This window comes from Mytilus trossulus, chromosome 13 (genome assembly GCF_036588685.1).
Source record: "Mytilus trossulus isolate FHL-02 chromosome 13, PNRI_Mtr1.1.1.hap1, whole genome shotgun sequence".
Lineage (NCBI taxonomy): Eukaryota > Metazoa > Mollusca > Bivalvia > Mytilida > Mytilidae > Mytilus > Mytilus trossulus.
Genome location: NC_086385.1, coordinates 1195425 through 1267513, shown reverse-complemented (window position 1 = coordinate 1267513; position 72089 = coordinate 1195425). Strand labels below are relative to the sequence as shown.

Below are 72089 nucleotides of genomic sequence, written 5' to 3'. Positions count from 1 at the left end.
CAGGTTTTTTTCTATATGCCTCTAGGTTTTGAGCGGATTTGTGATACTTGAGATTATCATCATGCTGTGTTCACGAGTGTTATTGAAATTGCCGATTTTCAACTTTTTGAAACGGGGCTATTCGTGTCGCTTTAACACATCTAGTGTATAACTGCAAAGTGATTCCTTATGTGTACGTGAGCTAGAGTATTGAGTAATAAGTTAGTATTGCATATAGGTTTACGTAAACCCACCAGATATATATATATCCCAAGTTAATACAATAGGTAAAATGTTGTTTGTTAGACTGTATATAAATCCGATAATGAATGTTTTAAGATGTTTCCTGTAACACGCCATAGAGTGTCAGGTTTCATAAAAGTATCTCTCATTGATTTGTCTATCATTTAAACCATCATGACTCCTCTAGTTTGTTTAACGACATTAAAACCAAAAAATATAGCATTATGAAGACGGTCGCCTTAGATAAAAGTGTAATCACTATTCATCGTATCGTAACATTTATTTACTATCATGTATATTTCGCTCTTAAACAATAGCAAGTTCGAGATATAATATATCTCAACTTGTTATTATTTTCCGAATCTATGTATCAATATCTCACTCATTTCCTTTAAATCTATAGATTATTGAACATGTTTACCAATAGCTGATGTTGTTATCTATTGTCAATCACAGAGGAAATAGTATTCGAATGCCATCTAACTTTCTGATTGTTTGTATTGTTTGCGACTTTAAGACTGTTCAAATGTTCCAAAGATTACTTTCGCATATTTCACTCGATATTCCATAAAGGTGTAAAAGAGGGACGAAATATACTAAAGGGACAGTCAAACTCATAAATCGAAAATAAACTGACAACGCCATGGTTAAAAATGAAAAAGACAAACAGACAAACAACAGTACAATTGTCACAACATAGAAAACTAAAAAATAAACAACAAGCCTCACCAAAAACTAGGGGTGATCGCAGGTGCTCCGGAAGAGTAAGCAGATCCTGCTCCACATCTGGCACCCGTCGTGTTGCTTATGTGATAACAAACCCGGGATAACAAACCCGGATAATAGTATAATTTGTTAGGTCACATTCATGAAAGGGAAGGGGATTGTAGTTACGACGTAAGGAACATATCCGATATCATTTGTAAATCGGTTATTCTAGAACGGTCAACCTCGTGATGGCGTCCATAAAATTTAAGAAGGGATGATTTCAAATTCACCATTTGTAACTATTGGTAAATAATGACAATAGTAGTGTACAGCTGTTATGAAAGTTAATCTTATAACACAAAATTCCCGTCTTTTACGATATTTAACCATATATAATATAGATTCGGGTCATAACAAGTCAATTATCCTTATTTCAGTCTTTACTTATCTTTGAAAAAAATAACAAATTGAAATGCTGGATATTATTAGACTTACCACTGCATCGAGTATAATACGATATATCTACACTCAAGTCAGTGACATTTTTTTAAATTTAAAACGCAAGTTCTGCCGAGCGTTTTAAATATTTCAAATGTACTCTCGAGATGAACAATATGCAGGCAAACTTGTTCCTTTTTTCTCAAATTATCTTTCGATGATACGTTATCAGACATGGTTGCCTTTTTTAATTTCGTCACATTAAAAAATTAAGAGGAAGGAAAGAACACTCGACGTCATAATTGAGTTTTGACCAATTTAGAGTTGAAATCGAACGAACCACACGTTGGTTCAATAAAAATATTCAACAGGTCAGGAAAAGAATCAATGGTGTAAGAACTCGATAAATTGAAATAACACGTCCGAATGATTACAGTTATATAACAGAGTAATTTATTCCAGTTTTATCTACAATATGTTCAACAAATTCCAAGTCATTTATTATAAAAAGTTTAATGAAATCAGAACTATTACATCTGAACATTATATATTGAAGCTTCAACGTTTTTGTATGACAATGATCAATAAAGTTCCAAGCATTCGGATGCAATAACCATTTATGGACGCCTATGCGGTACCAAGTACTGAGTTACACCATACGCCCAGCTTCTGACAGGCTATTTATAAAACAAGAACAAACAACTAGTTTTACTTATAACTAAGTACGGTTAAAAAATATTGTTTGAAAGTATGTGTTCAGTAGTTTCAAGTATCCTAAAATACATTTTACAATCACTGTTTTGCCTTAAACATATCAATTTAGTCATCTTAAAGATACAATAATGCTTATAAAAAGTCATATGTCAGATGTCTCAATTTGAAATTCAAATGAGATTAATCCAAAACTAATTTCTTCTGTCGAATAGATGTGTTTTGACACAATACATGAACTTTATAAAGAATTATTTGCATTTTTTTCGGTTTTCGACTTTCGATTTTCACTCATATAGTTAGTAGATCTTCTAGCATCATCTGCCTCTTTACACTTAACACTGGTACTACATTATATGTTAGGATGGTTTCATATAAGAGTATACAATTAACCACATCATACACACTTTTTCCATCGAAAAAATTTCTATTTTTATTATTCTCCGTAAATGGAATGTATATTGATTGTCAATAAGACAACTACAAAATCAAAACTAGGAACAGGTACTTTTGACTCTATATAGCAAGCATAGAAACAATAGAATGATATTCATATTGAGTACAGGTTTTGCTTCGCCGATGGATAAAAGTTTCATATATCATATTACATTTTTGTTATGGATTCCTTGTCTAAATCTGCAATACATACACTGTATATCGTGAACATGATCCATTATATTAATAAATACGTTTCGTTCATTTTTTTTATATAAATAAGGCCGTTAGTTTTCTCGTTTGAAATGTTTTACATTGTCATATCGAGACATTTTATAATTGACTATGCGATAGGGGCCTTTGCTCATGGTTGAAGGTCGTACGGTGACCTATAGTTGGTAATGTATGTGGTATTATGGTCTCTTGTGGACAGTTGTCTCATTGGAAATCATACCACATCTTCTTTTTTATATGACATCACATATTTCAATAGCCAACCTTTTGTAAAGTTGTTATGCGTTTCCTAATTCAAATGAAAATCAAATGAACTATTTAAACTTTTACTATCTAACTACGATGAATAAATATACCACTTACACTTAAACCAATGAAAATCTCTGTAAAAAGTCATCCTTTGGTCTACCGTCATCGCCGGGACAACTGTTCAATATGTTTACTGGCATTAAAACATGTTAAATAAAATTTCTAAATGATAAAACGAAGAAAACATTACTGTTTTTCGTGTATTCATGTTTTAAGGAAGGAAAACAAACTAGCATTCTTGACACGACTCGACATCTATACTTTGCTTAGTTGACAAAGCAGCACATCGACTTTACCCATTTGTCAACCATGATAATTGTTGAATGAAACAAACGTACTTGCCACAGGTTTTCCACTAAACAACTAATTGACAAGTTTAGTTTTAAAACTGAACGATTTTTTTCTCTACTAGCATCAATTGATGTATTTCAAAACTACTGCATTTTTTGTATCTCTGATATAACGACTGGAAAACCGTCGTACACAAGCATTGCACAAGTTGGCACTCCGAGACGGTTGAGGAACAAGAAAGTGAACTGTGGTTGATTTTTATCAATAATACCGTTCAAATGGACGCTAGTGTCCGTATTGCCTTTGGTGTAAGGTGCGAATGATTTGTTCATTACAGAAGACCCTACATCAACTGTCAAGAATAAGATCAAAAATAAAAATAAAATATTGATATTTTCGTACTTTATCTACATGTATGCATTGTTTGCGATTTTGCCCCTTGAAAATTATTCCATATCTTTTTATTTTGTATTAACGGTTATCAAATATTTCCCCATGAACAATAACTGTATGGTATAGTGTGTATAATCTTTTAATTAAAATCATAATAGTTTTTCGTGAAAATTAATGGTAAAAATAATATATACTGTTGTGATCTGGTTGATAGAGGAGGAGGAGTGAATTCAAATATAACAGTTATTTAGCTTAAGTTGTACTCCTCGATGATGTCAGTGCTACATTTCAATGAAAAGTCTTTTTAGTGATGCCATTCGAGGTCATATCTATATATCTATTAATACTTACATATTAGATAGACATGTTTATTATCCTAGCGTTTTCTGTAATGAACTAGATGTCACTATATATTATCTTACTATCAGTAAAAACATAGAAGTGTTTGTGTCATTTTATTCTTAAATTATATAAACATCAATTTATTTTAAAGAAACTGAAATAACAATACGAACTTGTAAGACAAGGCTCGAACACAAAATTGTATGCATATTCAATTCTGACTGTGTTCATATATGATCAAAAGAACAAAAACATGTTCAATATATAATCTAATGGATGTTAACATTAACATGTGCTTTCAACTTTTACATTAAACAATGATATTTTTTTTTATTATACAAAAAAAATAGAATATGAATCATGACTTATTACTGGCAATTTTGTTTATCAATAAGTATTGAATTGTACTGTAGTCAATTCTGCTATGCTATCAACTGCCAATAGGTTATATCAAAGCAAACTAACTAAATAAACAAATATAACAAAAGCATTTAATATGATATCAGCTTAGTGTTTTCAGCCCAGGCATTCATATCAGAGAAAAGCAAATTATAAACAAATGCATAGTATGCGTTAAAAAGTTGTCAGTTAATAACTGTTTACTCTTTGCAAGATAAACATACATGCACAAGTATATAAAATTAACAAAAAAACACTAATGTTCACGATATAGTACCATATTGATATACAAAATCATTAAGATTAAGAAAAGAAAATAATCGTGTAACAAACCAGACTTTTGGGTTTTGGTATATTGCATTTAATACATTGTTCAGACTATAAACTGTTCAATAACATGAAATACAACTTATTGATAACTCCAAGCTCAGTTTTATTATACACGTATTACCACACTTTTTGCTACTTTGAAATATTTATGCCTTTATGGTTTTTTTCTCAAACATTGTTGTTAATATCATGATATTGTGGAATTATATTAGAGGTTGAGCTAGCTCAACCAACACAAGTTTATTCCACCATGTTTTTCATAAGAAAATTTCAGTACCAAGTAAGGAGTACGACAGGTGTTACCTAATATGTGTTTTCTATTCGTTTGATGTGTACGAGCTTACAATTTAGATATTTATTGAAGCACTTTTTGTTTAAATTTTCCTTTAAGTTAAGATTTTTGTTATTCATTTTTTTAAACCTTGTATTTTATATCTTTGAATACAATATACTAGCAATCGCTAATATAATTTCCTGTGAATACGTTATCCTTGATGTACTTACATGTTTCCTTATATACAATTACACTAAAAATTCTTTCTGGATCTGAGTATATAATATTCTTTATCGTTGTAGATGTTGTTGTGACATTGATAATTGTGGCACCAGTTGCACAGTATACGTTGCTTCCATAGACATGAATACCTATGTTTGTAGAGGCTGCATTTGTGCTGACAACTTTGATTTCATTATCTCCATTGACATTTGAGGATTTTAAATCACCGCTGCTGTATTCCATCCAAAAAAGTCGACCTCTTATGGCATCTTACGTAAAAAAATAGTTATTATTTTATCTGTTGAAGGTTTGCTATTTTTGAAATAAGCTTGTTTTATTGCAGATAATCGACTCATTTGTCATGTTTATTCCCACTGTATCACTTGCTATTTGCCTATTTGAAAATTGCAGACGTATCAATCGAGCTTGTTCTTTGACTTTATTTATTTTACCAGTCTGCAGAAAGCACTCCTATAATTTAGACCTATGCACAAAATGCATTATGTGTAGGAGATATATATCCCTCAACAAAACTTCAAGCAAAGATATAAATAATATAAACAATTTTGATTTTATATTGCTGCGAATATATAATAGAGATGAACAATAGTTATACCATATATACCTTTCAATGAAAATCACGATTTATAAGATAACTCACCTATACTCAAACCATATATTCTGTGTGAACTATTGACGATTGTCTGTTTATCAGTTCCATTTAGTCTCGATTTTCTTATCTTACCACTAGTTGTATAAGTACTATAATACATCCATCTTTTTAAAGAAAGAAAAAAAAAGATTTGAAAACTAACATAAACAATAAACTCATCACACATACTAAGATTGAAATATTGTATGAAAGACTAGAAAAGACTCGAAAGTGAAACTTGAATAAGATAAGGAAAACTAAGGCGAAATTATTTCCAACATTAACGGTAATCAATTTCTTGGGTAGAAGATCATAGGAATTAGAAGTTAAATAGACAATGAATGATAATTTTAAAACATCACATGGTAATTCAGTGATGATAACTAACCTCCATCACCACTTGCAAACAAATGATACTCTTTGAGTTGGTTAATGAACAAGTTGCATGGCTTGTTTTCTTATTACCTTAAAGTGAATTTATATGGTTCGTTCGTTATGCTGTACAAACAATTTACTCAAGTGAAATAGTACATCCCTAAGTATAGCATGCATATGGAAAAATTTAACAAAACATAACTTATATTCCCATTTGAATGATGTAACACCTTTTAAGCTTGGTGTTTGCTGTCAGCCTAGGCTGTGCGTTGAAGACCGTACCATGACATATAATAGTATACTTTTATAAATTTTGATTTGGATGGAGAATCGCCATATTAGCACTCATACCACATCTTAAAGTAAATGCAAACATAAGAAATTTGACATACGATCGGAAAAAATTCTGAAATTCTGGCTTCGATACACGTATTTTTAGAAACAAAATAACTAGTTTTATTTTCAACTCGCATGCCAGTGGCAAGACATCACTTTTAGATGAACATTTACATGACTTAGACTGTATTAATTTGTACAGAATGGTCTTACCCGGTTGATAAGAGTTTTTAAATATTTCAATGAGTAGGGAACAGTTTAACATATGAATATAATTTTACCCCAAAAGAATCACGTGAAAGTATATTCTTATTACATATTTGTTTTAATCAGGGAAAATATAGTCTATATGCAAATTGTCAGCAAGTCTTCAATATGGGATCAAAACTGTATTGTATGCCCTTAACCAATATTGTTTATTTCGTAAACAATAGGCGCAGGGTAAAGTGTACTGTTTAATCGTAATACCAAAATAACTTCGCCATTAACCAGTTCATAGTGATTAGTCCTTTATTTTTTTATTTACTACGAACCTGTTAGAAGTATCTAATGTGAGAGCATAAAGTGGATCATCTTGCAGTATAAGTATTTTATTTGAACCATCTGAAGCACATCTATAAAGCTTCCCTGTGCCATATTCAGTCAGATACACGTCACTGTTAAATGAATCAACCGCAACACCAACCGGTTTATCTGCAATTGATACAGTTTCTGAAATGTATGGTCGTTCTGCAGGATACCGAAATCTAAAAGGAAAAAAAACAAATAGATATTTCATTACCTTTTAGTAATATATCTTTAAACAACATATTGTTTATTATAACTAATGTTTCATAACATAGTCACTACATACATGACTTTGTGTATGACATCACCAGATATGACGACGAAGAAGGAGTGGGTAAAATCAATGACTACCTATGAGGGTTTCGCACAGCCTTTTTCCATATATACCACCTTTATAAGTTATTATAGGCAGTGAACTCTCTTTCAAACATTTTTCGATTTATCTTTGATCTGAACTTCGTATCTTTCTTGTTGATGGGGTGAATAAAACGCCTCCCAAGTCCAGTCTGTTTTTGTTTGTTTGTATCGATTTGATAAATAAAATCCTTTTCCAATTGATTTTGATAGTTTGTTCTAATGTGATATTGTAACAACCCTTCATTGTTGTATCACTATATTGTTGCAATGCTATACTAGGTTAGATGAACGTTTTGCGTCATCTAAATTCTGCTTGTCACATCGTGTCTGATCCTATACAGGAGCCAAGGATTCCGTGGATATCGTTAATATTGTATATAATTTCTGTTTTAGTGTCAATGGTTTATAGTTGTCCAAGTTTTATTACTGCGTAACTTGTTTTTAAATTGGATTTTGACAAAGATTTACACTAAAGGGATTCCTGTCTTATTGTGTATGTATTAGTAGGATCAAATGAGGGATAATATAAGATATGTGAAAAAATACCTCAATATATCATTACGTTCAAATCTTGTAAAATAAATATATTCATATTGATAGTCATAATCTATAGAATGTATAACACTTTGTAGATTCGTTAACAAATCAGCTACTTCTCCAGTTATTAAGTCGGTTTCTTTAATGTTCCCATAAGTTGAAAAGATAAGTTTGTGTTGATGACCTGGAATAAAAAGAAATGTTTTCAATGTACAGTTTAATGAAATTTTGATTTTGATTTTGATATTTTAGTTACTAACACAATGGATTCAACCCTCTCCCCCAGCTTTTGGTTATGGTTTCCTTTTGTTATCTTTCACATCTCATTTCCCGCTTACGAGAAGTATCACTCATATTTTATATTAAGTCATACAAAATCATTGTTTGTTTGTTGTGTTAGGCGATATTAAACTACTTTTTTTTTTGCATTGTTGATCACTAGACTATATCAGTCTAAACATTACCAGGAAGAATGTAACCTTTTTTCGAAGAACTAAATGTTAGAGTATATTCCAAAATCTTATGTTTCCATTTCCTCCTCTTATCATATTTGCATTTTATATCATTTGTGCATTATGAGTCTCAAAGTAGATTACCTGTGCGTATCTACAAATAATGTGTTGTCAGTAAAGCTCGAGGATAAAATTACAACATAAGTCCCAATTAATCAATGTGTATTGTAAAAATTTATGGTGCATTTAAACAGTAGAGATAAGTGATTTAAGTCCTGATGTAGGTTCAAATCACCGTAGTTATTACTTTATTCGTTTTTTTTTTAGTTACAATGAAAGCTGTCGTATATACAAACATACTCCTTTGATTACGTGTTGACAATAAAAAGTATAAACACAAAAATACTGAACTCCGAGGAAAATTCAAAGAGGGAAGTCCCAAATCAAATGGCACAATCAAAAGTTCAAACACATCAAACGAATGGATAACAACTGTCATATTCCTGACTTGGTACAGACATTTTCTTATGTAGAAAATGTTGGATTTAACCTGGATTTATAGTTAGCTAAACATCTCACTTGTATGACAGTCGCATCACATTCCATTACATTGTCAACGATGCGTGAACAAAAAAACCCAGACACAATAAGTAAAAATGTCAAAAATAGGGGTACAGTAGTCAACATTGTGTTATCATCTTAATCACTATAAAAACAACAAATTTAACAATGAGGCACAAAAAAAGGCATACATCAAATTTAACATCCTCATTTTGCTTATATTATACGATTTTTTTTACCTACCGTTAAGTTCTTTCTCTTCATCAACTCCATGCATTATTTCATTAATGTTACTCATATTTTTGAACAAATAGCGACACACAGATAATGTTTTAAAACAGTAAATACTTTGTGTATACAAATGATTTCTGAAAATACGATAAGATTAAATGCAACCACTTGTCGTACACACGCTACAGTGCAAGATAAAATAGTTGACTATAGTATTAGCAAATAAAGGTAACAGTAGTATACCACTTTTCAAAAGTCATACTTTGAATTAGAGAAAAAATAATCCGGATTACAAACTAAAACGGAGGGAAACATATCAAACCAACAAAAGAACATTTTACCGAGGTGCAACAAAACACTTATGACAATGAAACATACACAGAAATAAGCTGTTAGATAATAACTGTCATATTCCTGAATTGGTACAGGATATTTTAAGATAAAATGGTGGTTCAACCTGGCTCTGTTGCTGTTTCCTGAACTGATCCAGCTTTATCATGGAAAACATATCAACGATCCTAGTCACACGCTTTACTTTAGCAGTTAATAGAAATCAAACCGTACTGTTAGAAAATTGACCTCGTAATGCATTTGTCACAAAATACACTAAGTCACAATGTCACATTTTGGTTAGCATATCTTTATAAACGAAATTAAGATATGTTTCCAACTAAGATGAAAATTAATATGAATGTTATAAATTCTTACCTTTGTCAATAAAGTTCACGTAAATCATAAATCCAAACAAAAGATAATTCATATTGCGATATAATGGTATTCAATCATAACCTGTTGTATCTTCATATAATTATAATTTCATAACAGTTACTATCAATCCAATTGAGCAGGTGTTATTTCTTACTAAGTGTATGTTACTATGTTTGTAACTAATACGGTATGCTTCATGACCAAATTTGTCAACTACAAACACAAACGATACTCGGATATCATACGCTGAACTAAACCTTCAATTGTCCTTATGTATTTGTAAATCAAAAATATATTTAAAAAAAAACTTGATATCAAGTTAAAATGTTTGTAACTAATACTGGATGCTTCATGACCAAATTTGTCAACTACAAAAGAAATGCCTACTACACACACGATACTCGGATATCATACGCTGAACTAAATCTTCAATTGTCCTTTTGTATTTGTAAATCAAAAATGCTTTTTTTTAAAAACTTGATATCAAGTTAAAAATGTCATTTTATTGTGATTCGGTATAATTTATACAAATTTGATCTCAATAAAGTTAGTGTGACGGAAAAAAAACATAAACATGATAAATAAGAAATTTTACTTCATATTTGACATTCAAATTGGAAACATGATATGTTTACACATTGTTTAAATATCCTTTGGTTACTTAGTATGTATCAATTAGTAGTCAATGTGCATTCATTTTAAATGTACCATATAAATCCTTTTTTACAGGTTTTCTTTTTTTTATGTAAAACATAATATCGTGGTTTAATCTTAATTTTTAGTATTCAAAAGTCCATTAATTAATAAATGAAAGCAAACACATAATTTATTAAGATTTTTTGGGGAAGATTTATCAACGAACGTTCACATCAGTGCACTTAATTGTAGTATATTATTGCTATTTAGGGTATATTTACGTGTAGAGGTAACTATAAGTGTAATGAGGTAAAGCTCATAATATCGGATACATGAGTTTTGACATAAAATAATGCGATCATCAGCATAGGCTATCATTTTGTTTATCTTGAAATGATGATATTAATGTTATTTAATGAAATATAGAAATGACGCTTTATTTATGATGTGATATATCTTTCATCGACAACTCAATGACCCTTATGTAAAGCTATCAACGTATTCATTTTTACATAGTGTTACGCCTTTAAGGTAATAGTTTTTATTTCCTCCCCGAAATTCCGGATGAGTTTTGACATATAATAAAGCGAACATTACCATAGGCTATCACGTTTTTTTATCTTTAAATGATGAAATTAATTTTATTTAATGAAATGTAGAAATGACGCTTAATTTATTATGTGATATATCTTGTATTGACAACTCAATGACCCTTATGTAAAGCTATAAACGTATTCATTTTCACATAGTGTTACGCCTAAGAGGTAAATAGTTATCAAAAAAAATAAAAGGTAACACTTTTTATTTCCTCTCGGAAATTCCAAATGAAACTTTTTCAAATCGTACAATATGAAGATGCAATTCGATAAATATAAATAAATGCATTGTTCTTCCTTATATGTATATTTGATAGTGTAAAAAAACATGTAAAATACATATCAATAAATTCCCACTAAAAGTGGTGCTAGCCTTGTATTAACTGAATTAAAGAGCATTGAATACAATAGTAAAAATTAACATTTAAAGGTTAATAATGATTTACATATTTGTTATTTTTACAATCTGGTATACAACAGAGGGACGAAAGATACCAAAGGGATAGTCAAACTCACAAATCTAAAACAAACTGACAACGCCATGGCTAAAAATGAAAAAGACAAACAGAAAACAATAGTACACATGAAAGTACATAGAAAACCAAAGAATAAACAACACGAACCCCACCAAAAACCAGGGTTAATCTCATGTGCTCCGGTTGGGTAAGCAGATCCTGCTCCACATGTGGCACCCGTCGTGTTGCTTATGTGATTACAATCTGGTATAACGGACATCTAACTCACGGATTAATATGTCCTTTTTAGGTGATTCATGATTGATTTTTTAGATCACAAGGTAGATATTTTCAAAGGGATCCTGACACCAGGTATCTTCAAAAACAAAGACAACGTCTATCAAGTATTGTATGACTAATATATTATAAAACAATAGAATATTATATTACATTTTTCAATAAATATCAATCAACAAAAAATAAATCTCTTCTTGCTTTACTATCTGTCTCTTTTTATGAATGTTATAACTTGAAGCTTGTTATAATAGTTAAAATTAAAATCTGTCTTCGCATGCACACTATATATTGTAGCTAGGTCGAAGTAGAACTTCATGTAATTCGTGCAAGAAGGTATACTTTGTAATGACAAAAATGTTTATGTTTTAGTCTAAAGATTGAGGAAATGATGGCTCCCTCGAACACAATTAACGAATAAATGGGCTGCTAAATTATCTACATCACGCAATCGGATCAAAAAACATCTCTTGTACTAAACGTTCACCATAAGAAACAGATAGCGCTCTATTCTAGTTTACGTCCATGTAATATTAACATCAGCATAACATTTCAGTCTTCCCATTACAAATGTCTAGTTCATATTATTGGCAAACAGGACACTAAAATAATGAGAAGATGAAATGACAGTCAGTGGCCCGTTGTCATTGTAGTATATTTTAAATCTTTAATGCGGGAGCTTGTAGGTTTTATCTCTATTCGGAACAAACAAAATTATTTTAAAATAATTTTGCTGTTTTTTCAGCAATTATTCAATCTTTAGAAATAACAGCAAAACATGTTGAGGCAATTTAATGTGTCCTGTTGGGTGTATGTCTTTTTGAGGAATTTGACAGTTCGTTCTGTTGGATAAAACCAAGTCCAATGTGTATATCTACAATCAAATTGTCCATCTCGTTTCGAAAGATGATAATTGTTTTTATACTTTTGAAATAGAACATAAAATCACACGAATGCAGGTTTAAATCGTTATCGTAATCTTGCTTCTTCCTTGTGCGTGAAATTAATTAAAGATTTATACTAAGTAGATAAACTATTGTTTAACTGTTTGGTTTTATCTTTGAATAAAATATAAATTCATGAACTCACGACTGAAAAAACAATACGAAAAGACTACATGTATGTAAAGCACGAACATGTATTTAATATTGTAGACTTGATCTAAAATATACAGCTTTAATGTGTCCCTCTTATTGGAGGAAGATTTATTTTTTATAGAAAAAAATCATCGAAATGCTTCCGTTTACATTTTCGTTTGATATTTGTTTTGTTTAATTCAAGGAAAAAAGAATTCAAAACGATTATAAACCTTTTTATGATGTCCAAAGTCAATCAGTGTACAACTGTATTGAGAAAATATTTCTTGTTTTTTGTGTATTATTACCACAGGAAGGGAAATGTCTCATTAGAAAATATTTCTTTTAATATGTATTTATAAAATAGAAGATGTGGTATGTTGCCAATGAGACAACTATCCACAAAAGACCAACATAACATAAACATTAACAACTATAGGTCACCGTACGGCCTTCATCAATGAACAAAGCCCATACCGCATAGTCAGCTACAGAAGGCCCCGATAAGACAATGTAAAACAATTCCATCGAGAAAACTAACGGCCTTCTTTATGTAAAAAAAAATGAATGAAAAACAAATAAGTAGCATATAAACAAACGACAACCACTGAATTACAGGCTACTGACTTGGGACAGGCACATACATAAATAATGTGGCGGGGTTACACATGTTAGCGGGATCCCAACCGGGATGAACAGATCTGAGAGTACTCGCAGTTATCTGACAGCTAATTCAAAGCCACTGTTTTTTAATAATCCTGTGTTTGCTTTCTTTTTTATTTTGTAGATTGAACTGCATTATAATTCCTTTTGTTTACATGAAATAGGTTTTTTGTTGTTATCCGAATTATAATTGAATGTATACAATTCATTGCCTTTTTTTCGAAATGGCAGGTAGTGTGTTGCATGCCCTGATACTCAATTGATTACGTCCATAGTTTTATCGTGGTGGACATTTTTTAATCATTTGTTAAATAAAGTGTTTTCAAGCGTCACTGATGAGTCTTTTTTTAGACGAAACGCGCGTCTGGCGTATTTACAAAATGTAGTCCTGGTTTCTATGATGACTTAATTTAAGTCGAAAAAAAACATTCGGAATGAAAATTTATTTCACAACCCTAGACACAATGCTAGATATGATATAGTAGTTGAAACTGCATCGAAACAAATTTCGCCACTTTGTCACCACTGACCCTTTACGTTTCAATATTTAAGTTTGCAATACAAATTTAACATTAAGAAAATATTACAAAAACCTTTCTTGTTCATTATTTCCCATTTAAGAATGAAAATAATAAGCTTTTTGTTAATGGGGGCTTGAATATATGTATTTAAACAATACATGACGCTGACCACGGTTGTGATCTAAGATCGTATACAGAATGCCATATTTAAATGCTATATAACTAACTAACGAGAAAACAAGCGTTTCAACTATAGCACATTAAGAAAGATAGACAGATGTCTAAAAAGGGTTTAAAAGAAACAGACTGACAAAAGCTGGAAAGAAAAAAGTAAATAACGACGAAGAAAATGTCTATAAAACACATCATTACACTGTATAACCAACAACTTCACCCTTATCAATAACCGGAAGTAATCGCAGGTTATATGAAAGGTTCAGTAGAGACTGCTTTATAAGTGACACCTTTTGTTATGATAACGTAAGATCAAGAGATCATAACCCTATATGCGAGATATGACATGCCGAACGATAGTAAAGTCACTCCCTTTCAACAAACACTAATCCAACAGAGTAATGAGGAAGATCGACTTAAATCCACACTTTATAATGTTTAGAATCACCATCTAGAAACTGTTGACCATTACTATGTGTGTGCGTCTAAACTTATTAAAGTCATGTATTTGCAGTCTTGAATATCTAGATACCAGCATAGTCGTCTAACCTGTACTTATGTTAAGAGCATGTCTGACTGAGTGTGGATTTGATGTTTGTGATAGCCATGCATTTCAGGTAACGTTTACCTTTTTGACTCACCTTTATTTGTCTTTCTTAAGCAATGTCTTGATTTTAAACATCTATGACTACTCATGCTACTATTTTCTCTATTTACAGTCATGCGCAATTAGATAATCGTAAACATTTTATAATTTACTCTATATGCTGGCGCAGGTGCAAAGTTTTGATCATGGTGACTATAATGAGTGGATTTAAAACCACTGGGTCGATCCCACTGCTGTTGATGTTTCTATTCCCCGAGAGTATAACCAGCTCGGTAATCAGCACAGTTAGGTTGACTTGAATTAGCATTGATATGTTCATAATTATAAATTAAATGTTAACAACACTTTTAATTTTTGAAATACTAAGATTTGTCTTCCTCAGGAATAGATTTCTTTAGCTGTATTTTGCAAAACGTGTAGGAATTTTTGGTCCTCAATGATCTTTAACTTTGTACTTTATATTGGCCTTTTTAACTTTATGATTCCAATGTCACTTATGAGTCTTTTGTAGACAAAACGCGCATCTGGCGCAGGTACAAAGTTTTGATCCTGTTGTCTATGAGTATTAACATTAACGGTATCAATATTTCTTTACCAGATGCCATTTTGAAAATTAAAAGCTTATTTAAAATATGACTAACTATAATAAAAAAAAAGGTTCAAAACGTATAGCCAAAGCCAGACAAGGGATCAGAGCTTCGCATACAAGAGATACATTCCTTAATCAAAAATTATTTCGAACATAAAGTACAAAAACAGCATTTGGAAAAATATTAAAAATACAAATTTGTAAAATCTGTCGGTTAAATCAATCTTTACTAAACACATCCGCAATAAATCGAGCGCACTAAACAATTCTGGCGCAACTGTGCAACTACATGAAACATATCAGAAATGTTTTACATGTTTATGTTTAACAAATCATTAAAATGCTAACAGAAGATTAGCAAAATGATGTGAATCGCACTTATTGTTTGATTAAAATAAATTGTTTTTCTTCAAACTAAGAACAATTAAAAACAAAAATGTGCATGGATTTTTGCATTATGTTTTGACGAAAAAATTCAACAAGTATAAACTGTATTTGTTATATTATTACCAAAAAGATATAATTACAACTGCTTATTGAAAAAAATGTATTGAAATGCAATCACACTTCATACACAAATGCAATATACATTCATACAAAACTATAATAAAAAAAAAAGGTTCAAAACGTATAGCCAAAGCCAGACAAGGGATCAGAGCTTCGCATACAAGAGATACATTCCTTAATCAAAAATTATTTCGAACATAAAGTACAAAAACAGCATTTGGAAAAATATTAAAAATACAAATTTGTAAAATCTGTCGGTTAAATCAATCTTTACTAAACACATCCGCAATAAATCGAGCGCACTAAACAATTCTGGCGCAACTGTGCAACTACATGAAACATATCAGAAATGTTTTACATGTTTATGTTTAACAAATCATTAAAATGCTAACAGAAGATTAGCAAAATGATGTGAATCGCACTTATTGTTTGATTAAAATAAATTGTTTTTCTTCAAACTAAGAACAATTAAAAACAAAAATGTGCATGGATTTTTGCATTATGTTTTGACGAAAAAATTCAACAAGTATAAACTGTATTTGTTATATTATTACCAAAAAGATATAATTACAACTGCTTATTGAAAAAAATGTATTGAAATGCAATCACACTTCATACACAAATGCAATATACATTCATACAAAAAGAGTTATTGTCTGCATCTTATAAAGAGTCCTACTTCAAAGATGACATATCCTGAAGTCATTGTAAAAGGTGGCTGATAAAATTATTTTGTTCATGCTGTGTTTATACTTTCTTTTAAAGACATCCGTCTCAGTCTAAAATAAAATAACAAAAATCAATTAAACAATAATCAAACAGTGTGCGCCTCTGCAAAGTATGTAAGTACATTTTGTTTCGAAAGAAAAAATAATTCTAGATTGCTGTGATGTTTCTGAATTTAAAATTAAAAACATTGTCATTGATATTCAGTTAGACAATTATATATTGCGGTATGGGCTTTACTCATTGTTGAAGGCCGTATGGTGACCTATAGTTGATAATGTCTGTGTTATTTTGATCTTGTGTGGATAGTTGTCTCATTGACCGATCGGAAAGAAGAAAAAACAATAAAGTCAAACTATCTCAAACACCAAGAACCTTTTATCATTCACTTCAAAACGTGCAGATAAAAACCCATTACACATTAATAGGTTAAGAATACTCAAGAGATAACTGTATTGTATTTGAAGCTTTACGGACGTCCTTCGGTAGTTTTATTTTTGCAAATTTAGTTTACCTGATGACGTCAGCAAAGCTTCTCTATTATAATGCAAAACATACATTTTTCAATTCAAATCAAATCATTATTTAAGTGTAAAATTTACATTAAAGAAAATTCAGCGAAAATATGTTATCTCTTTTGGACGTCATAGGTATGCAAATACAAACACTGGCCGTTTTGTGGCTACTTGGCCGCTTCGGAATGTAATAAAATTTGATCAAAGAAGATTTCTTGATGCAACATGTGAGTTAATTTTTGTTATTATTGTAGAAATTACGTCAATACAATCAGCAATTCAAACTGTTGGCTCCCTTAGTTATATACAAGGAGATAGAGATAGAGTAAAAGTGTCTTGCACCAAGTCAGGAAGATGGTCATTGTTATATTATTGTTCGTTTCTGTGTGTGTTGCATTTTGACGTTGAGTCGTTTGTGTTTTCTCTTATTTTTTAGATAAGACGTGGCACGGTACTTGTCTATCCCAAATTCATGTATTTAGTTTTGATGTTATATTTGTTATTCTCTTGGTGTTTTGTCTGATGCTTGGTCCGTTTCTGTGGTGTGTCGTTGTTCTCCTCTTATATTTAATGCGTTTCGCTCGGTTTTGGTTTGTTACCCCGATTTTGTTTTTTGTCCATGGATTTATGAGTTTTGAACAGCGGTATACTACTGTTGCCTTTATTTACGCTTACTGTCATCTAATAAGAACCATTGATACAAAACAATTGTATTAAAATGACAAGTATAAGCAATTGATTGACTCATATATTTTCATGTATTATGTTTCCAGTATATTTTAATGTATCGAAGGCAAAAAGGTACAAAGACATAGTATTTTGTATTTATGACTGTAAATCATACTTTTAACGTATACATTGACACATGTGCCCTTTTTACTACAGTCTGCTTTAATTTGGATATATCTTCAAATAAGAAATGTTTTTCTGTGGGACAATACAGAACAAACATTAAAAAAAACCTAGGCTTAGACTACTATAGCCACAACACCACAACTCAACATTGTATATTAGTACTTAGATGTTTAATAATACGTGTTTGCAGGAACAAACTATAAGATTGAAGGTAAATGATAATTTACCTTGTTGGCTTTTAATCGCAAACACACACACAATGTCTTCCCAATTACCATTCCATTCTGCAGTTCTTTTCCGATTCGACTAAGCCACGGACACACAATTATTGACAATAATTGCAGAAGAACTGTAACATACTTTCACAAATTTTAAACGAATACTTAAACAAAATCAAATACTATGATATGTATCATGATATTGATATCAGGGTTTTTTCTTGGTTGTGTTTCTTGACTATTAGAGGACTGTTCTTTATAATACCTTAAAGTACGGGGGTAGAATGCGGAGCAGGATATGTTAACCTTTCCAGACCACCTTGAATACACAAGACGGTTCTCTGATAAGGTGTTGTCAGACATGTGTTTTCCCCATGATTTTGCAAGTCTACTTTTGAGTGTTGCGCTTTCCTGTTTGTGTGAATGATATAATAGCACATGCATGCGCTTTGTGTTTTGTAGTATATAAATATTTCAAATACATTTATCAATGAACAGTTGCGATTTCGATCTTCAATACAAGGAACTTATCCTACAATTGTGCATGTACTTATTTATATAGACAAATGGATGCTATCTAAATCTTCTCATATAACATTTATTGAAAGAAACACATGCCAATATTTCTTGAATATTTTGAATAAAGAAATCTTATCCACTATGTACTGTCTTACAGCTGGTTTAGTAACTATATCGACAAACACTGCTTGAAAGTAGATAAGAGCGTAATACATACTTGAAACTGAGGACAACGTAACATATGAGTAAATTTGCATGTAAAATTCAAATACACAAACCTAAATGTAATTTGCAGTCATTGGTAACTTTACAATACGTTATAGAATACTCACAAAGATTTGTAATACAAGTACCGCTTATGATTTAAACTATTAGCTTGTTACACATAGGCAACATGTTTTCGTAACAAATATAAAATAGTAAAAGAATTATAAAATAGAACGATATAGTAATGCATGCTATAAATCAACAAACTACACGACAGTATATAAAAAAAAATCAACATCATAAAGCTGTTAAATATCATGTGATTATCAACTATATAAACATAAATAACGATTCCACGAAACACCTAGACACTAATAGATATTAAATAACGAGTTAAGTGTATATTTTAGTAAATATTTGTGAATATTATGTGGCTGGTGTTAATAAATAAACAAACATGTGCAAAGAAGCGCTAGCAACTATCAACAAAATCACATATTAAAACATTGAAATGTAAATTAAAAAAAGAGATGCACATACACATTGTAATATATCATAATCATTGTAATCAATACAAAACTCCATGTACAAACAAAAAACATTTGTCCTTTTACAGTTCCGAAAACTTCTGAAAAGGTACATGATCAGTTAAAATATCTTTTGTCATTTAGTGCCTGTTAAGAACCTAAAAACACGTTGTTTTACATATGATTCATTAACTGAGTTATAAATGCTTACACTTGATACGCATGTGGTGTGTGTCCGTAAATATATTATCCAAAACAGAAATTGTGATCTTTTTCAATGCAGTCATAATATAAAAAGCGCAAATAACGTTGTGTTCAGAGCCGATCTTTGACTGGTTCATTTTTCAATATGAAAAGCTGTATGATTGCGTATAAATTGTCGTGTTGTTGTTGTCTCGTTGAAGTATATAAAAATTTTCCTTTAATTCGTAGTAGCAAAATTTTGTACCACATTTAGGAATCTCTTGGTTGTTAATGCGGTTTAATTTTTTTATGTTTTGACTTTCAAAATAATTTGTTTCAGTGGTCTTGATAGGTGTTACGTGTATGCTCTTTGGATGTGCCCCTCGTGTGCTACATTCTGTAAATCCCTGTTATATTAGATACGCACTAACCTTTTTCCTGGTAAAACATTATACCATAAATCATCTCTGTATCAGAATATATAACATTTGCTTTAGTTGGTGATGAAAATATGACCCGTAGAATTCGTTTGCCATTTGCACAGTATATATCGCTATTATGTACATGTATTCCTATGTTTGCATGTGTTTCGTTCGTGCTGACAATTTTGATAATATTAGATCCATTAAGATTGGAAGATTTTACATCACCGCTCTTTCTTTCAAGCCAAAACAGTCTATCAGGATTATACTCTGGAAGGAAATTGGACACCTGGCATTACATATATATTCGAAATGCTTTCGAAATTAGTTATTTCATCATTGTATGTGCAAGAATCAAATACTGTAATGAAACAAATATGCAGGGTTAATTTAGATTATATTCAGGCCGATTCCATGTTAATGTGAAATAAATATATTATATACTTGACTAACACGCATATTCCTGTTTTATTTCATAACGATTAATAAGGTTACACATCACAAAAATACATGCCACTTTTTCGATAATTGTATCATATATTTTGAACGCGGTTGCAATGCACATGTACCAGAGAATATATCCCTTGCAGGTAAATAAGAGAAAGCGAATTAACGAATGCAGAAAAATTCAGTCAAAACACTTATTATACAAATACTCATATTTTGTATATTTTTTTCGATACACCTATCAACAATTAGTCAACCGACGAATATATAAGCATTTACATTTACACAACGGTCACAACCGTACGGCCTTCAACAATGAACAAGGCAAACTCCGTATAACAGGCTAGAAAAGTCTTGAAATGACAATCTTGAAATCAACGAAACCAAAAAAAAAAAAAACGTCTGATTTATGTACAAAACTATAAACTAAAGACGAATATATCAAATAGCAGTCAACGACAGCCTCTTTCTTGGGACAAACACATACAGAATTAGGCGGGAATAATATACATTAATTTGTATATTGTTATACGCAATGCAAATATTACATATTTAATAATTCAGGTAAGGAAAAATCTGCTCCCAGTAATTGATAACAACTCGCCCCTTCCAATATGAAATCTTATCATGCTTTTCTGTTCCTTTTTTTATGTTGTCAAATATGAATTAAAAAAACGCACGAAAAATGCAAAAGAGACGTTCAAACTCATGAAAAACTAACTGATAATCCCATGGCTAATCAAGAAAAAAGACAAACACACAAAAGGACAAATAGACAAACAGATAAACAACAATACACAAAACCCAACATCTAACACCAAAAACGGAAAACAAACGAACCCCACAAAAAACTGGGGGTGACATTCGGTACTCTGATTTGGTTAGCAGATCCTGGTCCATGTGTTGATAAAGATTAACATTTGACAATTTCTGTCTTTCAAAATTTAATTTTCTGAATGATATACCTATACTCAAACCAGTTACTTGTTCTGTGTTAACATCTACTACTTCTTGTGGTCCGGTACCATTTAAACGTGATCGTCTAATTGAACTACGTGTGGGATAGATACTGTAGTACAGCCATCTACGTATAAAATGACGTACACAAAACGAAATATAAATACAAAATCGAAACATGTAAGACTTCCTCTACAAAGTGACAAAATATTTGTTCAATTTCAAAATTGAGTAGTTAGCCGTTTTGTTCACTTCAGGGAACGTTTTTTTACGCTGTGCTGTTGATAAGATTTGTCTGAAGATTTGTTTTTAGACTCAAAATCATTTTATTTGCTTTTAGTGGTTCATACTACCATTGTTTTGATTTATTGGTAAGTCATTTTTTCCATTACTTACTTCCAGAATATTTAGATTGATTAACCTTTATATTGATATGTTGCGATTTGATTCTTTTAAAATATAAGCTTTGTTTTTCAGCGTAACGTTACATGTGATTTGTCAAATAGAAAAAAAAAACATGTTCTAGAATAAGATTTTGATTGAATACTTAACTTGACAACTTTAGCCAATCATACCAATTTGACTTGAGGGTGCATTTTGTCTGAATAGTGAATAGCTCTTCTTTTAAAGTTTACTTTTATTGTGTGTTGTTCATGTTTATTGGTGTTTTTTTTCAAATTTGGAAAACTACATCACACATTGTTTCAAATTGTGCTGATACAATAGCTTAATTTTGCTCCAAATATCAATGTAAACGAGACTAATGAACGATTGATTGTAAAGATAAAGTTGACCCATGGTTTTCGGCTGTTTTCTGATCTTTGGTCTGGTTGTTGTCCAGTTGACACATTCTCCATTTCCATTCTCAATTATATAAGCAAAATTATATTATGAAATTTGCAATGCCTTAAGGCCAATATATAATTTAAAAGCGGACTTTACTTAAAATTGTTATTTAAAAGAGATATCAGAAAGGAAGTTTGCATGTCATCAGTTAAATATTAAAAAAAAACATTTCTATACCATACTAATAAACTATATCAGTGATATGTAATTGTATTTTGATATCCAAATAAGACCGTACCATGACATATAATGGTTTACTTTTATAAATTGTAACCTGGAAAGAGAGTTGTCACATTAGCACTCATACCACATCTTCCTCTATTTATAAACCATCTAGGGTAATGCAACGTCCTCCAAGTCAGGAATGTGAATACATGGGTTACAGTAGTTTTTATCACTTTATTTGCAAACGAGTCTGAAAAATACTAAGCAAAACAGGTAAAACTACTGCCATTTAGGTCTAAGTGGGTATTAATTTTAAATGTTTATCACCCCGTAAGACATGTCAAACAGATATTGAATATCAGACTATATCATGCATATTGAAATTTCTGAATAAATAGTTTTTATTCTCTGTAATAGAATATTCAATGTGAATCACGCTACACACATGTATGAATAGTTTAATCAATCACGCTCTTTAAAAAAGGTATCAGTTTATTGTGTCGCGATTCTATCTTGGTAATGTGTATTGTAGATGTATTGTCACGAGGACATTTCAATCTGAAACCGTATAATTCTCTTTTGTATATAACTAGGTCAGATACTAACTTTTCTATGTTAAATGACGAGTAGCAGCGAAATTAACAAAAACAGAATAATGCACACATGACAAATAAGTTGATAAATACGTTCGTGTCCGAATTACAATGGGTTGTTGCGATGCATACAATTTGAAAACCAGTATAAAATTGCATCAGATAAAAAAATGCAATTGTTTTGCGTTATGAGAAATCGACGTTCATATTTTGTTATTATACCTCGGAGAGACTGGGCAAATGAATATTGTGGTTATGAAATAATGATTAACAATAAGATTAAAGTATAAACTGCATAAATTACCAAATCTTTTTGCCGGCTTTCTTTAGTTATGATTTCTACAAATCAGTTTCAAGTCAGTATAATTACTATTGTCCTGGTTATTTAAAGTTAATACACTTCAGTAATTTTTAGTGTATTTCCGTTTACGTCATTTTGCACATGTTGTAAGAAAAAAATAATTGAAATCGAAATAAACGATTTAAATAGATTCATTTTACTTTACATGTTTGGTGTACCTTTTTTGTAATAATTTGCCATATTAATTATTTGCTGACAATACAGAAAATAAAACATTGACTTATAATTTAATTTTGGAAGTAACGCGTCTTCTGATTGGCTGACGTTATTTTGCTATCAGCCCATAGACATAATTTTATCATGTGACCGTGACGTCGTCAACGTTTTTTATGGTTTTCTACGGTTTAAATCCTAAATGGAATTTAGGATTAGGTTATAAGATATGACTGTGATATTTTTTTCTGTCTATTCGAAATAACATAAAAAAAAATGCGGTTTGGATGCGGTTGGATAACCCGCTTCGCGTGTTATTCAGTGTGCACCATTTTTTTAGTTATTTCCTCATAGACAGAACATTTTTCACATTCATTCCTTAATTAATATAAAGTTTTTTAATAAAAAGGTTTTCAATTTTCAAGCTGTAATATGACATTTTAATATTGCATTATTAAAGAAATTGATGATGTGAAGATGTCAGAAATGTGATTTGATTTTTCTCTTGCCTTCAACCTACTTGTTGATCAATTGACATCTAGTGTAATTTTAAATGTTATCAAACATCGAAACTTTCTAAAAGTAAGTTCTTTCAAGTCAATGCTATAAATTATAAATAAAGAGATGTGGTAGTATTGTCAACGAAAAAACTATCCACCAAAAGTCATATGAAGTGGATGTAAGCTGTTATAGGCATCCGAACGAACTTTAACAATGAGAAAAAGACAGAGAGAGAGAAGGAGAGACAGAGACAGAGACAGGGACATAGATAGACTAATTTACAAATGTGACAACGCTATAAACATTTGTAAACCTGTTCATTGAAAACTTCTGATAGGATCATGTAGCAGGTTCAGGATATATACAGTTTACAACCTGCAAAATAGTCCAAAAAATCAAATGTGTATACCTATACAAAAATAATGTAAAACATAAAATTGAGAAAGGACATGGGGAGTGTGTCAAAGCGTATATAACTTATCTTCAGAACAGAAGCAAAGGAAAGCTGTCGATCCGAAGAATGTCAACAATACACCAACGTCAATTCATTTCTATGTTGTAAGCAATAATTGATTAGTTAAAATCTAATGCAGCAAAAGTAAGATATTAACATGTACCTAATCATAAATAATAAAAGTAAATTCTATAAAAATACTGAACATAATCTCATGGCAAAATCAAATAACAAAGCACATCAATTGCGAATGGACAACAACTGTCAAATAGCTGACTTGGTTCAGGTATTTTCCGATGTAGAAAATGGTTGGTTGAACCTGGTTGTATAGTGCTAAACCTCTCACTTGTACGACAGTCGCTTCAAATTTATATAAAATTGATAATGATATCGTCAACATGGTCAAGTAGATGACAAATAAAATTGTTTGTGGCGAATATTGATACAATACCGTTATTTAAATTATACGTCCATGAATATGAAAAAGCACATATAGGCTGTTATTCATTACGTGTTCTTCAACCATGATCTTGATTTGCCCTTTTAACTCTTTGGATTCGAGCGTCCTTGATGAGTCATTTCTACACGAAACGCACGTATTGTTTAAATAATTAGTGTCTGGTAACTTTGAATAGTTTCGTTACTTTTTTAAATTGATGACGAATGCTGTAAGAAATAAGGAAAAGAGCAATTGGATAAAAGTTTGAATCAAAATATACCGGTAAAAGTCTTATGAAAGCAAATATATAATTTTCGTCAGGTAGACTTATAAAATGTACGATCTATCTAAGAATTACCAGTACACCCAACGACTACATGTGTTCTTCTTCGTTCCTTATGTAAACATATAATAATGAAATTCTTACATAGACGACGGGTGTCACATGTTGGACAGGTTTTGCATACCCTTCCGGAGCTCCTGAGATCACCCCAACTTTTGATTGGGTTTGTGTTAAATAATGTACGGTGTATATACAATTACTGGATAGTAATTAACGATTTATTCGTTTCTCAGTTTTAATGTTGTATTTATGATTGTATTCCGTTTGACAATACAAGTGTTATGATTAAAGTGTTATTTGTGAGATTACAGTGAACAGTTTCGATGTTTAAATTTCCAACAAATTGATTAATACCAATAACTATGTCTTCGTCTTTATCTGTCAAATAAAGTAATGTAGCTCTGTCCTTTAAAAAAAACATACATACTTCGGGGCTTTTTATAGCTGACTATATGCGGTATGGGCTTTGCTCATTGTCGAAGGCCGTACGGTGACCTATAATTCTTAATGTTTGTCATTTTGGTCCTTTGTGGATAGTTGTTTCATTGGCAATCATACCACATCTTCCTTTTTTATATTGTGAGTGTACTCCTGGATTGTAACTTTTGTAAGCTCTCTTGCTTGTTTTGTACAGATTGTAAATATTTATTGTTCTATTTGTTATCTCTGTGCCGATGTAATGCATTGGCTTGATGAGAATAAAAATATATATAGCTTGAAATATATAAACTCCGATTCCTTTCATGGATTTGGCTATATTTTTTTTACCTTTTGGATGATAGCTCTTCATCTTTTATATAAACTTTGGATTTCAAATATTTTGGCAACGAGCATCACTGAAGAGACATGTTTTGTCGAAATGCGCATCTGGTTCAGAAAAACTGGTACCGTTATTGTTTTTGAAACCTTATGTTTGTCTCCCATGTTTAATATATCGTTTTTAGGAAAACCAGTTTGTTCCAAACCTGTTCTGCTCGATGCTTTTTTTGTATAAATAGACAACATTTGATGTTTAAACACTAGAAACATTTACATTTTACTGAAACAAGGTATGCAGGAGTGATCGCTAATTTTTTGTTAGCCTAAATAAAATATAATTCCTTAGATTGTAGTCTCATTGAGGATGTTTTATTATAAAGTCAATTCGTTTGTATCAACATTGTGTTATTGTCAATATTTCTTTAGAACGGATCTTAAAACAAATTACAGTGCATGGACGTTTGATAGCTATCTTTCTTTTTTGTTGTAACTACGCGATGTTATTTAGAACTACATTTTATTATTAGTGATTTATAAAGTGTTATGCAATTACTCTCATGATTACTTTATGTAACAGTGTTAATATAAGGACAAATTTATAAGAAACCAAAAAAGAAAAATGTATGTTTGGCTCAAAAAGCAAAATAAAATGTGATGATCGTTTTCGGCCATCATATAGGTAGAGCGTGATAGTATGAGTGCAATATCAATAAGAAAGAACAAAACATTTATATTTCAGATTGATGTTTGAGTATTGCTTGCTTAATTTTTAGTAGCAAATGTTGTATCTATTCTAAAAAATGTAGGCGGCTTTGTAAGATTTGTTTTTTTGTTTTTATTTATTATAGCACTATATCACAATGACGGGATGAATTAGTACAGAGCCACCTCAACTAGATATTGTCAAAAATAGAGTAAAGAGTTAAGGCAATATTCAAAAAACATATAAGATAATACTTTCACACGTTATTGAGATACTAAAAACGTCAGTTAACAGAATCTTTACTTTCAGTCGTTAGTTTTCTAGTTTGAATAGTTTTATATTGTCATATCAGGGCCTTTTATAGCTGACTATGTGGTATGGGTTTGGCTCATTGTCTAAGGCCGTCAGATAACCTATAGTTGTTAAAGTCTGTGTCATTATGGTTTCTTGTGGACAGCTGTCTCATTGGCAATCATACCACATCTTCTTTCTTTCTATTTTAGGTCATCGTGTATTATTTATAATTATTTGTGAAGTTGCTACGGAATACTATCATCAAAGTCTTGGTATATTCAGATGAACTTTTAAAAGGCGACAGGTTCTTCGAACTACAAATGCAAACTCCGTACAGTGATCGTTTCCGTTCCGGAACTTTTTTCCTTCTCCATCAATTAGTGTAGAGTAGTATTCGGGCCCGTATGCGGATCGGAACTGGAACTGCCGGGGAGTTTGCTACAAATGGTTCAACACCTTTCGTATCAGACACGAAGTCTAAGTAGCAACTGCATCTCTTGAATACCGAAAAAGTTGGAAAATGTATATCTTATAGGCAGGTGATGTTGATGTATTGCTAATAATGTTGCGGAGTTTGGGTAATTTCAAAATCAAAATCGTCTCGTTTGTCATAGATTATAGATGCAAGCTTAACTTTGTCATATGATAGGTGGGATGCCATTTGGACAATTAAAGATAAACCAACCACTACAAGTGTATTGATATCCTGTGTATTGATATCTTGTACATACGTCATTAACTTAAACACATGCATTTCAATATAACTAATATAAGATAAAATGATAGAAAAAATTTACAACAAACTCATTATTCTACATTCTATGTATTGGTCGGTATTATTAAAAGAAGATAGGAGAAATGTCAGCAGGTTTGATACAAATTAAAGACGGGATGTTCTATTACATACATATCTTAAGTTTGAGAAATGCAAGCTAGTTTCAATACTGATCATTTGAATATTATTATTATTTTCTTGACAACGCTATTTGTCACTATAAAATTGTTCTCCATCATTAGATTGTCTTGTTTTTATCTGTAAGAACTTAATGGTAATGTGACTTCCGTTCTGGTATGCTCAATCCACCTTAAAAATAAGAGATAATATTTATATTGATCCAGCTGAAACACAAAAAAAACCGATCACAATTAGTTTTAACATTTTCACAAGTTAATGCATGTTTGCTGAGTCAGTATTAATTTGAATATGTTTGACAAAACATAATCTAAACAATGAAAATAAAAAAAATAGAAATTAATACTTTTTTTTTCGAATATGTGTCATTCCACATACTCAAAAATTTGTTATTGAACAACGTTATTAAATATGCGTTATACAGATGATATCAGATATGTCGCAACTACAATACCGTTCCCTTTCACGAATGTGACATATCACATTAGACTATTTACTGGCTTTGTAAAAACATGGGCAACACGACAGTTGTCACATGCTGAACAGGATATGCTTATCCTTCCGGAGCCCCTGACATTATTGAGGTTTGTGCTGTTGTTGAGCCGCTATTTGTAATACTTTGTTTATGCATCGATGTCAAAATAATGGAACTCAATGCGACTGTCGTACAAATGAGAGCTTAACATCTATAAAACAAAGTTCAATCTACCATATTCTACATTTAAAAGCCACGAATGGCAGTTGTTGTCCTTTCGTGTGATGTGTTTTATCATTTTATTTTGCCGTTTGATAAGGGACTTTACATTTTGAATTTTCCTCGGAGTTCAATATTTTCGTAATTTTATTTTTTCAAAAAACAAATGGCCGCGTTTTGTAATGGTTATCCTTGTTTTATCCGAAGTTACGGAAAGCCTGGCATAAGATGTTTTTTATGTGTATTTATCATCGATATCCCTTTTATTAGTGTGTGGCAATATACACGGCAGATGATGATGTTGCATATATAATGATATTCATTTTGTTCTTCGAGAATCTTGTTTGATGATTGTAGTGTTGAATAAAATTATCAGTGTAGTTCCTAAAAAAAATATATACTCATGTCAGATCTAAAACATTTAACTAATAAACAATGCTTTGCAATAAAGTGAACCTAACGTACACTAGGCATGTCACATTCGCCACATGTCACATTCGCCACCCTCGGAGTATGCACATTTTTAATGGAATAAATAAACTCAAATGATGAGTGCAATTAATATATTCGCAACATTTTATTTATTTTCTATTTTTTGTACATTTTTTATTTGTTTTGAATGATAATGTATGTCGTTCCGGACCAAATGACGATGTTAAATTGCTATCTATCAAGTTTGAATCGTGCAGAATGTTATTAACTAATATAACGTAGTACTCACCTTGATGTCAATGCAATCGAACGGATAAATTGAATAAGCTACTTGCTCGTGCAGATCAGGACAATAAAGTAACAATACATTTGGCATGTTATATATACATGTTATATGTTTATATATTTAACAACATACAGTAAAAAAGTATCTAAACAATTGAATACTGTGAATTCATTTATTGTTTATATTCGTTGGATACTAATTTTCGTGAATTTCGTTGGTACAGGGGAACAACGTATTTAAATGTTCAATGATCTACAGCTTTTCTAAAAGAATGTATTCAGTATTTACAAAAAACACAGAATTTAAGCATCAATGAATATGCAAGTTTTCGTCAATCCACGAATATGCAAGTGTTCGTCAATCCTCGAAAATTGGTACTTACGAAAATAAATGAAGCCACAGAATACCAAATATCATAATACAATTAAACCAAGTTAAAAATAATTTCATGGTTCTTTAATATAAGCAACACGACGTGTGCTGCCTGTGCAACAGGATCTGTGTACATCCAGGGCAACCTAAGCTTTGATGGTCTCGTGTTGCTTACTCTTTAGTTATCTATTTTGTATCGTGTGTACCTTTGATCGGCTGTTGGTCTATACTTTTTAGCCATGGCCTGGTCAGTTTTTTTTTCGACTTATTAGTTTGTCCGTCCTTCTTTTTCCGCATCTCGTTTATATTAGGACGTATATAAAAACTAAGCTACTTTGTTATCAAACTTTGCGATTGATTTACAACTAGAATGTATCGATTATAAAACATAGAATAATTACATTAGATGTATGTTTCATTAAAATACGTTATTTTGATTGGCTAAACTGTAATCTCGCGTTATTCCTTAATCAACTTCATTACACAATAAAATGTATCATTCATGGTGGTATATGTTCCCACCATAAAGTGCACAGGTAAATTAGAGAAAAACTTGATAAACATTGTGGATGCATGATCATAGCTAAAATGTAATTATAAGTATTGAATGCTTCTTTTTGTAACTTCATCACGTTGTAAAGGCGTTAACCGTGCACACATCATTAGAATGGAACGCTTCCGCGCTTCATACAAAATGTACCTCGTTCAACGCCTTTACACCCCAATGAGGTTACAGAAAAGCATTCAATTCTTAAATAAATGTAGAATAGAATCGTATCGGTCAACATGTCATGCATATGAAACAATACAACAAAGAAGCTAGGTTAGTAAGACATATGCAAAGAACATCAAAAACTAGTTTTGCATTATTAATGTATAAAAGAACTGATTATATAAAAATTCACATTCTGAATACCAAAGTAGAAATATTTTAACGGGTGACATATGTGGAACAGGATCTTCCTACCCTGATCACCTGAGATGACCGCAAGGTTTTGTCGGGCTTCTTGTTGTTTATTCTTTAGTTTTCTATGTTGTGTATTGTGTACAAGTATTTTCTGTTTGTTTTTAATTATTTAGTATGGCGTTGTCATTTTACGTTCGAACTTTGAGTTTGACTCTACCGATGGTATCTTTCGACGCTCTTTTAGACGTTATATGCGTTTTGGGTTTTTTTTAGAAAAAATATTTTTGTGACACGCTCATAACCATAATAACTATGGTATCTTGTGTTTAATCTGCGAAGACGTGAAACAATTAGGTTAAGCTATATATTTTTGCATGAAAGCGTCAAGCAGTAACTATTTTTTGTTATCGCACGAGCTAAACAACACATAAAAAGAGAAAGATATGAACTATACTGCCACAGAGATGCTATATTAATAATATCTAAAACAGTAGACAATTAGATTAAACTATCTTTCATGTTAGAGTCATGAACATGCCAGAAGCTTTGAACACTCACATATACATATATTATTTAATGCAATACTATATCGATAGAAAAATACTTATAACGACTTTAAGGTGTACATCAAGTTTCAATTTAATAAATGTTTTTTATTTGAATCATAGATTTATCGATAATTTATTTTAGCATAAAAGATTAAAATTTTAACTTAGTCTAAAACCAGGTTTAATCTACCATTCACTACATAAGGAAATGCCTGTACCAGTTCAGGAGCAGGAACGTCGTTGTCCACTCGTTTGAATTATTTGAGCTTTTGATTTTGCCATTTGATTATGAACTAACGGAATTGTCCTCGGAGTTCAGTTGGTGCATTAGTCTCACTCAATGTATATTAAAATTGATTCCCTCTTTTTTGTGTGTAGTCATGTTTTTTTATTCTTCATTGTAAGGTGAGATTTGATCATTTAACTAAAAGTTGGGTAAATGTTTATGCTAGTATTTACCTTTTTCCTTATAAACAAATAAACCATAGATCCTTGTGGTACCTGGGTATATGACTCTTGCAGATTTCACTGGTGACAATGTGACTTTAAGTATCTGATTGAAATTGACACAGTATATTTCGCTATCAAGTACATGGATGCCTACGTTTTTTATGGTCGTATTCGTGCTAAACACTTTCCTGTCACCAGTTCCGTTTAGATTAGCAGATTTCAAATCACCTGTCGCGAAGTTCATCCAATAAATTCTTTCGTCTTTGTAATCTAAAATAAAAACATTTATTGTTTTAGATATGTATTCAGAGCACCGATAAATATTGCTACATTTATATATTTATGTAGTAAAAAAGTAAATGTATGTATACATTTTTATACCATCTTTTCAACATATACTATCATTCAGACACATAATCTTTGATGTATTTCTCTCTCTCTCTCTCGTTTTTGATGATTGTGGTCAAGAAATATTTTTGTAAAAGTTAACGACAGCGTACGACGAACTGAAAACACATGTATATAGTTTCTTTCTTTCTTTCTGTCTATTTTTATTTGATATAATTTCTACCTTTTGCCGTTATCCTATGCATCAGTATCATCAACAATATGACAGGCATGAATTAACAACAATCGCTGAATTTAAACTCCTGGCTTTTAACTTTTTAATAAATTTGAAGGCACCAATATGGGACAGTGACGTATAACATTTCAATATACGGTCAAACTATACAAATCAGTTGAAAAGAGCATTTACGGAAATTACATAGATATAAATCAGTATATATCTATAAAAAAACGGATATAGTAGGGTATGTGTACATCCCACCCAACATAAAAGACGCAAACAACATATGCTTGACTGACATATAGTTCATAGCCATTAACAATTACCATCGATAGAAGATCATATCAAGACCAAACTATTAGTCAGTTCACAAACAACATCTAATAGATCTAGTGCAGATACATAATGTTCAGTCAACGAAAAAACATGACCTAATGAAATACCTAGTTATGTATCGCAAGATTTCAGTTGTGTCAAAATGCAGGTGTGACAATCACTTTAATTTGGTATCAATTTACTAATTAATATTTATTCAAATAAATATAATATTCGAATTTGGTTTGTGACCCAGATTTGTTTTCGCTAATTCGATTTGATAACTATTGAAAAGCGCTTTGATTATTTTGCATTACTTTATCAATTCCGTTTGATAAATATGTAAGTATATACAAATGTCAAAACCGAATCTTTGTGTTGATCAATAGAAGATTTTTATAGGATTCATATTTTTTCAGGTAAAAAAAACCTGACTTTAAAGCTAACACGTAAGACATAATTTACGTTCATGAAAATACAATGTTACTGATGGCATCGCATAGCAAACGAGCTTTAATATATAAATAATGTACGGGTGTGCAAAAAGCGACAGTGAAAGACCCTCATGGGAAGTTAAAAGTAAAAATCAAATAAAAAACAGAACTTCAAGGCAAATTCTGGAAAGTTATCCTATGCAAATGAAAAGGCTCGAACACATCAAACTAATGGATAATAAGGTCTATAAACAACCCGCTCGGCATAGCCAAAGTAACACCAATGTAAAAAAAAAGAAAACAGGAAAGAACAGTATTAAAAACACAAATAATAAAGAAATCACTACAAAGACTATATTAAAAAAAGTTTATGAATTATATAAACTTGTAAATCATGTTATTTTTCACCTACATGTATGTGATACTTTTCAAAGACAAATTAATAACGATTGTTCTATGCTCCTTACTATAACATACCTATACTTATATCTGAAGCCTCCTCTTTAATCACGGTATGTATTTCAGTACCATCCAATCGTGATCGTTGTATACTTCTTATTGGTGTCGTTAGTGTTGTACTATAATACAACCATCTACAATTTTGATTTGAAAAGAAGAACATTGAAACATCACTTTATGAATTGTGCTTAGTTTTCCTAATTCAGTGCTATAACATTTTGAAACATGCGTTACTTAATTTACTATTAGATCTATAACAATCAACAACAAAAAAAGACAAAATATCAGTGTTGAATTAGATTGCTAGGATATTTGTGTTTTTAACGATAGGAATAGCATTTGATATACATGTACACAACGATTTCCTCTTTCCAAAATTAGTGCATAACAATAAGAATGACGTTTAACAGAAAAAAATAAAATGATATGGGGTATTCATCCATAAAACATTATCAGTACATGAACAGCAAAAAAGCATACTTTATCGATATAGTAAATTTATATTGACGAAAACAATAAGGTTCCTACATCCTAAATTAATGTTGACCTGAGTGTAATATATCCCCTGATCTGTTCAAGATTTTACCCAATTTTTATTCAATGGTTTATATAAGCGTTCTCAGACGTGAAGTGGAGTCGTTTTGATATTTATTAAAATAACAAAATTGATACAAACCTGTTTTGATAGTCTAATGTTAGGGCAAATAGTGGATCATCATTGAGGACACGTGATTTACCAGATCCATCTAAATTACATCTATAAATATTTCCGGCATTATATTCAGTCCAATACACTTGGTCGTATAACGGATCAATAGCAATACCTATTGGTACACTCGCATTAATCACAAACTCTGATGTGTAGGGTTGATCTGATGGATACTTAAACCTAAGAATAAAACTTGTTTAAAAAGCTCATTTATATCGGAATGTCATGCATAAAATAGCCTAGCCAAAAGCTAAAACACCTTAAATGAATGGAAAACAACTGTTATATTCTTGACTCACAAATTGCATTTCAAAATGTAGAATCAGATTAGCTGTATATGTTCAACGTTTGAATTTAGTTTTTCATTTTCAAATATATTGGTCTCAATCATCACTGAAGATACATTTATTAAAAAAAGGTGCAGTAACATGTGTATCATAAGTGTTGATTCAATCATAAGTTTGACCTTAACGATGGACTGTAATCATAAAACAGTATAACTAGCTCAACATCCAGTACCTCGGTAACATATAGAAATATGGCTGTTTAATATATTTCATTTGTTGTAATAAAATTTATTACTACAGTCATAGCTCTGATTCCTTATCAAGGTTTTGCATTATCACGAATGACCCTTTTGGTTTTATGAAATTTTAAACGTATGAATAACGATTTTGTTTTTGGATATTCCCACCTTATACATCACTAAAGATAAATAATGCGCATTGGGTGCCTTGAAATTTGAAGTTGTTGCTTGTATCCTATTTTTGAATTATCAAACCATTAACAAAGTATATCTCTAAATTGGATAGGTTCGTTATACATATTCAAATGACATGTCAATATTCACCTAAGGATTTTGCTCCTTTTGGTTTTGAATGTTTGACAGAGTTTCGAAATCCTTTGATTTTATCCATGTAGTGCCATTAGATATTTTGCAAACTAACCCCTAGTTTTCTTTCCATACTTTGTTTTATGAAAATGATGTTATTATCTTACCTCTGTATGTCGTTCTTGTGAAGTCTTGGAAAATAGATATATCCATTGTTATAATCGTAAGTGATAGAATACACGTCACTCTGTATATTTGTTAATAGATATGATACAGTTCTAGTCTCCAAGTTGTATTCATATATTCTACCGTTATCATCAGTCATATTAGTTGAAAAGACAAACATATATGCAAAAACTGAAATATAAATTGAAAAACAAAATGAGTTTTTCTTCTCTGTTATAAGTTGCATATAATTATGTACATGCATCCCTTGATCTTCGTTATATAACGTTAACAAGAAAATGTAAATACAATAATAGCTACGTAGAAAGTATAAGATTCATATCACATGCATGGCATATTTAATTTGAAAACAAATACCACAATCATGTACATTTTTATGACATGTCTTATATTTATACAATGCAAATTTCCGAAGAAAAAAAATACACATAAAAAACGATTGTTTTCAAATCTTATTCCTAGATTTCTTCCCTAATTAGAAAGACTAGTATCTTTGAAAAATGTTTATTATAACATAAACTTCAATAGTCTGTTAAAAACGTCTAACGAAATTTCTACAAAAGTTTATTAAATTCTGCTTTAATAAAATATAGAAAATTATCAACAAAATATGATTCCACATTTTGCTTAGTGTATTTTCACACAAGTGTAAGATTGTTTGGAAGTTATAGACCCACCATATCAAGTGAAATTGAAATAGTTGTTGTATTTTCATTATATTTTATATTGATGAACTGTTGATTGAATAAGTACGATTAGAGTTCTTCTTCTTCGAAAATCAATTTTTTGACCATTATAGCTTAAATGATGTACTATGAATTCCTTACTATTAGTTGAATACCAAACTTCGTTGATTTCTTTGATACTCGTATGCATGTTATGGGATTCGGCCTGGGTTGCAGGATAAAAGGAAATGGGCATAACATTTAAATAAAAAAGTAAAAATACGGAGAATAAACAAAAGTAGCAAACAAAAACGAAAAAAGGAAAACGGGCAAAATCAATTAAATAATAAAGGATACAAGTAGAGTAATGCGCAAATCAATAACAGAATAGTGAGAAAATGCTACAGAATATTGATATAAAGAACCCCAACCAGACCATCCCTTATGTTAATGTGTTGTTCTTACCTGTATTTATAAAGCAGACACACATAACAAATTCAAACAAGACCAGCACGTGTAGTCTCATGTTGAGGAAACACAAATGATACGTTGATACGTTAACCAAGACTATGCTAGCAGATATAGCATACTTCTGAAGATATAATAATCAAGCGCATTAATTTAATAGTTTCTTTGCCAATTTCGTCGTTCATTCAGAATGAGAGCGAAAAAAAGAAAAACCCAAAGCCTTTTATAAAGTAAAATATTAAAATTAATGTGTTTAACTGATCAAATTTGATGCATTTCTACAAAATATAATAAGAGTACATAGTATGTATTAAGCTAAAGTAAAATTATGACATTTGAAGTGAATTTTAATGTGCGTATTGTTATGCTTTTACTTTTCTTCATTGACATATATGGTATAGAGGAGGGTTGAGATCTCATAAACCCCGCCGCATTTTTGCGCCTGTCCCAAGTCAGATGCCTCGGGCCTTAGTTAGTCTTGTTTTATTTTTTATTTTAGTTGATTGTGTACAATTCGGAGTTTAGTATGGCGTTGGTGACCTTCTGCTTTTGTCTTTTCTATGGTCGGGTTGTTGTATCTTTGACACATTCCCAATTTCCATTCTCAATGTTATATTGAAACAATACCACAACCCTGTCTAAGGCAAATACATCACCACAGATATTTTTGTTATTAAAACCCCTACAAAGGAAAAACATGAACTTTGAATTTCGTTATAATGTTACTTTGTATGTCATTTAAATATATCTGCATTGCATGGAATATGAACAGGAAGTATGTAACCAAATATATCCCCCTTAAACACACACTTCGACAATCGCAAACAAATGTAATGTATTACTACAATTATCAAGCTAAGGTATATCTTATAACAATAAATATCGATTGAAAACAAATGCAATATGTATTACTTGGAAATGAAAGAAGACTGAACACAATTGTGATCGTGTCGTTTAATATTAAAACGACAAATGCATGTGCTTTTTATTCCTAGCAGTCTTTTAGGTTTGTTTCAGTGTGATAATAATGTTAGAAGACTGCATGTTCGTTATTTCTTTAGGCTGGATTATGTACAAAATGATGTAGGTAATAATATTGATAATATCTGAATGCAATATTTTAACTACAAATGTAATTTAATGTGATTTGTCTTTTAAATTTCGTTTATTTATTGATTATGCATTTTATCTCATTTTGATAAATAAATTTGGATAGGAGTATCCCAACTTACAAAGTATTATGCTCGTAAACCTTTGCATAAATGTACGCATCCATCTAACAACATGCTTAAATTGAGTCTCTTGACAAATACTTATATGCAGAATAATCGCTAGTAACAAAATTGTTACTAGTATATAAAAATGTCTTCCTTTGTTCCGAGGTGTATTTAAACTTTAAAAGTTTAAACACAATAAACTAATTTTAAATTTTATATCCGTCAAAAAAAGTAATTCAATCTTCTTCTATCAATGAATTGTGTCTTTTGTTTAATATATCAAGTCGTTCACTATTTACTTTAATGTCGTTCTATATAGAATGACGTTGTCACACGGTTGAGAACTTAATACATTTACTAAAACTTTTGTTCAAGTTGTGTCGCGTAATGGTTTTCACAATACACAAAAGTAAACGGAAAATTATAACACAATCATTTGACGAGTTTTCAAGCATTGCAAATCAAACATGCAGACAACGTAATACAGTAGCTGTGCTTGTTAAAATAGATATATAACAATAGATCAAAGTGTAACTCTATATATTGCATACCTATGTGTATAAAATACATTACATTGTGTATGACTAAATGAATTAACTCGGCCGATTATTCTAAAACAGGAATAACATATTACTTACGACTTCTCTATGCAATCACCATTTAAATATACTTCACACGCGCTATATGCTTCACTTTACTATCGCGCAACTGTTTCCCGTGTGAGTTATGCAAGTGTATTTATTGTCAACCGGAAATGTTAAAGGATGAATTACAATGCACTTCAGTGATTTTCAGTCGATTGTATTTTAAATAAATAAATTAAGCTTATGGTAGTCGTAATAATGTTAACTATTCTTGTTATTGATTTTGTTTTCTTCAAATATTCGGAATCCTCTAGTGCTATCTATGAAGTACCAATACAAATTGTACACATTTAACCTACATTGTAATGTTCTTTTTGTAATTTCAAAACAAACAATACCACGCGAAGTCGCGGGGATTTAGAGCTTAATTGTAAGTGTGTAGCTGTGTCTGGAAAATTTCAATAAAAGACTTCATGTCTTGACAATTTCAGAAAAAGTATAAAAATTCATAGGTACTTTGAAACAGTTTGAGCCCTTTTCGTTGCTTACACAGTCCTTTATTATTTTGTTTCTGTTAAATCCCATTATTTTTCGCGTTTGTTTCTTCTCCTAGACGATCAATGCTATTCTATTAGAGAGTCTTTATAACGCGATAATCAGTGTCCTCACCCCGATTACTCTTATGAAATGTATGTGCAAGTGCAAAACTGGAAGTCCTGTTTGACGTAAAAGCGAAATTGCAGGCATTTAAAGCTCGGTTGAAAGTATGTTACCTATTGGAGGATGATTTTTGTAACTAAAATAAAATTATGTCTGGGGAATTTAAGAAATGAGATCAAAAAGAATATAGGTACATGTACGTGGACGGCATTTTTAAGCCCTCTCTCTTTTTTCAAAGTCCGTTGTTATGTTGTTTCTGTTGTCTGTAAACTATGGATATACGTATATAATAAATATTTAAGTGTATTTAATTTGTTCTAATAACCATTTTTATCCGGATGCCTTATCATGTTTATGTTTGCCCCCCCCCCCCCCCCCCCCCCAAACTGAATTGTCATAAGAATAGATTACAAATGCGACTATGCACGGTACCTATAGAACACAGAGGCATTATGGTTAATTCGTTGTGAGAGGAAGAGCAGCGACACATAAAACTAGGTCTTCTCGTTTAATAGTATAGATAGTTTAAAAGCTTTTTTTTTTAATTTCATAAAATCCTTTAATCGAGTGATTGAAAGAAAAAAGATAGCAATTGTACATGTAGAAAAAAATTAGAGAGATACATATACCAAGTCAAGAATATAAAATTTCTGATCCATTCGTTTGATATGTTTGAGATTTTGACTATGCCCATTTAATAATAATGCTATTTTTTGTATTTCCTCTGTTTCCTTGGAGTTCAGGATTTTTTGTTATTATACTATTTACTTCAGAAACAAGGGCACGAACCTTTTATTTTGTTTCTGCCCTTTTATGTTTGTTATTTATATACTTTTTCATAAATAAAAATGTTATTTACAACAGAGATGCGAACATTTTGATCTTCGCATCATCTGAAAGTCTTAAAATGTGGGGTACTGCTCAAAATGATGGCTTTCGTAAAAAAAAAACTGTTTTAATACTAGCATTAATTTTATGTATTTAATCAAATCAAAAGACATTAAAAGCGTTGTATTATTTCCTATTTCGAAAACTATACTCGTTACATCATTTTCATTACTGTTTTAACCCTCCTCATATATGATTTATTTTGTTCTTGACTAAAGTTGATAGATAAACTGGCTATAGCTGTTACTTGATATATTTTAGAAAAACAGCAATCGAACAAGAAAAAAACATGTAGAATATCCGGGATGTCGACGATAATTCTTAAAACGTAGTAAAGGACGACAACACTTATATCAGGAGGTAACTTTTCATATTTTTCTTTATTTAGTTCCTACAAAGTATATACAGAAGTGTCCATTAGCTTGATGTTTGATTTTTTCATTTTCCATTTGATACGTAGAGTTCGGTGTTTGCTTAAAAATTGTTTCAATGATTTTTATGTAGTAAACATAAAGTACCAAGTTCGTATTAACAACGAAAGTGTAGCATATAAATCTGCTGAATGATTAGTATAAATAGAAAACATAGTGAATCGAAAAAAACCTGTAAGGTATATTTGTACCATGATTAATTTTCTATTTATTAATTATCTATAGGTTCAATCATACGAACCACGTGTTGTCAATGGAAGTCAAATGAATATGTATAGATAGAAAACGAGTCATGAATTTAAGAATATTCGTGATGAAAGTTTGTGTTACTTTTAAGACAGGAACATTCAACATTTTCAAAGAAGCCTGTGGATCACAAAATGGAGTTCCACGCATTGGTTTTGTATACACCGATTATTGTGTTATGTTTTGTTAGTCAAGGTAGGCAATGTACATGTGATACAATATTGAAAGGTTGTGAAAATGATTATAATCGCATTCAAACAAAACGAAAAAGAAAAAAATGAATTAAAGCAAAAGAAAAAGAAAAAAGAAAGGAAAAACTAAATTAAATGAAACTTAGAATCGACATAGAGAATGTGTCAAAGTGACAACAATCTCACCAAAGAACAAACAACAAAATAAGGTCACCAATAGGTCTTCAATACAGCGAGAAACTCCTAAAACACATAATGATACTGAACACAAAAGACAGATATGGAAAGAAAAACATATTAAAACAAATCCCTAAAGAAACTTTAATCTGGCTTGCAAGGTATTACGTTTGATTATTTGGAAAATGTGTTGTTCTATGTGTTCTATATTGTATATATGAGCTCTGATGGTATTTGTTATTCTTTCTTATACATATAGTTTCCTACACTGTATATTATATCCCAAAAAGCTAATATCATTCATCCCTAGAATAGACAACATTTTAAATTATTTACATTAAAAGTTCCAATTCTGGGTCTGATAAAAAAACACATTCTGTCTTTCAGAATATAATGAACTCATAAATTTTTTATCTCTTCGCATGTTCAGCTGAGGTTTCCTAAAATATTGGTTTCTTACTATCAGAGATTTTTGTTGTTTGCATGAAATAAACACTTTTACGAACAAATGTTTTTTTTCTGCGCGTTGCCGTGTAATTTGTCTATCTTGATATAACAACATACGTGTATAAGGTTTAGTTTGTACTTGAAGGGAACTTCACAAAATTCGAAATTGAAAGTATGTTACTTTTGTATAAATAATCAACCATTTAAAACTTAAGACGTTTCATTCTGTTGAAAAGATGTCAATTTTAAGTTTTAATCCGACTACCGATACATACCAGACCGTTTATCATTTTGTTCAGTATCTCGGTTGCATATAATCACGATATATCTTATTACAACAAAGTAGCAATGGCTTTGTCAGTTTATTTTCGATCTATGAGTTTCCCTTTTCCGCTGTTTTTTTTGTTTGTTTTGCCCCTTGTTTACCAAGAATATACAATTTGTAAATCAAACGAATTTTGAAATGTCTAAAGCCTCTTTCAATAATGGGTTTGAATCAAAATTTAGTCTAGCAAGGTACATGTATACAATATATTTGGTTGTAATAAAATGATCAACTGGAAATCTACCTGACTCAAATCTCACTCCTGCTTTACCGTAAGGTACACAAGGAAATAATCCCAAAAGAATATTTCAGAGTTGTATGTTGAAATGATTTCGATCAATTTATCAAGGAGATATTTTAACTGCAATAGGTAAAGAGCCCAAAAAGGTCTATGCTCTAAGAAAAAAATACTTTGCCCGCCTTTTTTGCCAGCACTTCGATACTATTGTTCAGATAATTATAACACTATCATTAGCAACCTGAAAAAAATATATACAGTTGCATTTAGCGTTTTGTTTTCTATAAGTTTTTTTAAAAGGAGGAACTTTACATGTGTGTTATAACACAAACAATCAACAAATAGCAATCAAGACAGATATGAATCAAAGACAACAACTGCCCAACTGACTTCTGAGAGACCATTGCGAGTCTCAAAACCACTAAATCAAAAAATAAATTATATACAAAACGCACCGGCATTATAGAACTTGCATATTTGTGAAGACTAGTTCACAGGCAATTAAAGCTAACTGCCAAATCATGTACGTCAAGACAACAGACAATTGTTTCAGGTGTAATATATGTGCGAATCTTGTCGGGATATTGTAAGTAACTATTGTAACTGCAAGTCATAGATCATGTTATGAATGTAATCTGTAGTGATGTATATTCCAGGTCTTTCAAACATGATTATCCTAACGGGTTATAGCTACATGAAAGTTATCAACCTGGATACTGGAGATGCATCATATTTACTGACTGATCTACAAAGTGACATTTATTCTATAGATTATGATTATAAAAATATGTATATTTATTTTCCAAGATTTGATAAAAACGACATATTAAGGTAAGCTAACTGTTCTAAAATAATATTATATTAATGTATATGAGTTTATAAATATAATATGTATAACTTAAAGAAAGAAAACACTTTAACATCTACACTTTCTGTTCTATACGTAAAAACAAAAAGTTACCGTACAACTTCATGAACGTGAAAAAGTAATACAGTATGTTAAGCTCTAATTGGCCTGATTGCTCCGACATAAAAAGCGAAAACGGCTCAAATGGGTAAAAAAAAACGTCTTTTTTTAGTATATGATCGCTTTTGAACAAAAAAAAATAAAAAAAATGAACGAACGTAAACCATTGAATAAAATGCTACTGACTTAAAACATACATAAATGTTATCTTACATTGACCCTTTAATATCACTTTTCCAGCATAATAATAATAAATTGGTATACTGTGGATTTATTTATTTCTGGGTACTATTTTCAGTTAAAAGTTAAAAATATGCTTTTAATTACGTGGTTTAGTCAATGGAAATGGGAATGGGAATTTGGAATGTGTCAAACAGACAACAATCCGACCAAAGAGCAGACGACATCGAAGGCTACTATCGGGTCTACAGTGCATTACAAAAATCTCGTTTTGCAAACAAGCTGAAGAAAAAAATTCAATATTTATAACTTATCTGCTATTGTTTTTTATGTTATCGTTATAGAATACTTCAAAACTTACTGTTTAGAATAGATACATTATAAAGAACAATAGATTTATTCATGCTCGTTGAATGTCAATTTTCATATATTTCGTGGGAACAGGTTAACCACGAATCAAAATGTTCAACGATTTGTTAATTTCATATATGCTTTTAATGCAGAGATTGGCAGAACCACGATATCAAATATCCACAAAAATGCAATAGTACGTCAATTCAAGAAAATTGATACCCACGAACATAAATGAATCCACAGTATTTTATCTTCAGATTTAAGTATCCCTCAGAAAAGGTGTACAATTTGGAAACTGTTACAGTTGCAGATAAACCAACAGGATTGGCAATTGATCCAGCTAATGACCATTTATATTGGACAGAACAATCCAAAGGAAATCTGTACAGAAGCAATTTAGACGGTTCTAAGAAAACATTTATACTACAAGATGACATTATATTTGCTCTTACAATAGATTTCAAGGAAAGGTTTGTATCTGACTAGTTACGCAGGGTACATAATAACAAGACCATATATATAATAAAAAAAAATGTGATATAATTTCCTATGAGACAGCTCTTCACAATAGACCAAAATAACACACAAATTAACATGTATAGGTCATCGTACGGTTTATGTGTATACTTATATATGTTTTAATCATACATTTAGGAAATATATCATATCAATCAGTGACATAAGTGTCATATATTGGTTATAACATTAACAAATTAAAATTCGAATTTGTCATGAAATTCCTTTGTTGTTGTTGTTTATTTTTTTGTTTATTTTTTTTTTCTTTTATTTTTCTTTCGTCTATTTGCTATGTATGTTGTGTATGGATCTGTTTTTTTACTCGGATTAATTTTCAACAAATCGATTTGTGAATACTCAAAAGTGATATACTACTGTTGCCTTTACTAATACTAGTATAATTAGATTTCAGAAATTGGTTTGTTATCAATAACGCCATTAGTTTGTTAGCAGTTAAATTGTTTTATTTTTTATGCCTTTCAAAGTAGACTACTAGTATTCGATGTGGTTTGAATCTTATACGGTTGCTTACGTCTAATTCATTTGATCTTGAATGGATATTTGTCTAATTTTCGAGCACACTGCTTCTCTCAAATTTTATATATGTTGTATGCATTAATGTATATCCTATGTAAGTTCTTGTGGATAAAAACATGTTTATATTACAAACAGATGGCTGTACTACAGTACCTTAGGAACCAATAAAACAATAAGTCGATCAAGACTCGATGGTTCTGAAAAACATACATTTATAGATGTAAAGTTTGAAAAAGTCACTGGCATTAGCATAGGTGAGTACATTGTTGTATGCATAAGTCGTCTATATAAAAATATATATGATTGGAGTCTGTAAGCTGTCGTTATATATGTGTGCTTTTATATTAAGAGCAAACTATCTATCAAGAATCTGACGTATATCAATTACAAGTATTTAATGAATGGCTATCATTTATTTTGAATTTATTGAACCATAAAACGAAGCGGATTATGTAAAATGTGAAGAGTCAAAAATTAGTTTTATGGTTCAATAAAATCAAAATAAATTATTGCCATTCATTATAAATAAATTTCTATCAAAAATTAGGCTCAAAGAACTTTTCATATTATTTATCTTGATAATAACAATTAACGTACACACATGTTGGCGTATGAATACACAACGTCAGAGTGGGCGTGTCGCCATCAAAATCGACAACATTGAAAATAAAACTAATAATTTAAACCAATCAGAAGACAGTAAATACACAAAATGTATTTATATATGTATATACACTAAATATTTTGTACATAAACTAAATATTTTGTATATAAACTAAATATTTTGTATTTAAACTACCAGAGTCTTATACTAAGCATCATCCCCTGGTTCCTTGCACCAAAAAAAGGACGTTTTCACAACGTTAACCAGTATAAAACTTGTGTATTTAATGACATTGAACCATGTTTTAATGAATGATAATGCACAGCATTTATCTTTGTATCAGATTATAATAGTGGTCAACTTTACTGGATGGAAAATGTGGAAGGCGTTTTAAAATCCACGGATTCGAATGGTACTTATTTGATGAAGGTTTCCAGCACACTTACACCTGGAGCAAGCATGGGCATTTCTGCATATGATGGTGACATATACTGTTCAAATGATATGCAGCTGCTTCAAGTAAAAATTTTCGGAGGATTGCGAAGACCTTTTGTTATATACTCAGAAACAGATACGATACATGGTGTACTTTACATAAACGAAAAAGGTAATGTGTAACAAAACACGTTTGAATATTCATTACTGACCCCATTACTGTTTTCAAATTAGTTATCATAGATAAGAGTCACATACTAAATTTATGTTCCTGATCCAGCTGTGAAGGTTACTCAAAATAGATGCAGTTATTAAAATTGTGTCTGCCAGACACACGCTTTGTCTACAAAATACTAGTGGCTCTGCACTTTTACATCAGAACTATCAAGCTCAAGGGAATTGTTTTTCTACCTTTGTTTCGTATGCAATCAGATTTAACGTACTATGCATTGGTGGTATGTAACTTTCTAATACGATTTCAAAGAAATTATGGAAACCGTCGTCGGTGTATGTACAGCCAATATTATCAAAAAGTTAATCGGATAATCCTAAAACTTATGTTATGATAACATTCTTTTTTATTTGGTCGGCTGATTGTCGGCGTGACTCGGTATTTAATATACATGAAACAGCTTTTGAACGTTTGACCATAGCCGTTCCCGGACGCATGATGTGATTTGCTGTTTGGTTTTTATTGTTTCGCCTCGTATATTTTATTTTTAATATCGCTTGATCAGAATTCATTAAATGTGGTTTATATTACAATGTTTATGTGACAATGAGGGTCGGTTGGAGACAAAACGTTACGACAAAAGAGATGATTTCAGCTTTCCAATTGTGAACTTTCCATTTCTAAGTAGCAACATTCCAGCAGCACCTGCATACTGGGTATATATCTCCCAATTGATACGATATTCCCGTGCTTGCATTTCCTATCATGATTTTCTTGATAGAGGGTTACTGCTCCCAAGGAAGCTATTAAACCAAGAGTTCCAAATGGTGAAGTTGAAATCATCCCTTCGTAAATTTTACGGACGCCATCACGAGTTGGTTGACCGTTATGGAATAACCGTTTCACAAATGATATCGGATATGTTCCTTACGTCGTAACTACAATCCCCTTCCCTTTCATGAATTTGACCTACAGAATTAGACTATTTACCGGATTTGTAATCACATAAGCAACACGACGGGTGCCGCATGTGGAGCAGGATCTGCTTACCCTTCCGGAGCACCTGAGATCACCCCTAGTTTTTGGTGGGGTTCGTGTTGTTTATTCTTTAGTTTTCTATGTTGTGTCATGTGTACTATTGTTTTTCTGTTTGTCTTTTTCATTTTTAGCCATGGCGTTGTCAGTTTGTTTTAGATTTACGAGTTTGACTGTCCCTTTGGTGTCTTTCGTCCCTCTTTTATATTAACTGTCACATTGTCTATAGCAGTGTGTGTTGACTGATTCAAACTTTGAATGCTATATTCTTTTACATTCAAATAAAGGCCATTTTATATTGCAGGCCAATATCCTGTTGTAAATACCAAATCAGACAATTATGTTGTGGATTATGGACGTTCTGTGACTACTGACTGCTCATTTCAAACATCTGAATGGAATCCCGTTCGTGAAATATATTGGCAGTTCAACAATAGTGGAGTGATAACACATATTGCAAAAGAAACGAAAGGAATATCAGGAAGTTCAATAGAAACACCATCTCTCACAATTTTCAATGCAACATCATCTGAATCGGGAACATATATCTGTTACGTGAAAAATGATATTGGAACAGGACAAAGTAAACCAATATATGTTACAATAACTGGAGGTTTGTAAATCTGACATTTAACTTTTTTCCCTATTTTTTTTTTTTTTTTAAGGATATAATCGCGTTTAAGTACATGTAGCATGCACGAAAAAGGGTCAAGCAATAACGCTGTTATCAGTCAGGGGCATTACTTAAACTTGTAATTTTTTTTAGTTACTTATATACTGGTAATTTATGTTTCAAATAATTACAAAATTACTCAATAGAGTTATTTCTAATTTCAATAGAAGCATGGACTAAATGTAGATTTCATGAATTTTTACATCATTTCATATCATAAAATGAAGAATTTATTAGATTTAAGAGGAGTATAGAGATAACGGGTTACTTTTAAAATAATGACAAAAATATTACTTGAATAAGTTATGTTATACATCTTTGAAAAAAATAGTAATTACACTTACTTAAGGAGCATATGTAAGTGTTTTGGGCTACAAATTATAAACAACCTTCAAGTCTTAATTAATTCACAAGTTCCTATCTATTTATATCTGTCTACTTTTAAGATTTTTTAGGAAAATGATATTTTTATAGTCCCAAGAAACCAATCTTTGACCCAAAAGTGTCGATATGAAAGATACGTGCGTCAGAAAGGCAATTAGTGTTTCAGAAAGATTATTTATCATGGGAAAAATAAATAGATGATCGTGATTTTTTTTTAAAGCTAGTAAATTCTGCTCCTTAATACATATACAAAAGATCTATCTTTCAAACATATAATGATATATAGGTTTTAACAGATTAAGACATCCTTCTTATTTCATTTTTTTGAACCAAGACTAAATATACATCTACTTAAACATTAAGCAATATCCTATCATATTATTTTAAGTGGTTTTTTTTTTAGATTTTGTTGACTATCTTTTTGTGATGTTTGTACATTGTACCATATTTGTATGAAATCGATTTGGACACAAACCATATTAAAGTGTTATCTTTGTTAAGAACTTACATATATGCTCACATATATAATTTATTAGCATGTAATATTCTAAATGCAGATGTGCCGATGGTTTTCGTTGGAGGTAAAAATTATACCATAGGGTACGGCAATGAAATTACATTAAGCTGTAACATATCATCTAACCCTCCTGTTAATAATGTGTATTGGGAGAAAGTAGCACATGGTAGTAAACACATACTGAATAATTGGACAATCGGTATTCAAGGCGTTTCTGTAGATACACCATCGCTGACTATAATGGAAAGTACTACCGCAGATATAGGAACATACCGATGTGTAGCGATAAATGATATCGGAACAGGATTTAGCGAATTCATAAAGTTGGATGTAATTGGAGGTAGGTCATTATTAAATTAAATAAATTGATTAATGTTTTCACTATAACGACTGTTAATAAGTATGTATAGTAAATTTGTCGAAAAAAAATATGTACTCCTTCAAAAGACTCTACACTTTCAGTTTGACATTAAATGACGTGTAAGTAGCTTACATACGATAACATTTCACATACTTTTGCTTTGTTTATTACAGAGCTGCCAACTGTCACGATCGCAGATGATTTACCAGAAATAAAGTATGGAGAAAAGGTGCGGATATTTTGTGCGATTACCGGCAATCCACCTCCAACCAAAGTTTACTGGGAAAAAATATATAATGGTATATCCAAGGTGATAAGTAATGGGACATTAGGTACAGAAGGAATTACGGTTGACAATCCATCGATGACTTTGCTACATGCAACAGATTCGGATTCAGGACTTTATAAATGTTTTGCTGTTAATGTATTTGGAATGGGGTACAGTTCATCAACTAAACTTACTGTCATTGGAGGTACATACCTTTACATAGACATGTTATACAATCAACATTTTAAAACACTCTTAAATCACAAGAATTCTAACAAACTACTTATTTCCGGGAAAATACTACAAATCAGAAAAGTACACAAAAACAAGTTGCAATCTATTCACCGATATTTCATAGATACTGATCAGAATGAAGCTTAGCTTATATATTGAAAAGAGCAACAGAAAATTCACAATATAGAGATGATTGCCAAATGATTTTACGTAAGAGCCTTGACCGACGTATCATTCTTCCAAAAAATAGAGATTTAAGAAAAAGTTGAACATTCGAAATGTCAGTATAAGAAGTGACAATTTCAAAAAACACCTTTTTGTGGTAGCTAAGGTGCATCCTTTTCTTTTTGCATGTTAACCATTAAAACAGAGATAACAATATAAGGTATGAAGCTATTTTTAATTTTATTTGTCCTGTTTTCGCCCAGATGGACCTGGGGGTTAATTTTTTTCGTTATTCTTATTTGTTTGCGTGTGATGATCCCTGTCACATCAGTATGCATAATTGTGGGTACAATTAAAGAAAACATTTTCATCATACATGTATGTCTTGATTGCAGTCTTGCTGTTCTTAATTTGTATTATTTCCTAACATTTAAAAATTACTTGTATAACACAAAGAACATTTTTGTAATATTGACCAATTTTTTTATTTTGTATACTAACATTCTGTTACTCTTGTTACACACAATGTGTGCCTCAGAGTATTCAAAAACTTGTCTTGTCTTGTCTTGTCTTGCAGGTCTCCCAGAGGTGGTTGTACTATCTATAACGCACCTTACTGGCACTGGCTATACAATAACTCTACCATGTGTCATTTCTAATGTATTCCCTGTAGTAACAAAAGTGTACTGGCAAAGACATATCAATGGACATACAACAATGATTTCATCGGATTCCCTTGGATATTTAGGAGTCACCGTTAAAAATCCATCGTTAGTAATTAAGGAAGCAATGGAAACGATGTCTGGAGAATACACATGTTTTGCTATAAATTCGGTTGGCACTGGAAGTAGCCTTCCGGTACAATTATCAGGTAATATAGAACAAGGATATGCTTATTATTATTAATGAATAACTATTCAATGAAGTCAAGATAACGCAGATAACAGAAAACAAGGTCAGAGTAAGGCCTTTACCAATGAGCAAAACAAGAAAATAAATCCTTAACATTTTGTCTGCTATAAAGGCACCGATTTGTCAAAATGTTAAAGAATGTACACAACAAAAATTTCAAAAACATTATAACACAATAAAACAACAACAAATAACTATAAACACTGATTTAAAGGTTCATAATTTAGAACAGTCACAAAAACAATGCAGCAGAAAAATTCCCAAAATACCGATCTTACTTGCGGATTCCATAATCTAGTTGAAAAAAATAGCAACTTATAAAAAAAAAACAATTTCTCCAAAACTAATTAAGTTTTTAACGGCATTCCTAATGAAATTTTGCAAGGCGTATTACGAAAATCGTTTTTTTTTTATTTTTTTTGTAAATCAATTGTCAAACCATTATTTTGTTCTAGTTCAAGATTTCTAAATTACAGTTTTCAAAGGCATATACACATGATATATGATTTAACAAATGCAACGTACTACATTTAATAAGTCAATGTGATATTTTGTAGTCCAGGCTGGAGTAACACAACAAGCGCAAAATAAAGAAAATGTGGGAAAACAGGATCATAGTTTGTATTATTTTTTTAAAGATATATTTGTATAATTTAGCTGCAAAATATATTATAGTTAAATGTATTTGTATTTGCGGTTATTGCTAAACTTGGATCAGATTGCTGCCAGAAAACATATCAAAAGTCACAGTAGGTACTTGGAAACAGGACGATTTGTTAAGCCCTCTCTCGTTTTTCCCATGGTCCGTTGTCGATTTTATTATCTGTTAAATTCTATTATTTTCGCGTTACTGTATATCATGAACATACGTATGTTTTAAATAAAGACTATTTCCTATTTATTATCAAATCCAAGTTTCTTAACCACGGTGATCACTGCTATATTATAAAGAGAATATCTTTACATTATAGAAGTATCAGATAAATGCGAAACTAATTGTCTTGTCTCCGAGTAATAAAATAGTTATACGGATGTTTAAAATCCAAAGTCTTGTCTTTGACTTAAAAGTCGGTCTCATGAACGGAAACAATAACCGGACGCCTTAACTTCGTTTAACTTTCAAAATAACTTCAACTGAATAATATTTAGGATGGATGACACAAATGACAAATGCGACGATTCATAGTAGCTATAGAACACAAAGGCATGATAAATTACCTTGTGTGCAAGGAAGACAAGCGACACACAAAATGAAGTCTTTTACCAAGAATATAGATAGAAATAATAGAAGATGCGGTATGATTGTTAATGAGACAACTCTACACAAGAGAGCAAATGACACATAAATTAACACATGTAGGTCACCGTATGGCCTACGACAATGAGCAAACCCATACCGCATAGTCAGATATAAAAGGCCTCGAAATGAAACTGTAAAACAATTCAAACGAGAACACTAATGGCCTAATTTATACACAAAAAATTACCGATAAACAAATAGGTCACAAATAAACAAACCACTGAAATACAGGCTCCTGACTTTGGACATGCACATTTATACATTGTACATGATGTGGTGTGGTTTAACATGTTAGCAGGACCACCTGACCTGGGAGAGTGATTTAAAAGTACAACATAAAAACAAACTATAAGAATCAGTTGACAAAGATCAAATTGATATAAATACAATAAGTATACATACCTGCACTATCTATCATGTATTAAACAGACGCCAGACGCGCGTTTCGTCTTTATAAGACTCATGAAAAGATAACAAAAAAATTAGCCGGTTTTTTTTGGTGTACGACTAGTTAGGTAAGCCCTATGCGTATTATTACTTATCCATATGATACATATTAGTAAAGACGGAGTAGATTGAAAAGTTGGTAAAGTGAAATTGAAAAAGGAGACCTTTAATCTATATTTTTATATTGAAAATATAATTGTTTAAAAAATAAGTTAATGACCTCGTTCGTATCCACTTCATACCAAAGAGACATAAAGGTGAGGGAGTAGGTCCCTCAAATTTGCAAATGTGTTATGTGTTATTTGTAAATATGTTATGTTTCTCTATAACAACTCTTACTCCCCGGTATTGATTTATACTCCTCAAGACCAAGAAGAAGAAAAAACATATATACGTACAGACAAACTAAATCAAACAAGGAAATTTGTTTTGCCTCCTTCATCTTCCTTTTTTGAGAGTTTAAAAATCAGCAATAAAAAAAGTATCTTTTGACAACTGCAACTTCATATGAAATAAGATTAGAAAGAAACAAGCATAATGCAACATTTATACATATTGACAAAAGCAAAAAAGTTAAGAACCCTTCCTGAGTTTTATCAGCAATTCATTAAAACTTGGTTTAATGTAAAGGGAGGACAAGCAATTATCCCATTAACTTTCCTTAAAATAATGGGACAATCTGAACATACAAACAAAAGGAAAATACTTATTGTTTAATAAATAAATAGAATTTAATATTCGATATGTAAATGACATACTTGATGAATGAGGTATATATCAGAAAATAAAATAGTCCTTTAACTAAAAGATATTCGCGATACGCTATTCTTTATAAAGAATTATCCCATTAACTTTCCTTAAAATAATGGGACAATCAGAACATACAAACACAAGGAAAATACTTATCGTTTAATAAATAAATAGAATTTAATATTCCATATGTAAATGACATACTTGATGATATCAGACAATAAAATAGTCCTTTAACTAAAAGTTATCCGCGATCCGCTATTCTTTATAAAGAAAAGAAATGGCAGATTTTGTTAAAGCCAGAAATCTCACTTGAAAAAAAAGAATATATGAAGAATACCAAATATCTGCTTAAACTACTCATTTACACTTTCTTTAAATAAATAATACAAATATACATTCAATGTTTTTTGACACTCATAATTTAGAAAAACCTTAGCGAGATATATTTAAAATCTAAAATAGTATTTTTCTTGTTCAAACATTAATGAAAGTGAAGTAGTGAAATATTTATTTGCTTTTAGCAGACAGTACGGTTCTTTATTTTCAAAATCAGTTAAGACAATTTGATGATGAATCATTCACTTGCGTTTATATAATTCGACCTTATGTGAAATTCAATGTAACCCCTTAGCTAGAGATGGATAACGCATGCAATGTGCGTGTAAATTTATTTAAAAGAAAAGAATGTCAACATTGAGAGGGAAAATGTTTTTAAGGTAAAACAAAAGATTGACTGATTCGATCCTCAAAAAAAAATCTTTCTTATACAGGTTAAAACGATAATAAACATATAGTTCACATCTATACTATGAAATTAAAGGCAACAGTAGTATACTGCTGTTCAAAGCTCATAAATCCATGAAAAAAAATCGGGGCAACAAACCAAAACTGAGGGAAACGCATTAAATATAAGAGGAGAACAACGACACAGCATTACAAATGTAACACACACAGAAACGTACTAAGCATTACACAAAATCAGAAAAAAACAGACCTAGAATAATCCAAATGAACAAGTTTGCTTAATTTATCTATAGAATCATATGCAAAACAGTGTGGCTGTGGCTATTGATTGACGTCCTAAATTATCCTTTTGACTGAGACAGATTGTGTGAACGTTTGTCTGTAACGACCACTGCTCACTATGTACTTGTTAAAGACACTTAAACTGTGGGGTTTCCAAAGGTTCTCAATACCTAAATAAAGGAATTCGAAAAATTCATGATGAATAACACGTTGTTATGATTTATATCAATAATATAAATCAGACCATAAAGGCTATTCCTGATTAATTTTTCGGATTATTTCATTATTATAGGCGTTTAAGAACCTTTGGTGACCCTTCAGTTTAAATTTTATAATAAATAAGTAGTGAGCAGTGTCGTCACAGACAAACGTTCACATAATCTGTCCCAGTCATTGAATGAATTAAGGACGTCAATCAATGGCCACAGCCACACTGTTTTGAATATGATTCCATCTAAATCTTTATTTACATTGCTTATATGATCATGGGAAGACTTAATTAATTAGATGGCGTTTAGACTAAAATACACACGAGAGAAGCTATATGTTACCGAGCCCATGCCCTGTAAATTGTTTATTTTAGACTTTTAATACTTTTGATAAATGTTTAACACTATTATATATCAAATATGAGAATATGAATCTAAGCGGTAAACCTGAATTTGATACTTGTAGATAGTGGTACTTTAAATGGGAAAATTTTTAAAAGAAAATTTGAATAAATTCAAAAGCCCTATTAATTTTGTTTTTAAATACCTAGATAACAACACATTGAAAGTGTTTAAACAGAATGTTCCTCCACACCATCATCCCATCCAAAGAATTATTAGTTCAATTGAAAGAGTATAAAATGGCTCATGTTATTGCATGCCCTTAAAATACTAAATACTGGCAAGAAACATATAACCCATCACTTTTTCTTATAAAAAGAGACACATTCTAAGTCTATAAAATATATCAGATATAAACCTTTTGATATAAACACCCTTATAACAGTTTTTTGTTATCCATATATAAGGCACATTTTATTTTAAATATAAAAAGGAAGATAAAAAATCTTTAAAATGTTTAAAATAAATATATACATTATCAAATCAAGTACGATAAGAAATGTTGAAACCGGAATAATGTTATCAAAGACAAATATAATTATTGAATTGTAACTTATAAGGGTGTATGTAGGTAATGCGTATGTTTGCGTATGTCTATGCTTAATGAAAATTATATAATGATAATTGTTTGATATTATATCTTTTTAATTTGTTCATCCACTAATTTTGAATATTAAATTTTGTAACGTTTTAATTCCGGGCTCATCACAGCAATGCAATATTTGTATCGTCCGAAGCGTTGAACACGTGACACAATTTTATTTTTCATTTTCAATTCCTATACCTATAATTTGTTGATGGGTTTTTTTACGTTGAGACTGATTAAGTGTAATAATAATTCGACTCAAGCAAATATCTTGAAGGGGAAACCTTCCATATACTTCAAAATAGACGATAAAAAAATTGTCTGCTAGGCAACACGTAAGAGGTTTTTACGTTGAAACTTTTCATGGTTGCAGTTGTTCTTGCAGACAGTAACTTCGTACACAGCTAGCTTAAATTCAATGTTTCAGACATATCATAAATATAATGAAATAAAGTGTATTTATGAAATAAATCATATTCATTAAATAAGGTTGGTAGATTTCTATGAGTTCAATAAATTGACTATGCACTCACTTAAAACAAAGTGACTTTAACTAAAAAAAATTATCATTTTGCTGTTATTAAGATAAAAAGACATCATTTTGCAGTTATAGGTAAACATTCCTAATTTATATTTTCAAAGCTAACACAATTGTAATAGGAATAATTAGTAGTATTGGTACAATAGCCGTATTTGGAACGTTTGTCTTCGCAATTTGGAAATACAGACAAAGATCAGGTATGTAAAACATCATTTATATAACGGCAAATCGGAATACATCAAACATGGAATATAGTATCAGTGTAACAGGGGTATGAGAAAATACTTTTTTACAATCCAAAACAAATAGCATCACGAAATCATGGGTATTGAGTCGTAAAAAGAATATTTAAAACAGTGTACAGAATTCAACGCTTTTGCGAGGTGTGGCATGCTACAAAACCAGTTTCAACCCAAATTTTTTTCCTTTAAAAATGTCCTGTACCAAGTCAGGAATATGGCCATTGTTATATTATTGTTCTTTTCTGTGTGTGTTTCATTTTAACGTTGCGTCGTTTGTTTTCCTTCATTTTTGAGTGTAAATTCACATTGCGATAAGACGTGTCCCGATACTGGTCTATCTTAAACTTATGTAAATGGTTTTGATGTTATATTTGTTATTCTCGTTGTATTTTGTCTGATGCTTGGTCCGTTTCTGTATGTGTTACATTTTAGTGTTGTGTCGTTGTTCTCCTCTTATATTTAATGCATTTCCCTCGGTTTTAGTTTGTTACCCCGATTTTGTTTTTTGTCCATGGATTAATGAGATTTGAACAACGGTATACTACTGTTGCCTTTATTTGTGTATTCTTATTTCAAAGTTAAGCCAAAATAAAATATCTTCAGGGAATTGTATTTTCTTATTTAGTTTTATTCTAAAAAATGATGCAAGACAAATAGATTGTGAATCTTTAGAAGACTGAAAACGTCTGAAGAAGGTTTCAATAATAAAGCTTTAAAAATCATGGATGGGGTATGACATATGATTTCAGAATATTTCGAAAATGAAAAATGAGTATTGTTTAAATAATGCAAAATGATTTTGAACAACGATAAATTTTTATCTTTTCGTAAATGAATTCAGCGCAAGTTAGTTAAGTGCGTTTCTGGTACAGCCTTTTCAATATACGTACATTTATGTTCGATTAAATTAAAACACCTGTATTTTGAACAACAAAGAAAAGTAGCTTTTTTGTTGATATAATTTTACTTTCAACGTATGTAATGTTTGATAGGTAAAAACGAGATGGTGACAGCAAACAACATTAGACCTGACCAAAACGAAAGGTATGTACTTTACAAGTGTTATAAATATAGACACGACTTATATATGAACCTGCAAACTTTACCTGTAAAAAAAAACTGTACACGCATAATATCGATGTGTGGTATGATTGACGGATATCTAACAAATTTACATTTTAAATGACGCGGATGTGTGCAACTTTATGTCATTTTCAACAATGAATAGAAACTTTAACGTGACGATATAGCCCTGTCTAACTTTGCATATGTCGTGTTAGCTACACTTTCCGCCAAGAAACTGTCGATAAACAATATACATGTATAAATGTAACTAATATTAGGAACTTTAAAATAGCTTTAGTCTGCAGACTGGTTTAACTTCAACAAAACTATAAACAAACAAATGACACAAACGATCAATCGAAAACTATTAACGGCTTACGGCATCTTTGCATCGGATATAAACACATTTCTTCTGAAATTGATTGTTGTTATTATAGCGGTTAGGTTCTACTCATATGTTTATGATAGACTAATACTAAACACCTAACGGTAGGGATTGTGTTTGATATTCATATGATAAAGACATAATCTTTCAATTTGTTTCTTGAGGTTTTAAACTTGTATGTCAGTAACTGCTAGTAGTTATAGAGTGAGATCTAAAAAAAAAATAACGTCCATGCATGTTTGCACCTCACCCAAGTCAGGAGCATCTGGCCTTTGTTAGTCTTTTTTATACATTTTGGAGTTGAGTATGACGTCCATTATCATTGAACTAGTATACATTTTTGTTTAGGGCCAGATGAAGCACGTCTTTGGGTGCAGTAATTTATTGATGCATTCAAGACTCCACAGGACTACTCTTTGGTCGGATTGTTGTTTCCTTGACATATTTCCAATTCCCATGTTTCAATTTTACTTGTGAGCAAGGGAGATTTTGTTCCTTTTTGTTGATTCGTTTTCATTCCTTAACGTTATATTCATAATGAACTTATACTATGTGGATGTAGTGTCATATAAATGCTTCTCAATATTGTCTTGCAAATTAGCTGGCAGATAAACAAAAGAAAGCAAAATCTATTCTAAAATAGGAGAAATTAAGAAAAAAATACGAAATGAAAAATTTAACAATGGAAAAGTGGCGGAAAAAGTCTGGTTTGTTTTTCCGATTCGGTCTTAATTCAACCTCGGTATTCTGTTAGTATTAAACAGTATTGTTTTATAATTTCAGTTCCCATAACTTGCCGATTACATTACGACATTCTGCAGGTAATACACTACAAACCATATCTGTACTAGATTGTACTGATTTTTACTTGTTCAGTCTTTTGTATTTTGTGGATAGTTGTCTCATTGGCAATCATACCACATCTTTTTTTAATATTATCTTTTCTTTGTATCTATCAACTGAATTTTTTCAATTAGGGACATATCTTTAATAAAAATGAAATTAAAAATGTATTGAATATAGTATTGAAATTAAAATTTTACTATAATCAATCATAATATAACTTCAATACTATATTAATTAACACTTACATAATCATATATATCAACTTTAGAATATAAATAAAACTTGCTGATCAAATCATCTAACTGATGAAATGTGACTAATACATGTAGTATGTTCAATATTATTTAACATTTTATGAATATTACGGAAGTTTGGTAACTAGACTAGTTGCACAATTAGATTAACCCTAGTATAGATGTATGGTGTCAGTTGAGATTAGTTAGTAATGCAGTGAATGGTTGTTTTTTATTAATATATATATAAAATAGTATATAAACCAACTTAAAAAGATTTTAAACTAAAGGCTTTAAAGAGCATGTGTCGCTCACCTTGGTCTATGTGAATATTAAACAAAGGACGCAGATGGATTCATGACAAAATTGTGTTTTGGTGATGGTGATGTGTTTGTACATCTTAATTTACTGAACATTCTAGCTCCTTACAATTATCTCTATCTATAATTAACTTGGCCCAGTAGTTTCAGGGCAGAAGATTTTCGTAAAAGATTACTAAGATTTACGAAAAAATGGTTAAAACTTGACTATAAAGGCCAATAACTCCTAAAGGGGGCAACTGACCATTTCGGTCATGTTGACTTATTTGTAGATCTTAATTAGTTAAACATTATTGCTGTTTACAGTTTATCTCTATCTATAATAATATTAAAGATAATAACCAAAAACAGCAATATTTCCATTAAATTACCAATTCAGAGGCAGCAACCCAACAACGGGTTGTCCGATTATCTGAAAATTTCAGGGTACATAGATCTTGACCTGATAAACAATTGTATATCTGTCAGATTTGATCTAAATGCTTTGGTTTTTGAGTTATAAGCCAAAAACTGCATTTTACCCCTATGTTCTATTTTAAGTCATGGCGGCCATCTTGGATGGTTGGCCGGGTCATCGGACATTTTTTTTAAACTTGATACTCCAATTATGACTGTGGCCAAGTTTGGTTAAATTTGGACTAGTAGTTTCAGAGGAGAAGATTTTTGTAAAAGATTCCTAAGATTTACGAAAAAATGGTTAAAAATTTACTATAAAGGGCAAAAACTCTTAAAGGGGTCAACTGACCATTTCGGTTATGCTGACTTATTTGTAGATCTTTCTTTTTGGAACATTATTGCTGTTTACAGTTTATCTCTATCTTTAATATTATTCAAGATAATAACCAAAAACAGCCAAATTTCCTTAAAATTACCAATTCAGGGGCAGCAACCAAACAACAGGTTGTCAGATTTATCTGAAAACTTCAGGGCACATAGATCTTGACCTGATAAACAATTTCATTCCATGTCAGATTTGCTCAAAATGCTTTAGTTTTTGAGTTATAAGCCAAAAACTGCATTTTACCCTTATGTTCTATTTTTAGCCGAGGCGGCCATCTTGGATGGTTGGCCGGGTCTTGGATGGTTCGCCGGGTCATTGGACACGACATTTTTTAAACTAGATACTCCAATGATGATTGTGGTCAAGTTTGGTTTAATTTGGCTCAGTAGTTTAAGAGGAGATGATTTTTGTAAAAGTTAAAGACGGCGCACGACGACGGACGACGACGGACGAAGGACGACGGATGACGGACTCAAAGTGATGGGAAAATCTCACTTGGTCCTTCGGGCCAGGTGAGCTAAAAAGAAGATGTGGTATGATTGCCAATTAGACAACTCTACACAAGAGACCAATATGACACAGAAATTAACATATATAGGTAACCTTACGGCCTTCCATAATGAGCACAGTCCATATCGCATATTCAGCTATAAAAGGCCCCTTAATGACAATGTAAACTAATGTTAGTACTACATCTTGTATTTAACTGTCTTTAGACTAAGGCAATAAAACTTGTTATTTTCCATGATAATGTAATACGATGATGTACTTTACTTGCAATTACGGTATCGGTTGTTGTGGTCCGATTTCGTTTTGACTTTAAGTGAGCTACAGTTTATTAATTTACCTTGTGTAGTCCTGTTGGTTAAGATTAGATCAAACAACGAAAATGATAGTTTGCAGAAAAAATCTAAATATGTTTTCCACTTGAAGATACGAGTAGCATTTCTAGTTTAATTACAATGATGTTAACTATTTCAGGTTCACAGACTGAAACAGAACACTAGCATGTACCATCAAAAACAATTGATTCTACTTGTTTGGCGAACTGGTCTTCAAATTGAAGTACATACCGCAGGGTTTATCAATGGATACACATGTTTGTATTCCTCATAACCTATATTTAATATTTCATAACAGTCTTACGTTTTAGAGTTTGCACACAATCAATAGATATTATATAATTTGTCATATGCTTGTAACTTGCCAAACGACTTCAAATCATTAGTTTTGAAAATAGTGCATACTTATGTAGTTATGCTTTTATTTATCTGTCGATCTATATATTTCGTTGTGAGTTAATAAACATTGCATCATAATATTGTTCTTCAATCAATGGACGGGAATGGGTCAAAAAGGAGATAGTAACTTTACATAATATTATTGTTTTGTGTTCATTAAAAAGTGTTCTACTGTATTCGTCTTATTACACAAAGTTATTTTTAAACCTCTGCTCAAAACAGAAAATTATACGCACTCTTAGGATTTATATATATTTCTCAATTCGATTGATTTTTTTTTGCTCAACATCAAACTAAAATGCGTGTCAAGTCTTTTTATTGCATGTGTTATACACAATGTCCAAGTGTTGTAAGTTTTTAGACCGACACGAATTCTTCTTTTTTACTCTAGTAGTATTTTTGATACACTTACATTTTTCTACTTAAAGGTGACGTCTGAAAAATTTTCCTAACCCCTATAAACCTTTATGCTAGTCTCCAAATTTTGACTCTAATGTATATTCAAGTAAACAATTGTTCAATAGTGTCTTTGTGTTAATAAATATACCAAGTAGTACACGAGGGTCAACAGAGCAAAGTGTAGACGCATACTCCATGGAAATCGACTCCGATGCCTTTGTCATCAACAAAAGCAAATTTCACTCACATTACTTTCATGTGAAATTAAAGTCCTGCGAATATTCACAAATTTCACGTAAAAATTACATTCATTTTTTTCACGTCTAGAATAATCTTGACAACTTTAACAACTGAATGTAAAACTGATCTACATGATTCACTAACCATTGCTTTCGGTAAGGACTTCATATCATTTTCAGTTTTAGATTTGACTTTATTCTGGAGGCATCTCTATTTTTCAATTCAAATTGGGTCTGTTTACCCTACCGGAGCACATGCGATCACCCCCAGTTTTTTGTTGAAGTTCGTGTTGCTAAGTCTTCAATGTTGTGTCTTCTGTACTTTGTTTCTGTTTGACTTTTTAGCCATGGCGTTGTCAGTTTCTTGTCAATCTATTAGTTTGACTTTCCCTTTGGTATCTTTCGTCCCTCTTTTCCAAAATAGCACTTGTTTTGTTTGTCTCCTTTTGAGCATGTTAAACAGCCAGTCAAGTTTAAATATTAATCTGTTGTTTCTTTAATAATTGTCATCCTCATATGCTTACATATCTATATAACCACATAAACACAGTAAATAAGAGAGATCTTAAGTTTAATCAAATGTTATTCTATATATTTCATATTTTCATAATCTGTTATAAATCAATTAAGTACTTGTGTGGGTGCGTGGGTGTTGCAGCATGTATCTCATTGTCATATTTGGCATGGTAATAAATAGCGTTCTCAGCTTGAATCAAAATTTTGGAATTCCCGTATCGACCACTTCTTAATCTGAGGTCGACAACAAAACAGGTGCTACACAAATTAGTTTTACTATTTATAAAGAAAAGGTTGTCAAACAAAAGGAATGCAAGATGATCGTCATCAAGGGCAATGGAAAAAACGAGAAGAACGATTAGTAGGACAGGAAGACAGGGAGTTCAGAACGAAAGTATCCCTCAAAAGGAGGACGGAGCTGGCCGGAAAAGAATTATCAAGAAAACAGATGTGGGACACGTGGTGGCAGAATAAAACGGAGGAAACTGCTGAAATATTATCAGGAAATGAGTCGGTCATATTACATGGGAACATTAGGACAAGTGAAGTGTCTTTATACAGAACGGTTGTAAAACATTTTTTTACATACTTGAAATCAGGTTTTCTTTAATAATAATATACAAGGAGGTGTTGAGTTTTTTCTACGCACAACAAAATCAACGTTTGAAATGCTTCAAGAATTAAAAAAAAATGTGGAGGTGAGAACCCAGGTAAGATTTGGTAGCTGACATTGGCTCTCATGTGGCGGTCTCGGGAGACTGGTAGTGATTGGGGTATTATTCTAAATCGTCCCTTGCCCTGGGCCTGACAAGTTCTACAATTTGCAGGTTAGTAGTAATGGTGGGGTCTACAGATGGGTAACTCTTGGACCTCCTCCACCTCATCTTGTAGAGGGTGGCCTACACCAACAGTTGAGGCACTAATAAATGGAGCATTGGTAAACGAGTGTTTTCCCCGGTCACTCTTCGTGGTAGGTGTTGGTGTTACCGTGTTTTTATGAGTTTTATGACACTTTTTCAACACAGGTCAGCAGAAAGCCATTGTGAATAGATAACCGCTAGGCACCCTGGTGCCTCAACAAATTATTATAGAATACTCTGTAGATAGAGTAATGCTACAGAGTAAAAATGTATATTCTAGTCATGAACAGTTGGTGTTATAAAATGTTTGTTTAATTCAAAGGATAGTTTTTGTATAAGTTGTAAAAGTTATAAATGAAAAACAAAGGATTGAATCTCTACACAAATGAGTGAAACATGTTTGTAGTATTTTAATGTTGGTATTTGTTATTTAAAAACTAATTAATGGGTGCTTGAATATATCGTGATTTTACCACGGGTTGGCTCTTTATGCAAACTGTTTTACCCCTGAGCGATAGCGAGGGTAAAATATCGACAGAAAGGAACAACCCGTTGTAAAATCACGATATAGTCAAGCCCTCATGAATTATTTTGATTCTAATAGGACAAATACGGCAATTCTTTTTGATCGAAGCGCTCTAGTTGAAGTCATTCTTTGTCGTTCCAATAAATTAACGTACTTTAAATTGACTAAAAAGAACGAAGCAAACTGAATAAGTGACATGCTTAAATTATCTGAAATAACGTGTTTAGAAAGGTTTGAATGAAAGTAAATAATAATTTTACTTAAATGTCTTATATTTATACAAAAATGGCTTATTCAACTGATTTTTATAGTTCGTTTTTATGTTGTACTGTATACCACTGTCCCAGGTTAGGGGAGGGTTGGAATCCCGCTAACATGTTTAACCCCGCCACATTATTTATGTATGTGCCTGTCCCAAGTCGGGAGCCTGTAATTCAGTGGTTGTTGTTTGTTTATGTGTTACATATTTGTTTTTCGTTAATTTTTTTACATAAATAAGGCCGTTACTTTTCTCGTTTGAATTGTTTTACTTTGTCTTAACGGGGCCTTTTATGGCTGACTATGCGGTATGGGCTTTGCTCATTGTTGACGGCCCTACGGTGACCTATAGTTGTTAATGTCTGTGTAATTTTGATCGTTTGTAGATAGTTGTCTCATTGGCAATCATACCACATCTTCTGTTTTATATCATATAACACATTTTAGCATCGTCTGTTTACATCTCATTGTTGTGACAATTTTTGGTTTTACAAGCGTGTATTTTCCCATAAAAAATATTTGACGATTGAGTACGATTGGAACAGCCCTAACAATATATTCATATTTTCAAGGGGTGTGTACTCAAAGCGTTTGGAGGACGTAATGTTAGAAATAGCAATAGGCAAAGAGAGTCTAGATTAATTTTTAATCAGACTGTGATTAAGGGAAGGACTTCAACATAGTTTAGAAAAGCGTCAACAACTCTTGATCGTTGTTCTTCGTCTCATTGTTATTCGTTCAGTACTGATATAGGCTCTTCATTAGTATTGCAATTAAATGCATTTTGTTCTAAATTGGATTACGTCAAACAGCAATCCGGCTTTACTTTTATAAAGGTGATGTTTCCACTCTTACATTCTACTTATAGATACACAGACGTGCAGAATTTTGACGTACTTGTTTTTTTTTGTGTTATCATCAGGCTTTTAAAACATAGGTATAGACACTACTACTTTTGCATAGCTGTCCTTGAAATCTGTAGAGCTGGAAACTTTCTTTACTTTAAAAGTATTGTGATATTTAGGTACCTCTATTTTACAGTACTTGATTCTTACTTTAAAAGATGTCCAGAACTAGTGCAAACAATGATCAATGTATATAATGTTTGAACATTATAACTATAAGAGATTTTAAATAGAAAAACTTTCAAAATGCTAAACATGTAACGATGTGCCTGAAAATCTGGTGTACTTAAATTTCAAGTACAAATCAAGTACTGCAAAATAAATGTACCTAAATATTACAATAATTTTTAAGTAATAAAATACTACTAAATATTAAAAGTAGATTTCCAGTACTACAGATGTTTGGTACTGATGAAATACTACCTATGCAAAAGTAGCTGTGTAATGATCTGTTTGAAATAAGCTTCAGCATCTTGATTATTTATTATAAAACCTATATTGAACTCTGATAATGTAAATTTTATTTAACATTTTTCAAGTTTTTTTCTAGTAGGCATGGACATAATTTTGTCATGTGACCGTGACGCCATAATTCAAATGTTATTTCTTCATAGACATAAACAAAAGAATTACAGTCATTCCTTTTGAATAATTTTCTCTCCATTGCCACCGAAATTCCAATATATTAGTGATGTATACAGGATAGTGGTGTTACAGTACAACATAAGAAGAAATTATGAAAATCAGTTGAAAAGGTTTTAACTCATCAGACTGATACAAATCAGTAAAACATTTCAAAAAAAAAGCTGAAAGAACGTTGAAAGGTATTTATTCATCCCTAACTTGACAACAAAACATCGATATAGTGTAGAGACGTCACTAACAGATGAAGAAAATCATGAACGTGTGCAATGCCTGATTGGCTGAACATGTATTGTCTACCAGCTCATAGACATAATGTTGTCTCAAAATAAGCATTACCACCAAATGATGTTATATTAGTACATTATAAACAAAATAATTCAGTTCTAGATGAAGAAGTATATAAAAACGGCTCCTAAAATAACTAATGCGAACTATTTAAATCTGATTTTTGTTTTTTTTTTACAAAACAGGAACATTTTTTTTTAGTTAGAACAATGCTCAAACGGGTAACAACTTTTCATTAATTAATTTATTTTGTCAGTTTTCCTTTTTATCAAATTTGCTTCATTTTGATGAGATAAATCCAAACTTCAACTAGAAAACATGTATTATAAAAGGACAAATTCTTTGAAATATGCACAGTGACAATAACAACATGAACAAAGCAGAAAAGGCTTATTTAAACTTAGTACTAAACACATTTTGTGCATGCATGTATACTGGTAGGGACATGTATTATCTCTTAACATATTTATTACAAAAGATTTACCATTCTGACATTATCAAATCTCTTCATTGGAAAATTATATAACACGTGTATTAGATTTTCAAATTAAAATGCCGTTATAGAATTATACACCATCATTCATGATAATATCGACTTTTGCTAAATGTTTTATAAATCTTGTTGATATTTATATCAGTAAAGAAAAAACTTTCATAATTCTAAAACAATTAGACTTTAGTAGAAGCATTCGTGATAACTCGACAGACTCCACACAATCAACCGAGCAAGCCGATTTTGAATAGAAGATGGCTTCTGGTCAAAGATTGTTCCTGTTAACTATTGTTGCTCTAAAGACTTTAGGTAAGACTTGTATAATTTAATGCATTGTTATGCTTAAAAAATAAATGTTACATAAAAATATAAGAAGCTGTAGTATGAGTGCTTTTGATATTCTGATCTAATATCACAAGTTTCAAATACAGACACAATTTAATGTATTCATTGTTTTTGGGCCAGTACCTTCATTAACAAATCCAAACTCATCAGTTGTTTCTGTTATATGATGGTAAAAAATACAGTAGTTAATTTTATTCGAACTTAAAATGAATCCACACTAATTCTTTACTTTGAATTTTTTATTATTATTTTCATTTAAAATTCCAAGTTCCAAAAAATATACTAGCCAACTTGATTATAATTCAGGTGTTTGGTACCGTCTCAAAATTTGCAATATGTGTTTATTAATAACATACATCAAATACAAAGTCAAAACAAACTGCTTTTTTTATCTTATTGGTTGTAAGCCGCTTATTTAGTGATGTCTTCCTATAACATTAGAGTGTTAGAAGACGTTTAGTATTAAGTGAACATGTTCGTTCGTTTGTTTATTTGTCATGTTATTTAAGAAATAATTCATGGGGGCTTGAATATATCGTGATTTTACCACGGGTTGGCCCTTTATGACAAATATTTTACCCTGAGCGATAGCGAGGGGTAAAATATCGGCATAAAGGGACAACCCGTGGTAAAATCTAGATATATTCAAGCCCCCATGAATTATTTCGATTCTAATAGGACAATTACGGCAATTCTTTTGGATCGAAGCGCTCTAGGTGGAGGCACATATTTGCCGTTCCCATAAATAAACGCACTATAAGATTGGCGTAAAAGAACGGAGCAAACAGCAGAATTAGTGACATGGTTAAACTATTAACAATAACGTATTTAGATAGTTTTGGATGAATTTAAACATGATTATTTAAGTATATGTTTTATATGTTTAAAAAAATCGCTTATATCCCATTTTAGCATCGTTTGTTTACCTTTCTTTGTTGTGATGATTTTCCCTTTCACAAGCATTTATTTTCCCGTAAATTACTTATATTCTGACGTCATTGTTCTATGACGTCGAGTCGCTCATTCATAAAAAAAAATATGACGTGGGGGTACAATGGGAATAGCCCATGAAGTATATTCATATTTTACCACGGGTGTGTACTCAAAGCGTTTGAAGGACGTCATGTTAGAATGCCGGTTTTTCTTCAAATGAATAGTATTATAAATAAAAGAAGGGGATGCTTTTCAAATGTAATGCAGCGTTGATGATTCCAAACAAAACTCGAAACGGTGACATTTTTTATAAACAATTCCGTAAGTTGCCTAATTAACGTGCCTTTGTTGAACCTGAATTACATAGCAAATTGATTTAGTAATTCAATTGAATAGAGTGATCCCCTGGCCATATCTGTATGGTTTGAGTAGACTTGTAACCTATAATTGTTAATTTCTGTGTCATTTTGGTCTCTTGTGGAGAGTTGTCTCATTGGCATTCATACCAATTCTTCTTTTTCAAATAACCGAAAAACTATAATTTTGCTTATGGACTTGTTCCTTCCAAAGTTCGATTTCAGGTTTTGTGTCCTGTTTATTTGTCTTTATTATTCTTGTCACTGATCTGTCTGTTTTCTTTGGTTTTTTAATGCCCCTTTAGTACTTTTGTCTTCTCACCCTTTTTATCATATATTCGTCTGTCTTAATTTAAAAGAACTGGAGTGGATAATATGTATATTTTACAGGACTGGTAATTGAAAATACATTTACAACACCAAATAATGGACAATGGAATTTATTTGACACTGTTGATTTTTTGCAGTGTGTTGTTGATATCAACCAATACGGTCTTGATTTAAGTGGAACAACGACACTAACATTCGAGGCAAAAGCATGTATCGATGCTAATACCGTTATGTCCAATTCAGACAATGGAAACTCGTCGAAGCCCATTTATGAATTTATAATTGGTGGCTGGGAAAATCAAAAATCAGCTTTTCTAAGACGGAATGATGATTCATTAACCAAAAGTAGCCAACAAATTGTCGTATTCAACACTCCAGACATATGTAAATGTGATGAATACCGACAATTCTGGATCAGTGCCAACAACGGTGTTCTGATGATGGGAAAGGGACTGACGTTGGTATAAACGTTTTAGCTCAGTGGACCGATCCAGATCATTTTACAGTAAAAAGCATAGGAATAATCACATGGGGAGGAAAAGGAGAATGGAAGGTTCAACTAGAAGGTAATATTGTTTCCTTTTCTTGAGAGACCGCTTCAATGCAGGCGTTATTGTTTATAAGATACATGCACATAATCCAAATCGACAAAGTTGTGTTTTTTTAATTCAATTGATGTTTATCGTTGAACAATAGGGACAATTTATAATAAATTCGACTTACAAAATATTAGATAATTTAAAAAAAGATAAACACAGATAACAACAGTGTGTCTATAATTTGTTATAAATGTTTTACCCTTTTTGACATTTCATCCTATAAATATGTGTTTTCGTTTGTTTTATACATCGTTGTCAATATAATGGAAAGTTATGCTTGGTCCGTTTCTGTGTATGTAACGTTTCGGTGTTATGTCGTTGTTCTCCTCTTATATTTAATGCGTTTCCCTCGGTTTTAGTTTGATACCCCGATTTTATTTTTTGTCCATGGATTTATGAGTTTTGAACAGCGGTATACTACTGTTGCCTTTATTCATACAAGAGAGAAGTTACCACGGGTGTAATAAATATTACAAGCTCTTCAATGCCCTTCATACACCCCTATTGTTCAACGAAAAGCTATGAATCCTGGTTTAGTCTGCCATTTTCTACGTGAGAAAATGCCTGTACAAACAGTTATCAAAGGTACCAGGATTATACTGTATTACGCCAGAGTCTTGCTCCATAAAATTCTGACATCAGTGACGCTCAGATCAAAATAGTTATAAAGTCAAACTAAGTCAAAATTAAAGAGTATTGAGAACCCTAAATTCCAAAATTTCAAAAAGCTGTGTACTTAACCAGGAATATGACCGTTGTTAAGCATTTTTGGTGTGTTTGGATTTTTATCTTGCTATTTGCTATTTGCTTAGAGACATCGGAGTTCTATTTTTTGTAATTTAAGTTTTACGATAAAACAAGTGCTGTAGTAAAATCCATATTAACATTATACTTATCATTATCGCTATTTTTTGCATTTTTCTTTTGAAATTGTTTTGTGATATATTTTCATATCATGCAAACTAAGGAGGCACGTGGCGTTGCTAATAAAATTGACATGAAATTGACAACGTCGTCATAGGTAAAAAAAAACAGAGTATCATTGGTCGTCTCAACTCGATTGCCTTGCTCGCTCTCGCCGTGCCGGCTCAAGCGAGAAAATATATCTCGTTGAGATGATCAACAATATTTTATAATAATTGTTCTTGCTAATTTATATATGCTTGTAATATTTATATAGCGAATTCCGTTTACGTACTGATAAATAGTAAATAAAGTGTTGGAATTCGTAATCGAGATACTCTAATGTTCGCGATATCCGGTAACATTTCCATAATATTTTCTATATCAAAGCGCTTTAAACATGTCATTTGTAGATTTTCTTACTGTATTGAGCTGTATTTTTAAAGGCGTGGTCATATATAAAAAAAAATCAATATGTTTTTACAGTTGTGAATAACCTTTACGATGGTCATTTCTCTCGATGTACAACAAACTATAAAGCAGTCCTGAATATTTTGATCTCAAAGAAAAACACGTCATTGTTGAAGTGTGCTGCCTTGTGTGATACGTTAACCTCATGTATTGGCCTCAACTATCAAAATCAAAGGTATGTTAAGTTCTTATGTGATACTTTACTCTCTTTTATTAACCAACTTACTACAATATGTATAGAAATGCCCATGCTTTATAAAAGGAAAATTTCGACATCTGGTCGTTATGAACGGAGAAATTGCTACAGCCAGTCATTACGAGATCACAGTCATGCATTACGAAATCATACCCGTGCATTACGAAATCATACCCGTGCATTACGAAATCATACCCGTGCATTACGAAATCATAGTCATGCAATATGAACAGATGAAACGGGACATCGATTAAATCAAAATGTCGTTTTATTTCTTTAAATCAGTATGACAGTTTTTTATTCTTTTTTAAACTAATATCATAAAAACAAGTTTAAATGATGTTCATTGACATTGTTTTGTAACGACTTGAAACGGAAATATTTCACAGCCTTTTTCGAGTACGACTTTCGATTATTATCACTGTTTCATTGGGAAGCACTAATGACAGGACGATTGCCCGGATAGTGACAGGACGGTTGACCGGACGACATATAAATAGTCATAACTTTTTTGTTATCCGATAGATTTGTTTAATATTTGTAAACCTGAAAGAATTTCAACTTTATTTTATGAAAATAAAAAAAAAGAGGGAAAATAATTATTTTTGAGCAACATAAGTTGACCGGACGGTATTCACACTTGCCAATATACACTATATATATATTCAACTGGTCAACAACAAGTGTGAATATCTCTTTTGTTTTACAATATTTGTCCATGAAACTCAGGAATCTGTGAGATTTATAAATATATTATACGAAAATGTAAACTTGATTGCAAAAAAAAGTTGACCGGACGGTATTTACCCTCGCCGATATACGCTATATATATATATTGAAATGGTCAACGGCAAGTGTTACTATCTCTTTCGTTTTACAATATTTGTCCATGAACCTCAGGAACCTGTGAGATTGAATAATATATTACACGAAAATATAAACTTTAAAGTAAAAAAGAAAAAAAATCTGCAAAAAAAGTTGACCGGACGGTATTCACCCCTACCGATATACGCTATATATATATATTCAACTGGTCGACGATGAGTGTTGATATCTCTTTTGTTTTACAATATTTTATCATGAAATTCAGGAATCTGTGAGATTAATAAATATTTGATACGACAATATAAACTTTATAGTGAAAAAAAAAGTTGACCCGACGGTGTTCACATTCGCCGATGTACGCGTTAATTATATTGAACTGATAAAAAATAAGTGTCAATATCTTATTTGTTTTACAATATTTTTACAAGAAACTAAGAACTCTACGAGATCATTAAATACTTGATATGAAAATATAAACGTTATAGTAAATAAAAATGTTATTCTTCAAAACAAGTTGACCGGACGGAACAAACATTCGCCGTTATATGCCTTAAATGTAATAAGTTGGTAGACACAAGTCTTTATATCTCTTTTATTTTATCAAATTTATGAAATCTGAGAGATCAATAAGTACTTGATATGAAAATATAAACTTTATATCAAATATGTCAAATGGTGTTCTTAAAAAAAAGTTGATCTGACGGAATTAACATTCGCCGATATTATTATTTAAATATATTGAACTGATCAATACAAGTTTTAATATCTCTTCATTTTTATAATATATCTTGTCCATGAAATAAATTAATTTGTGAGATTAATAAATATTTTATAAGAAAAATAACCTTTAAAGTAAAAACAATGAGCCCAAAATGTGTATTTGAGCGAGTTCACCAATGCATATTAGAAGTAATGATAATGTTATCAAATTAATCTAATTTTGACACTTGTTGTAATCACCAATCAAGCCAAATAACATGTCATTAAAGTTTACACACCTGAGACATCAAATACATTTAATTGAACAACCTTATAATCAGTTGGTAATTAGTATCCAATTAAAGAAGAAATTTAATGAAGTTCAGGATTTCAGATTAACATTTAACTCAACTAATAATAACTATTCAAATGTTCAGTCATTTATGCTCTGACTTTCAACCAGTTCAGATCCAGAAATTATATTTCTACTATATTTTGCTTTTAGCATGTCTTTTTAAAGACAATTTTCAATATATATTCATTATTCAACTATTAAGATATAGATAGATTGATAATAGTCTTGT

At 31.1% G+C, this 72089-nt stretch overlaps 3 protein-coding genes across 3 annotated transcripts; 1 reads left to right on the top strand and 2 right to left on the bottom strand.

Moving 5' to 3' along the window:
* Nucleotides 1-20356: 20356 nt before the first annotated feature.
* Nucleotides 20357-30327, bottom strand: LOC134695298 (protein cueball-like). The gene is made up of 3 exons (XM_063556521.1): nt 30293-30327; nt 21787-21905; nt 20357-20644 (listed from the first exon to the last, which is right to left on the bottom strand). Exons 1-3 carry the CDS (start codon nt 30325-30327, stop codon nt 20379-20381), a joined length of 420 nt encoding a protein of 139 aa, XP_063412591.1. The 3' UTR covers nt 20357-20378.
* Nucleotides 30328-31545: 1218 nt separating this feature from the next.
* LOC134694960 (low-density lipoprotein receptor-related protein 6-like) lies at nt 31546-38566 on the bottom strand. Its single transcript, XM_063556083.1, has 6 exons — nt 38483-38566; nt 36625-36751; nt 35476-35665; nt 34444-34656; nt 33786-33901; nt 31546-32261 (listed from the first exon to the last, which is right to left on the bottom strand). Exons 2-6 carry the CDS (start codon nt 36683-36685, stop codon nt 31990-31992), a joined length of 852 nt encoding a protein of 283 aa, XP_063412153.1. The 5' UTR covers nt 36686-36751; nt 38483-38566; the 3' UTR covers nt 31546-31989.
* A 2149-nt stretch (nt 38567-40715) lies between these two features.
* Nucleotides 40716-51360, top strand: LOC134695297 (hemicentin-2-like). The gene is made up of 11 exons (XM_063556520.1): nt 40716-40848; nt 42688-42862; nt 43790-44002; nt 44721-44839; nt 45533-45796; nt 47136-47444; nt 48446-48745; nt 48940-49239; nt 50011-50304; nt 50903-50962; nt 51317-51360. Exons 1-11 carry the CDS (start codon nt 40788-40790, stop codon nt 51358-51360), a joined length of 2139 nt encoding a protein of 712 aa, XP_063412590.1. The 5' UTR covers nt 40716-40787.
* The last annotated feature ends 20729 nt before the right edge of the window (nt 51361-72089 follow it).

Excerpts from the sequence above, each read along its gene's own strand:
- LOC134695298 (XM_063556521.1), bottom strand. The coding sequence starts at position 30,327 with ATGGCTAAAAAGTATAGACCAACAGCCGATCAAAG. Across the intron at positions 21,906-30,292 it reads AGACCAACAGCCGATCAAAG|ATGGCTGTACTACAGTATCT; the intron begins GTACACACGATA and ends TTTTATACGTAG. Across the intron at positions 20,645-21,786 it reads AGTAACTGGTTTGAGTATAG|AGTATAATCCTGATAGACTG; the intron begins GTATATCATTCA and ends ATTTCCTTCCAG.
- LOC134694960 (XM_063556083.1), bottom strand. The coding sequence starts at position 36,685 with ATGAGACTACACGTGCTGGTCTTGTTTGAATTTGTTATGTGTGTCTGC. Across the intron at positions 35,666-36,624 it reads TGTCTGCTTTATAAATACAG|TTTTTGCATATATGTTTGTC; the intron begins GTAAGAACAACA and ends TTTATATTTCAG. Across the intron at positions 32,262-33,785 it reads GGCTTCAGATATAAGTATAG|ATTACAAAGACGAAAGAATT; the intron begins GTATGTTATAGT and ends TTTTTATTTTAG.
- LOC134695297 (XM_063556520.1), top strand. The coding sequence starts at position 40,788 with ATGGAGTTCCACGCATTGGTTTTGTATACACCGATTATTGTGTTATGT. Across the intron at positions 42,863-43,789 it reads GATAAAAACGACATATTAAG|ATTTAAGTATCCCTCAGAAA; the intron begins GTAAGCTAACTG and ends TTTTATCTTCAG. Across the intron at positions 49,240-50,010 it reads TAAACTTACTGTCATTGGAG|GTCTCCCAGAGGTGGTTGTA; the intron begins GTACATACCTTT and ends CTTGTCTTGCAG.